Source organism: Hypanus sabinus, chromosome 17 (assembly GCF_030144855.1).
Source record: "Hypanus sabinus isolate sHypSab1 chromosome 17, sHypSab1.hap1, whole genome shotgun sequence".
Taxonomy (NCBI): Eukaryota; Metazoa; Chordata; class Chondrichthyes; order Myliobatiformes; family Dasyatidae; genus Hypanus; species Hypanus sabinus.
This window is the reverse complement of record NC_082722.1, coordinates 28,557,033-28,628,753: the sequence shown is the minus strand read 5'-3', so window position 1 is coordinate 28,628,753 and position 71,721 is coordinate 28,557,033. Positions and strand designations below refer to the sequence as shown.

Sequence of the window (71,721 nt, the reverse complement as noted above, 5' to 3'; positions counted from 1 at the left end):
TAAGTACAAACTTTGAAGCTCTCAAGCTTTTTCAACATACCTCACGCTGCAGTGGGCAGCAGTAACAACCCAGTTTTCGTTAATCAGGGAACCACCACAGAAATGGAAGCCATTTGTTTGCTAATGTAGAAAATGAAACAGTTATTAAATCCAGAACGCACAACATTATTGTTGAAATGGAAAATGATAACAGCAATATAAGGCAGGTCGGGAAGCATTGGTGGAAAAATAGAAAGAGAAAGAGGAACTCCCTCCTCGGATGGGTGAGAGAGAAAGCACATTGTTGGAGAGAGGTGGGATGGATAGGGCAAAGGGAATATCTCTGATGGGCTGAGGCTGAAGTTGCCAGGAGGATATGTTTTAAGCAAGATCATCCCAATAATGGTTGCTGGAAACTGTTAGACGTAGGTATCCTGATCAATTTAAAAGCTTTGAAATGGTGGCGGTCAGAGAGGGAGAGAGCCAGCAACAGAAAGGAGATGCTGTGAAAAGCGGAGCAGGGCGGCCTGTGCTAACGGAGAGGGAGGAACTGAGCCAGCGTTGCAAACAGACGGTTTAGACAGAAGAAATGACCTGTTCTGATAACGACGGAGAAAGTGAGATAAGTTATAGTAATGAGAATGATTTTGGAAGGCTGCAACGCTGCCAGGTGGAAGGTGAGGTGCTGTTTCCTCATTCGAGCAGTGTCTGATCTGCATTTCCACCATCTGCATATTTCTGATTTTCATTATTAAGGTTATATTGCATGAGAGTAGTTACATCAAATACCCAGCTTTGCTACGGAGGGGGAGGGGGCAGGATTATGAAGAAGCAGCAAGTTTTATGGCAATATAGGACATAGGAACAGCTGAATGCCCTTTGAATCCATTCTGTGTTATTTATATCCCCAAAATTTTCTTAGACTTATGAAATATGATTTTGTGTGATGCTATGTCTAACTTTCCAGGTATCCTGTCATGATGTCTTTGATAATGAACTTCAAGATTTTTCTGACGGGCTCTTTGTTTTTGCAATGCTTTTTCTGTTGAATCGTGATGTTACCTTTGTCCCAATGGACATGGGTGCGTTTAACTCTTCGTTTGGAGGTGTGACTTTTCAGCAAATACCTACTTTGATAAGATCACACTTAATTCTAAGTGTCTAGATTAGGTCACATTATGGGTTTTCCATCCTTGAAACAAAATTTCTCTGTTTCAGGATCATGATCTATCTTTAGCATTGTTGAATTATCAAATGCAAAATAATTTACTTCACCTCTATGTACTCTTCAGCCCTCAGCTACACTAAGTTTACCAAAATTAGCCCGATACCTTCAGTGAAAATTGACCGAGAACGTTGGATCTTTGTGGGAACGACCATCTCTATGAACAGACACGATATGTAAGTAATGCTAGGAATTACCAAGACTTGGAGCCTTTTCTTCGACCTACCTGCATGGAGACCTGCCAAGGCCATGATCCAGGAACTGCATTTTCACCATTCACAATTCGTGCATAGCCTGAGATTACAGGACTGATGGCCGGGACACCACAACCTAGAATGAAAGACAACAGATTTAGTCTCACATAATTAAAATATTCAAAGCTTAAAATACTTGGTGCTTACTATAATTTACACTGACCATAGGTTGTGCCAATGAAGGCAAGGCAAGCGAGAATCCAAAGGAAAGCCATGACTTTGCAGGTGTCTGGGTGTTACACTGGACCCTTTATATAGTCCAGCTTGGCTCTAGATATCTCGTAGGTCAAAGTCTGAAACTTTCAACCAATCTGCAATTTGCTAGATTACCACCAAAATAAGTTGATTAATTACACTGTGCTTAAACTGATCAGTGTACATATCTTTAAATAAAGCATCTGTGGGAAATGTCATGCTGTTTCAGGCATGGAATATAGATTATTGGATATATATCAAAGGTTTCTGTAAACGATTTGACATTCGGATAGGAATGTCATAACCCTTTGGTCTTGAAACGTTTCCATGTTGTTGGCTAAAAAATCAATTCAGCTGAAGAACCTGTTTATTTCCAATGAGCATTTTGAATGTAAATTGAGAAGCATGTTTTTAATATCTTGAGTTGAAATATTTTAAATAGTAAAGAAATAGCAAAGTTTTTTTTAGCCTTTGTGTAGTGGAGAAATAAGCAAAAGGAAACATGCAAAGATCTTTATTTTAAGAAAACTTGAAAAAGAAATGTGAGACATATTGTTGATAGGCTAGACCTTACCTTTATAAGACGTCTTTCATTTCTTCAGTGCTTTCAAGTACTATAGGTAATAAAAAAGGGTAAAATCATAAGAAAAATAAGGTGCCATGTTGCTGATTGATTCTGCTCCACCATTTAATAAGATCACAGTTTATTTTAAGGAAAATAAGCAAAATAAATTTCAAACAACAAGAACACATCAATAGTAGTGAGTTAAGTCACGAGATCAGCTCCATTTTTATTGTGGTTAAAGGGTTAAATCCTCAACTCCCACAAATAATTCCATAACTTAATTTACCTCCATTCTGAACAGATTTTCCAGTCATGGTCAAGCGCCCAAAATTGCACTGAAGTGTGCTGAGTCATTAACTCCCAACCTCTGGATTGAAGGATGACTGCCACACTGAAGGAAATTGCTGCTAAGAAACCAGGGCTTCCCAACGTAGGGTCCACAGAACCCTTGGTTAATGGTAGGGCTCCTTAGCATAAATAAGGCCGGAGGAATGGTTTGATGGCTGTCATTTGTTTGGTGTGTCTAAGTAATTTACATTTTAGGAGGCCCAAGTGTGTCTTCTGAGTATTATCACTGTCCTGCTAGAAATCCTCTTGCTGTAATAGAGTTCTGAGCAAAATGTTTGTTCAATCACTCCTTCATTCAGAGGGCCAACGCCCACACTGGAGTCAATGGTTGAAATGATCATCAGTGATTGTCTTTGTCATCAAGATATGGGAAGTAATCCGCACCATGAACAGAGAGTGACGTTCTGCATTGGGAACAGGTTGCTGAAGGACTTTTGCCTACCCTAATTCACTTCCTGTAATGCACCACATTAAAGAAAATACCAAAATAAAATGAACGTAGCCTCAGAAGAAAGTGTTAGAAGACCTGACCTCAAAGCTCAGCAATGAGCTGGTGACCACACAGCAGTAATTCGATTGTACTGTATCCTGAGGAGACATGAAACACCACATCAAGTAGCTGAAGGCAATTCCAAGAGGAGAATAATTTGAAGAACCTTATTATAGAGGGAGAGTAGCATGAATCTAAACTGTATTGCATTATGATATATGGTCTGTCTACAATGCATAACAAGCCAATATTCTGTACAATTGTCTTGTTGTGCCTCTCTGTACTTATTTTACAACTAACTACCAATATAATTTTAATATACAATAGATCTCATATAATGATATTCCCAGTACAGTTCCGAAGTTTAGTAATGCCCATTGTGTCCTATAATCTAATGCTCAGCAACAGTGCCTTTAGTTTGATCCACCCTGGTGCCCTTTGTGTAGTCTATGTATCTGGGATTTGATCTTCACTTTGGATTAGGTTGTTTGGAAGCTGAATTGTTGACACACTATCACTTTGGTCCAAATGCTTCTCAATAATTGTCTATAGTTGTGTCTCTGCTAGTTCAAAGGATAGAATTATGTATTGAGGCTTGGTGTTCCATGGATATATAAATACAAACTCTGACAGTTCAGTCATCCTGGTTATTAAAATTTAGACTTAGATTCAACAGATGGCCAATTCTTGAAATCCAACATTATTTTCTCCGATATCTGCTTGTGGTTATCTCTGGACTAATTTCTAATTAATTAATTTTTTTAATTTAACTTATGTTTTTTAATTGGCTTATATTATAGCAAGTCTCATCTTCCCTTATCCATGATTTGTACGTATAATATATTCAAATCATCAGCTTCTGTAGCATGATGGTTGTATTTTGTGACTTGTTCAACCAAACGGTATTGGAGAGCCAGAATATTTCTGGTTGCTTGTTTTCAATGCTAGTTATAACAGTAAAACAGTCCTTTCCTATGACACCAATCACCATTTCTCATATGAAGAGAAATAAGGCCCGATAGTGTAAAACTATTTGTTCCAAGTCTACTCTATTAAAAGTTACATTTCACCTTTTGAAAGAAAGTTCCGCTCAAATTCCTTCTTTATGTACATGCAATCAGTCTAGAGTAAGTATTAAGCTACTCTTTTCAACATATGGCCATACTTAACAGTTACTGGACGTTGGGTGTTTTAGGATTGCTAATTGAATCATGACCTAACTGTATTTCAAAGTGTATAATGAGAACTAAACTAACAATTCTTTGTTAATGAGTGTGCTTGAAAGCCTTTTAATTCTGGTATTATGGAACAGCAGGTTATATAGATTGATAGATAAGAAACAAACCAAATTACTCTGAAGTCCAATGTACCAGTATTATTTCGGCTGTCAATTTTCACATACTGATTAGTAAAACTCATGAGTGACATATGGAGGTTGAAGGAAAACTCCCAAAGGAATTTTGGATCAGATATTGCATCTGGATGACAAAAGTTTATTGTTGACTTTCACCTCTTTGGGGGGAAGATTTGACAACATTTAGGTGATATTGTCTAGGGCAACATGAGTGAATCTGCAGATGCTGGAAATAAATAAAAACACAAAATGCTGGCAGAACTCAGCAGGCCAGACAGCATCTAAGAGAGGAGGTAGTGACGACGTTTCGGGCCGAAACCCTTCATCAGGAGAACTGAAACGTCATCACTACCTCCTCCCATAGATGCTGTCTGGCCCGCTGAGTTCTGCCAGCATTTTGTGTTTTTATTGGTGATATTGTCTACTTGAGTTCAAGCAAAGATTGTGAATTCCTTGTTTAGAATACTTCGAAGAGTATTACAGGGAAACATTAGAAGCTCATCACAATTCTCCATCTTTGTGCCAGACTTTCCTGATCTGGGCACTTATTCCACCTTTGTTCTTTCCCTGTTTAACAATTGCTATCCATGCATGGCAACGTTCTGCCCACGTTAGTTCTGAGCTCTCCAATAATATCTATATCCAGAGGTTGTTATCAGCAAGAATTCAAGGAATGTATTGCCATTTGTGTGAAAAGGTGCAACTTCCTGAATGGCTGGGTTGTCATCTAAAATCATGGTCCTGAAATAGTATACAATCAGTGGCCACATTATTGCACATCTGCAAATATCTAATCAGCCAATCATGTGGCAGCAACCCACTGCATAAGAGCACGCAGACATGGTCAAGAGGTTCAGTTGATGTTCAGACCAAACAAGGTACCCAATAAAGCGGCCACTCGCTGAGCATGTGTGAAAGGAGTATGTGGTACAGTGTTGTCCCACCAGCTGCAGTTAATTGATTGCCGCCATTGAAGGACGATATTTTACTCCCACCACCCTGTTACTCACCTTAGTGAAAACCAGCACAAGCAAGCTTATGGACAGACAAGTATGGGACTTTCATTCTTGAGAAGTTATTGTTATCAAGTTTGAAGGTACAGAGAATCAGGTCCTTCAAGGAGAGCAGTAGTGATGGCAGGCAGTAGATGTGGTGGGGATTTCCATGAACATAAGTGTTACAGGAACTCTCAGCCATTTGTACTTTGTTCCTGAGAGTGAATAATATCAATATGGAGCCAGGAGTCGGTGCAGAATGGCGAAAAGCATTCCCATGCGAGGGAAAGGAGGTGACATTGCTGCTAGCAGTGGCACGGGAGAAGAGTGCAATGTAGGTGAGATTATTAGGCCCACAAAGAATGGAATAAGTTTTTTAATGAGGCTATTTTAACCAAGGACGGAGTGAATTTGAAGACTGGCTCATGCAGTCGGGGAATGGAAGCTGATTGGTGAAAACATGACAGGCAGGGGGTGCAACTCCCCATACAACTTTATGTGCAGAATTGTCTGGTGTGTGGGACAGTTGATGGCAGAAAAAGAAGAAGAATAGCCCTTAACTCGGCAGTGGAATTATCGGGGCACTGTCGTGATGGTGTTTCCGTAGCAAGCTATTCTTGTTTTTACGAGGCTGAGTTGCTAGCTTGACGCTCAACCCAACCTGGATTTGAACTCGAGAACCTTCGCTCCGGAGTCCGGTGCTGATATTATTGCACCACCAAGTGGGGCAGTTGATGAGAGAATTCAGGGGGAACTGCTTGGCACAAAGGGCTGTGGAAGAGAGCTGGGTTTGAATAGGCTGCAGGCCATGAGTTGGAGATGAGTGGCAAGTGGTTCCTGTTAGCTAGATGGAGATTGGGAGGCAGCTGACAGGAGCACCCCACTCCTACAGCCAGCACCCAACTACCCGTGGGGATCCGGATGGGTCTGCTGGAACACTTTGATGAGCGTGAGATCCAAAATGAAACTAGATGGTGTCCAAGACCTCTCCTCCGGCCATACCCTTCCCAGTTGACCAGGTACGGCACATCCGGTTCACAGTGACATGACTGGGCTCAGGTGGTTGAAAGGTCCATGGACAACAGGCTTGATGCTGGGCACATGGAAGGTAGGTGTGATCCTGAGGGACAGCGGCAGCTGGAGGTGGTAAGTGACTGAATTGATGCGATGGGTAATCTGGAAGGGACTGATGAGCTCGCAGAATCAGTGTGCAGGGACAGATCTCGGCCTCCAGACGGGAATACTCTGGCTGGGGACCACCGGCAGTCAGCTGGCAGCAGTAAGCATGGTTGGCAACTAGTACGCCCCCGTGCCTTCTTCTGGCAGCGATAGTTTAGGGTCCTGGTGGACGGGACCTCCACTGTCGGCTCTTCTGTGGGGAACGCCTGGAACTGGTAGCCATGAAGCACTTCAAAGGTTTACAAACCTGTGGCAGAGGAGGTGTGTAAATTGTGGGACAGCTTGGCCCGGAGCAGATCTTCTATGAGGAAGGTTTAGAGGTGGTGAAGCATCTCAGAAACTTCTCCACTTACCAGTGGGCTCTTCCTGACTGCCCGGTGGTCTGTTGATGATAGCCAGAGGGCAACTCACTTCAGTATGGAGGAGGGAACAGAAGGCTCGTCAGAAGTGAGGGGTGTATTGTGGGCCCCATATGACACAATGTCCTGAGGGAAACCATGGAGGCGAACTACACGCTGGAGAATCAGCAAAATTTTAGGGAGGGCAGTGAATGGGGCCACCACAGTTGTGATCTCATTGGCCTCATCTGAAGGGGGCATGGCGGTATGAGACCACGGGGGTTGAGGGACCAGTAGGGGCTGCAGGAGCCCAGAGGGCCGCTGATTGGAGGAGTTGGATTGGGCGCATTGAGGGCAGGCAGCGATGAACTGACCTACACAGCAGAAAGTCCAGCGTCCAATGTGCTGGCCGGACAGGGCCCACCAGAGTGCATGGCCACTGGCACATACATATGGTTGTCAGGGGTGCCGGCCAGAGCAGGCTTGTGCTGTAGGGTCTGGTGGATCTGGTCATGAAGGATTGGGACAAGGATTTGGGAGGATGGAATGATGGGCTGAGGTCGATCTGTGTTTCAGCTGAGTTGAACTGTCGTGACAGGGCGTCCATTTTACTGTTCTTGAAGCCGTGCCAGTAGGAGATGGTGAAGTTTGATTGCTTGAAGAAGGAGGGCTCAGCGAACCTCACATGGGTTGAGTTGTTGTATGGATAGAGGTTCTGGTGCTCAGTCCAGGTCAGTGTTTCCCATCAGCCAATGTCTCTGTTCCTTTAAGGCCCATTTACTGGCGAATAGCTCCCTGCCTGTTACTCTGTAACAGTGCTGTGTAGAGTTGAACTTGTGGGAGAAGAAGGAACAAGGTTGTGTCTTCACGTCCATTCCTCGCTGGGAGAGAATGGCCCCTGCAACCAAGTCAGATGTCTCTACCCCTACCACAAAAGGTGGAGAAAGGGAGTGGTGGTGACATGTCTCTGAGCTCCTTCAAAGTGTGGTCTGTAGCAGCAGACCAGGTTATCCGTCAGGTAGGTGGCTTGGTGAGGGGGGTGAGAGGAGCAGTGATTTGGCTGGAGTTTCTGACGAACCAACGGTTGAAGAAGGAGCAGCCCAAGAAGCTCTGTGAAGAACAGAGAACACATTTATTTAATCTTCAAAATCTTGGAAGCATTTTGATGGATTTGCTGGGCCCCATCAAATCCTTCCACAGGTGAGATGCTCAAAACCTGTTTTGAATAACTTCTGTGTACATGAACTTGAAATCTGTTAGTTTGGCAATTTTTTTCCAAACAAAAAAGTTCAAATGAGAAAGCAAAGCAGTGGCAATAAAGCCCACAACTTTCTTCAAGAATGTTGTTCAGGAGTGAGAGCAATATGCTGAGGTTAAGGAAGGTGTTTACAAGTCATGAAATAAAGGCAGAAAAATGTACACTGCGAGCCAGCCGGTAGGATTGGTGCTCAGTGTTTCCAGCAGTTTTCTATTTTATTTTAGATTTTCAGCAGCTGCAGTCTTTCTGGATTTTCATTCATTGTGTTTGAGTTGTATTTAGTGTTGGGATTTACAATAAACAATAAACTATAAACAAAAAATCTGCACAGGCTGGAAATCCAGAGCAACACACACAAAATGCTGGAGGATGCTTTGGGCCGAGACCCTTCATCAGGACCGGTAAAGAGTCTATTGAAGGGTCTCAGCCCAAAACATCAACTGTTTATTCATCTCCATCAATGCTGCCTGACCTGCTGAGTTCCTCCATGTGTTGCTAAGGAATACACTAACTGCTTTTCTTCATTCTGTACATATTCTGCTTCGAGTACATTTATGTTCTTGAAATGAATGACAAACCATTTTGGTGTTCCTCTGACTCCAGTTATTCAAACTGTTTAACTTGAGTTCATTCAAAACTCTGCTCTCCTCATCCTCCTAACTCAAAACTCCTCTTGTTCACCCGACACACTTTGGCTCTATCACTTGTTTTGGCTCCTGCTACAGCTGTGCCTCAAGATTAAGTTTCCCAGCCCTAATTCGAGTCAGGTTGTGGCCACAGCATTCCCTTTCATTGTGAATTCCTCAAGCTCTACAGCAGAGATGCCTGCATCCTCCATTTCTGGCTTCTTGCTTCACTGTTCCTTTCCTTGTTTTGTGGCTATCTGGAGAGGACACATTTCAGAGTTGTACTTGAGTACGACCTTTGAACCTTTCATTAGCAGGTGTAAATTTTGCTGCCCGTGTACAAGAGGTGGAATTCCCTCTCAGTTTAATTCACCACTTTAACCTACAATACAGGAGCAGGAGTAGGCCGTCTGGCCCATTGAGCCTGCTCCACCATACAGTGAGATCATGGCTGATCAGGCTGTGGACTCATCTCTGCCTACTTGTCATTCCCCAGCGATGCAAAAATCTATCTGTGTCTTAAGTGTATGTAATGAGGTAGTCCCTACTGCTTCCCTGCATAGAGAATTCCACAGATTCACTGCTCTCTGAGAAGTGCTTTTTCATAAATCAGACAAAGTTGCTTTGCAGGTGCAACAAGTTATCAAGAAGGCAATTGTAAGGTTGTCCATCATTGCTGGAGCGATTAAGTTTAAGAGCAGGAAAGTTATGTTGCAACTTTTCATTTCAATCTTTCTTTTCATTTTGTGCCCCAGTAAATCCTGCCTCTCTTCTCAAGCATTTGGTTGCCGCATTATGTCTTGTTATGTGACTTATCGTCAGTACTTTCTCCCCAAAAAGCTCTTGGGACATACAAAAGTGCTCTGAGGGTCACAGTACAATGTCCTGAAGCAGCCAGATAAGACCATATGACATAGGAACAGAATTAGGCCCTCTGGCCCATCGAGTCTGCTCCGCCATTGGCTGATCCTTCTTTCTATCTCCTCCTCAACCCATTACGTCCATGTACTGCATTTACACGAAGGTCTTTACCGCATACATGGACACAGAAGGCCCACCTTTGATGTGAAGATATCAGTGAAGTTAATGGCATTGAAGCAAATATCGAGATGTATGAGAACGAGGCTGAAACAAACATCTGGACAGAAGGTCACCTGACACTTTGTTAAGTGTAATATTAACCAATTTATCTATAATGAGGGGAAAAGGCATTGAAACTGTGATTTATTAAATTATTAATGTGTGAAAGGAAATCATGTTTCTCAGGGATTCTTTCTTTCCTTTACTGCACAAGTTTTCTTATAACTCCAGCTTCAATATTACCTCTAACAATCTAACTGCCCTAGGCTACCAAGCGCTGATCACTGTGTATCCGATATTGCTACTCCCAGAAAATAAATACAAACAAATCAAATGTTTATAAGATTATCAAGATCGTTTTAGCCAAATTATTTTTCTGATTTCGATCTGAAGATGTTCGAAGTCCAAGCAACACACACAGATTGCTGGAGGAGCTCAGCAGGCCAAGAAGCATCTATGTTCTGTTTTGTTGGGTCCCCCTCGGTTCATCTCATGCTCCCACCCAGGGGAGATGTTTCTCCTTACACCAGGACTGAATTCAAACTGAGGTCACAGAGAAAGTAAGAAGTTACGTTGTTAGTGCACTTTTCCAGGCCTTTGGGCATCTTACAGCACATGGATATGTCCGCTGTGGTACTTAATGCAGGCGGCCTGAGAAGTGCACTGCGGAATAAATGGTCTTTCAAGTTGTTTATGTGGTTGAGTGTTGGATATTTCTCGACTGCAGGGGGAGATGGTAAAACCATTCCTCAGTCACTTTTTTTTAACATTTAAAGATAAACTTTATTCTGGTGAAGATGGCTTGACTGAACGTGCGTGACAGTTTCCTGGTAGTCAAAAAGCTAAGGAATTTGACTACAAACATCACTAAAAATACCTTTTCTGATGAAAGTTGTGTTACATTGTCTCTACAAATAGTGAAGGGGCGACTGATGACGAGGCAAGTTTGGGGGATGAATGAAGTAGACGGAGTTCTGATGACCGCACAGCTATCCGGGGAGCGAACTTGGATCGCTTGGGGCGCCGAGCTCATTTGAAGAGCATGAGAGAGGCTTCGGGCTGGGCAATGAAATCTGGGCCCGGATCGAGTCCACGGGCAGCGTGGTCTAGGCCCGGGGCCTTCCGCAGCAGTTTGACTGGGTCCTAACGCCAGGTGTGGTGTGCTTTTAGACAATTTAAACGCCGGCCCAGATCAGAGGCGAGGGCTGATTTCACTCACTCTCTGAGATGTTTACTCCTCTGTCCAAGGCGCCAGTGCCTGTTGCTGTTCTGTTGTTGGGTCAATTTAAATGCTGGCCCAGATAGACTGAAAAGACAAGGTGTTGGTCGGGACGAGGGCTGATTTCGCTCGTTCTCTGCTATGGTCATCTCCATGGCACTGAGGCAATGGAGACTGCCCCGGTTGCTGTGCTCCATGCTCACTAATAAGGCGGGCATTGGGCCTCGGAACTGAGGCCCAGCTTTGGTTGGAATGCTGTTGTTAACTTCAATTCTTTGCACGACTTGTATTCTTTATCTTCTTTCTCTTGTTGGTCTTTTATTTTTATTTCTTCAATTGGATTCTTCGGGGTTTCTTGCTTTGTGGCTGCCTGTGAGCAAGCAAGTCTCAAGGTTGTATAGTTTATAAATTCTTTGATAATCAACGTACCTGAATCTTGAGTGTTGAATATTTCTCGTCAGATTGGTGCTGAGAAATGGTAGCAATGGTAAAACAACTGCTCAGTTGCTTTTTTAAGATTTGAAGATTAACTTTATTTGTCATGTACATATGCATCAAATTTTCAGGCTGAAACCTTTCAACTGGACTCTTTTCCATAGATGCTGCCCGGCCTGCTGAGTTTCTCCAGCTTTTTGTGTGTGTTGCTCGGACTTCCAGCATCTGCAGGCTTTCTCTTGTTAGTGAAATGCATCGTTTGCCTGGCAGCCCTCAGATGCCGGCACAGTTCTGGCGCCAACACAGCAGGCCCACAACTTAGGAACCCCACCCTAGCGTGTGTCGTTGTAATGTGGGAAGAAACTGAAGCAGCCAGATGAACCCCATGTGGTCACAGGGAGAATGTACAAATTTCCTTACGGGCAGTGGCGGGAATTGAACCCCAAACTTACAGGCTGGCGCCATGAAATAATTTTGCTAACAGCTACACTATTGGGCCGCCTCACTTGTACTGCAGGGCACTACCACAGTGTCTGTGTGCGCACTATATTTCTGAATGAGGAGACACTTTAGAGAAGCAAAGTGAAAAACAGCCTTCTGCAATATTGAGCTCAGTAAAGCAGATAAGAAACTTACAAGATTATTAAGGGGTTGGACACGCTGGAGGCAGGAAGCATATTCCCGCTGATGGGTGAGTCCAGCACTAGAGGCCACAGTTTAAGAATAAGGGGTAGGCCATTTAGAACAGAGATGTGGAAAAACTTTCTCACCCAGAGAGTGGTGGATACGTGGAATGCTCTGCCCCAGAAGGCAGTGGGGGCCAAGTCTCTGGATGCATTCAAGAGAGAGTTAGATAGAGCTCTTATAGATAGCGGGGTCAAGGGATATGGGGAGAGCGCAGGAATTGTGGATGATCAGCCATGATCACAGTGAATGGTGGTGCTGGCTAGAAGGGCTGAATGGCCTACTCCTGCACCTACTGTCTATTGTCTAAAGTGGCAGCTTCTAGAGGCAAATTCTCAGCTTACGTCTTGGGGTCCATTTTATTCACCATTATACCCATCGCTTCTGAAAAATATTTCCTTCAGCAATTAAGCACCTATTCAGTACAACAGTGGGCTGAGATTCTTGAGAGAGACTACATGGTGAAATCTTCACCATGGACCCAAGGTTGATGGATGTGAAAGGCCTCGGTGCTTACCCACTGTTCCAGCTCCTTCCCTCCTGTCATAATAAATGCTCTGAAGATTAATCATGACATAGACGTCATACTTGAATGAATTATTTTGAAATGGAAGTGACTATATCGTATGCTGGAATTTCCATTGCTCCCAGTAATGCTTTTTCACCCTCTCCATGCCTCCTCCTGCTTTGCTGAGCAGAGATCTCTGTATTGCCCTCATATCATCCCGTGCTCTCATTCCCAACCCCAGCCTTTCCATTCTGCTGATCTGTCCAAAATATCATGCTGATTCAGCCTCTTGCTATTTTTAACAGAGCATCCTCTCAATAGAGCATGCACCTCAAACCCCTTTATTTCTACCCTCAGTGGCCACTTTATTAGGTACACCTGTAAACCTGCTAGTTAATGCAAATATCTAATCAGCCAATCGTGTGCAGCAATTCAGTGCATAAAAGCTTGCAGACATGGTCAAGAGATTCAGTTGTATTTTCAAAGCAACCATCAGAATGGATATGAAATGTGATCTAAATGACTTTGCCTGTGGAAATATTGTTGGTGCCAGACGGGGTGGTCTGAGTATCTCAGAAACTGATCTCCTGGAATTCTTACACAGAACGGCCGTTAGGGTTTACAGAAAATGATGTGAGAAACAAAAAGCACCTAGTTCTGTGGATGAAAATTCCTTATTAATGAAAGAAGTCAGAAAGAATGGCTTGACTGGTTCAAGCTGACAGGAGGGAGACAGTAAGTCAAATGACCACATGTTACAACAGTGGTGTGCAGAAGAGCAGTTCTGAATGCACAACACGTCAAACCCTGAAGTGGATGGGCTCCAGCAACAGACTGGGTTCTTCTGCTCTGGCCACTTTATTAACCACACTGTTGTACCTAATAATGTGTCCACTGAGTGTACTTATGCTACTAATTCACCTATTCTGCTACAAATTCTTCGTGCATTCAGATAGAGGCTTTCATTCTGGTTTATTACTATTTTTGACTTTGTCTCGTTTGCTGCTGCACAATTGTCCTACGTCCTTTCCTGTCCCGTTCACGTAGCCATACTTTGCCTAATGCTAAATACAGGGAATTCTGCAAATGCTGGAAATCCAGAGTAACGCACACAAAACACTGCAGTAACTCACCAGTTCAGGCAGCATCTATGGAGAGGAGTAAATAGCTGATGTTTCGGACAGAGACCTTTCATCAGGACTCTTTCTCCTTATTTCTAAGTTGCTTTTCATTTGGACCCTCCCACCCCCATCAGCCTCAAAGCTGCGATCACCACCACCCAGAACAGGAGTGTGGTGATGCCAGGCCCTACAGAAACTCCTCCCGAGCACACACTGGGCTGACTTGGAAATATGTCGTGTGCACTTCCTCGTTGGGCTAGAATTCAGGAAGACTCTGTAAAGCCTTCATGAGAGAGAGGTCAGCAGATTAAGAGAGTATCTTACCACTGGCTTCTCAAGAGCTCACTTCTGATAAAGGCTTCCAGGCTTGAAGCAAGTAATGTTGAACTTTTTTTTAGCATTTTCTTTTATTAAAAAATACTCCTTTTGGAATTTTTAATGTATGATCCAAAGTCAGCCATGATTGAATGGCAGAGCAGACTGGATGGGCTGAATGGCCTAATTCTGCTCTGATTTCCTTTGGTCTTATGGCCTGATGAACTATTTAATCCATTCACTGTGCTCACATGTTTCCGTTCTGCAAACTATGTTTGTGGATCTTGGTTGCACAGGGTGCATGGAAGAGAACTTCTCTTCAGTTCATTTGAGGATGAGTTGTCTTGTGTCTTCATTATATTCTTCAACACTTGGAGCCCTCCAACATCTACTTGAGGATTTTAGCTCTGCCTTCAACACTATTGATCTGGAGTTGCTCCATTGCGAGCTGTACTCTATGGGGACTGTGGATTACAGTCTTTCTGACAGGAAGGAGGCTGAGCTTCACCTTGTCCGATCCAATGTCCGTGAGCACAGGCTGGCCCCAGGCCTGTGTTCTCTCACTTGATAAATCACTTATATCATTTAAATCCTGTGGAGGGTTTGTACCTCCACAGACAAAATCCACTAAAACATCTAAAGTTCGCAGATGACATGACCGTTGTTGGTCTCACCTCTAATAGTGACGTGACCTGCTATCAAAGAGAGGTAGACCACTTTGCAGCATGGTGTGCTTGTAACAACTCAGAGCTTAATGCTATCAAGACAGAGGAAATGAAGACGGACTCCGCCGACTACACCCTACCTGCCCCTTTTGGAAATGAATGGTCACGTTGTCTCTGTGCTTGAGTCATTCAGATTCCTGGGACTACCATTGCCAATACATTGAAGTGGGACAAGCACGTTCCACTCATCGCTAGGAAAGCCCAGCAGACGTTGCCATTCCTACGCCAGCTTAGGACGCATAACATCTCAGGGCGTATCCTGTTGGATTTTTACTCAGCCGTCATTGACAGTGTCGTGACCACCTCTATCATGGTTTGGTTTCCGGCTATGTCCTCCCTCTCCCTCTCCAAGTCCAGGTTGCAGCAAGCGGTTCACTCAGCGGAGAAGATCATTGGCTGTCAGCTACCAATCATAGAAGACCTGTTCATTGCCAGAGTGAAGAGAAGATCTAAAAAATTACTGCTAACTCCACCCATCCTAGAAGTCACCTATTCACCAAATTGCCATCAGTAAGATGCTACAAGTCCACCACCACCAGTACTACACGTCATCTCTGAGGTTTCTGTCTTGTAGCTGTCCAGCTTTTCACCAAATCTCATTCAGGTGGAATACTCTAACTGCCCCTGCACCACATCTGTTAAATGGTCTTTTCTGCTTTCCTTGTTCTGTTGATAATTATTTAATCTATGCAGATGCTCACATTTATTTAAGTTTAATTGTTGACGTTTGTGCATGTGACCTTTCTGCTAATTGTCGGTCGCTCATGGCTGTTCACTCTGTTGTCTTGGAAATTGTTGGTTGTTAATCTGTTGTCTGTTATGGCATTGTCCTGTGCTTTACGCTTGGCACTGAACCACAGTCAGTTCTGGTCGGTCTCACATACTGGTAATAAAGTGATTCCGATTCACTGTATCACAAAGAATATACAAGCAACAACACACACAAAATGCTGGTGGAACACAGCAGGCCAGGCAGCATCTATAGGGAGAAGCGCTGTCGACGTTTTGGGCCGAGACCCTTCGTCAGGACTAACCGAAAGGAAAGATAGTAAGAGATTTGAAAGTAGTGGGGGGGAGGGGGAAATGAGAGATGATAGGAGAAGACCGGAGGGGGTGGGATGAAACTAAGAGCTGGAAAGGTGATTGGCGAAAGTGATACAGAGCTGGAGAAGGGAAAGGATCATGGGATGGGAGTCCTCAGGAGAAAGAAAGGGTGGGGGGGGGAGAGCACCAGAGGGAGATGGAGAACAGGAAAACAAATAAATATGTCAGGGATGGGGTAAGAAGGGGAGGAGGGGCATTAACGGAAGTTAGAGAAGTCAATGTTCATGTCATCAGGTTAGAGGCTACCCAGCCAGTATATAAGGTGTTGTTCCTCCAACCTGAGTTTGGATTCATTTTGACAATAGAGGAGACCATGGATAGACATATCAGAATGGGAATGGGACGTGGAATTAAAATGTGTGGCCACTGGGAGATCCTGCTTTTTCTGGCGGACCGAGCGTGGGTGTTTAGTGAAACGGTCTCCCAATCTGCGTCGGGTCTCGTCAATATATAAAAGGCCACACCGGGAGCACTGGACACAGTATACCACACCAGCCGACTCACAGGTGAAGTGTCGCCTCACCTGGAAGGACTGTCTGGGGCCCTGAATGGTGGTGAGGGAGAAAGTGTAAGGGCAGGTGTCGCACTTGTTCCGTTTACAAGGATAAGTGCCAGGAGGGAGATCGGTGGGAAGGGATGGAGGGGGACGAGTGGACAAGGGAGGGATCCCTGCGAAAAGCAGAAGGGGGGGAGGGAAAGCACAAGCACATTTTTCCCTCCCCCCCTTTCTTCTTTTTTTCCCCTCCTGGCACTTATCCTTGTAAATGGAACAAGTGCTACACCTGCCCTTACACTTCCTCCCTCACCACCATTCAGGGCCCCAGACAGTCCTTCCAGGTGAGGTGACACTTCACCTGTGAGTCGGCTGGTGTGGTATACTGCATTCGGTTCTCCCGGTGTGGCCTTTTATATATTGGTGAGACCCGACGCTGACTGGGAGACCGTTTCGCTGAACACCTACACTCGGTCCGCCAGAGAAAGCAGGATCTCCCAGAGGCCACACATTTTAATTCCACGTCCCATTCCCATTCTGATATGTCTATCCATGACCTCCTCTACTGTCAAGATGAAGCCACACTCAGGTTGGAGGAACAACATCTTATATACGGGCTGGGTAGCCTCCAACCTGATGGCATGAACATTGACTTCTCCAACTTCCATTAATGCCTCTCCTCCCCTCCTTACTCCATCCCTTATTTATGTATTTATTTATTCATTTATTTATTCATTCATTCATTCCCCTCCTCCTTTTTTTCTCTCTCTGCCCCTCTCACAATCACTCCTTGCCTGTTCTCCATCTCCCTCTGGTGCTCCCCTCCCCCTTTGTTTCTCACTAGGCCTCCCATCCCATGACCCTTTCCCTTCTCCAGCTCTGTATCACTTTTGCCAATCACCTTTCCAGCTCTTAACTTACTGTCTTCTCCTATCATTTTGGATTTCCCCCTACCCCCACTACTTTCAAATCTCTTACTATCTTTCCTTTCGGTTAGTCCTGACAAAGGGTCTTGGCCCGAAACATCGACAGCGCTTCTCCCTATAGATGTTGCCTAGCCTGCTGTGCTCCATCAGCATTTTGTGTGTGTTGTTGTTTGAATTTCCTTCACCTGCAGATTTTCTCGAATATACAAGCAGTCAGCTTACCTTGTGTTTCCCGATAACTTCCCTCCAACATTGGAGACACCTAATGCAGGTGGCATGACTGCTTTGCCGAACACCAGCGTTCAGTCCACAGGATGACCCTGGGCCTCTCGGTGCTTTCCGCTTTAATTCCCCATCCCATTCCCAAGCTGATCTATCAGTCCTGCTACATGAGACCCAACAGAGCCATGATGGAAATTACCTCATCCTCTGTTGATGATGTGACAGCCTCAGTGTTCACTTCTACAGCTTCAGGAAACTAGATTTTTTCAGTCAGTATCAATCATGCACCAGTGAATTTGGCTTAGTTTATTTGTTAATTTCTTCCGTTTTTCCTTTTTTCCCTTCTGGAAGTCAGCCCAGCCTGACTTGCCAAGCATGTCTCCCTGTTCTGCATCGCACAACTCCTAGATTCTTTTGTGTGTATTCTCGCTCTCGAACTGTTTCCATTTACATATTGACCAGATATCTGGCATGCACTAGCTTTTCCCAGCAATCAAGTGCTCTTCTCTTCCTACCAGAGTGTACTTATCTCCCATGGCACGTCGTGGGGAAGGGGATGGGTACACATTCAACTGCTGTCCAGTGAAAGCAAAAGTCAAGTTTGCTAATTGTACTTAACAGTACACGATAGGGAATTTGTTTCTGGCTAGGCGTTGCATTAAATTAGAAATTGCAGGAGAAAACTAATCAGCCATGATCGAATGGCAGAGTAGATTCAATGGACCAAATTGCCTAATTCTGCTCCCATGTCTTTTAAAATTCTTTTTCTTGAGGTACTGTGTGGAATAAGCCCTTCCGGCCCACGAGCCTCTGATTTAACCCCAGTGTAATCACAGGACAATTTACAATGACTAATTAAACTAACAACTTTGTACTGTGGAAGGAAACCCACACAGTCACGAGGAGAATGTACAAACTCCCTACAGTCCAGGGCAGAAATATTGTCTTTTGGTTTTATAACTTTGTTTACTGTTTATCCCAGTTTTACCCCAACTGAAGCGTAGGCCCCACCCCAGTCTCCCCACATCTTGACAAACTGCTTCTCTCTCCGTCCCAGTTGTGACAAGCGATCTTTGGCCTGAAACATTAACTGCATTCCTCTTCCCACAGATGCAGCTAGGATATACTTAGTAGTTCCAGCATGTTTTGATTTTATGTTCCACTTTCCAAATCATCCATTTCCCATTATTCTTTGCTTTAGATGACAGGAGTAATTTTAAATTGAATTCCCCTCGCCCTGTAGAGGTTGATTTTTCTAATATTCCAGCCAGAGCCTGGAAGTTTGGTCAGGCTTTAGTTCTCTTCCAGGCCACTTGGCCTCTTGACTTGAAAGCACCGCAGTCACCCTTCACCTTTGCTGGCTCAGATATTGTAGTCACATCACCATTAAATAACCTGCAATACACCAGCTGTGGTACGTCAAGTCACCTGAGGTTTACCCTACCAGAGGCAAACGTCCTATCCCACTCTAGTAGAGCCATTGCCTCACAGTGTCAGAAACCAGGTTTAATCGAGACCTCGTGTAGTTTGCATGTTGTCCCTTTAACGGCGTGTGTTTCCTCCGGGTTCTCACATTTCGAAAATAAGTGGGTTAGGACTTCCCCTAGTGTTTTAGAGCTCTAAAGTAGTCCAGTTTTGACCCAAGTTGTCCATGCTAGACAAGAAATTCATCTACACTTTGGCCCTCATCCTTCTATTCCTTTCCTACACATCAACCTGCCCAAATGCTTCAAGAATGCTGGGATTGAACCACCTCTACCTTCTTCTGCCCGCATATCCACCACCCTGTGGGAAAAACATTCTCCTCCGATCTTCTTTAGACCTTTCCTTCCTCACTTCAATCCATGCCCCACCTCTGGAAAAATGCTGTGACTATGTACCCAACCTCTTCCCCCTCATTCTTTTATAAAGCCTTCAGATTCCTGCACTCCTGTGAGAACAACCCCAGCCTATCCAACCTTTCCTTATAACTGAAGACCTCCATTCCAGGGAAGATCGTGATGAGCATCTCCTTCCTTCTGTCTGGAGCTGTTGCAATATCTGATAATAATGAAGAGTCTATTGTTGATGAGGTTGGGGGGCATTCACATTCTTGTGTTCATATAGCAAATGATATCAGTGTTAGTGCTCCTGTAGTTGATACTTCAGTTAACAAAGGTTTAGTTAATAACAGTTTTAGAATCAGAATCAGGTTTATATTCACCGGCACGTGTCCTGAAATTTGTTAACTTTGCAGTGGTAGTTCAATGTGATATATAATATAGAAGAGAGTAAATCAATCAATCAATTACGATATATATTGAATAGATTAAAAGTAATGCAAAAACAGAAATAATATATATTAAGAAAGTGAGGTAGTGTTCATGGGTTCAATGTCCTTTTAGGAATTGGATGGCAGAGGGGAAGATGCTGTTCCTGAATTACTGAGTGTGTACCTTCAGGCTTCTGTATCTCCTACCTGATGGTAACAGTGAGAAAAGGGCATGTCCTGGGTGCTGGAGGTCCTTAATAATGGACGCAGCCTTTCTGAGACGCCGCTCCCTAAAGATGACCCGGGTTCTTTGAAGGCTAGTGTCCAAGATGAAGCCAACTAAATCTACACCCCTCTGCAGCTTCTTTCAATCCTGTGCAGTAGCCCTGCCATACCAGATAGTGGTACAGCTTGTCAGAATGCTCTCCATGGTACATTTGTAGAGGTTTTTGAGTGCTTTTTCTTGACATACCAAATGTCATCAAAATCCTAATGAAGTATAGTCGCTGTCTTGCCTTCTTTATAGCTGCATTGATATGTTAAGACCAGGTTAGGTCCTGAGAGATCTTGACACCCAGGAACTTGAAAATGCTCACTCTCTCCACGTCTGATCCCTCTATGAGAATTGGTATGTGTTCCTTCATCTTACCCTTCCTGAAGTCCACAATCAGCTCTTTCCGCTTACTGACATTGAGTGCCAGGTTGTTGCTGCAATACCACTCCACTAGTTGGTATATCTCACTCCTGTACGCCCTCTCGTCACCATCTGAGATTCTACCAACAATACTTGTATCATCAGCAAATTTATAGATGGTATTTGAACTATGCCTAGCCACACAGTCATGTGTGTATAGAGAGTAGAACAATGGGCTAAGCACACACCCCTGAGGTGCACCAGTGGGGATAGAAGATCTATCTCCCAGCTTTTATAGGAGATAGATGTTCCATTTTGCTGGGATTGATATTGAAGAAATGACAGGGATATATCGATAATTACATTGACTCCATGCCACTAGGTATTTAGATGATGCTATCAGGGATAATGAAGATAAGATTCAAACACTGGGGTCCAATAGTGCAGTGATCAGAACTGCACTCAATGTTCAAGTGTAGTCTACATCTAGTATTTTCGGGTCTTGGCCCAAAATGTTGACTGCTCATTTCCGTGGATGCTGCCCTACCTGCTGAGTTCCTCCAGCTTGTTTGTACGTGTTGATCTTGTAAATTTGCGTGTCCTCATCTAGGTGTAGGTGGAAATCTGGACAAAATGGGTGATGGTAGGATTCGTGTGGTTAGGTGGTGGAGACGTGATACAGGGTGATCAGCCAGGCCTGATGGGTTGAAGAGCCTGTAGCTGTATGGGCAACAAGGAGTAGAAGCAAGATGTTGGACTTATCGATGGCAGCATGTTCTGAAAACCAGCACCTTTTTCTTAAAGATCTATAACTGACTGTAGATTACACAGTCATAGTGGACTACAGCACAGAGACAGGGTCCTTGGCTCAACTAGACCTAGGCCCATTGACCTGAATCATAGCCATTCATATCTCCACTATTTATGTACATCCAAATTTCTCTTGAATGCTGTTTGTTCCACACTCAGTCCCCTCTCTGAATGAAGAAATTCCCCCTCATTTCCCCACCACTTCCATTGGCAGCTCATTATGCATTCTCACCACTCTGTGTGAAAAAGTGCTCCCTTAAATATTTCACCTTTCACCCTTAACCTGTGATCTCTAGTTCTAGTCTCACTCAACCTGAGGGAGAAAAGCCTGCTTGCATTTACCCTATCTGTACCTTTCATAATTTTGTACACCCCTAGCAAATACCCCCTCTTTCTCCTATTCTGCTGACTAATTCACTCTTTCCCTAAAACTCATATATTACTTAGATTTATTAATAACTTATATTTCCAGACAGGCCTTAAAGAACAACACAGGTTTGAAAGGCATGTTGAAGGAGTCCATTTATTTTCATTTGTATTTCACATTTTGTTTGCATTTAGTTGGCAGCGATGGTGCTATCGATCCAGTCCCTGAGCTCCGTCACGCGGGCGTAGACTCCAGGAGTTCTGGTGGAGCAACGGCTACTGCCCCAGGAAACGATGCCAACCAAGTTCCAGACGTTGTTCCTCTGACAGACAAGCGGGCCGCCGGAGTCACCCTGTAAACAAGTCACAGCCCCAGGCTTGGTTACATTGCCTTTTTGCAACTTAAAAGAGGTTCACGTGCTTTGAAAAGGTTTCATACCATGCAGGAAGAAGCACCAGCAGCACCAGCGCAGATCATGATGTCAGAGATATTGCTACCCCAGTACTCCCTGCAGTTTGCGTTGGAGATGAGGGGAAGAGCAGCTTGCTGCAGTTTGTTAGGCCGCTCAGCAGCTGTGGAAACATTAGACGATACTTCAATCAGTTTTCCTTTTTTTTAAAGGGTCACATTCCAAAGAAAGGAAAAGGGTATATTTTCAGCCATTAGAAACCTTTTATAAACCTACTGATTCCCATGGTTGCCTTGACTATACCTCTTTCCAGCCTGTCTCCCTTTTCTCAATTCTTGTGCTTGCACTGTATCTATTCCCAGGATAAGGCTTTTCTTTCCAGGACAGGGAGGAGGTGAACAGACAGGTGTAGCATTTGTGTTGCATGCAGGGATACGTGAGCGAGACTAGTGGGGAGGGCCGAACGGACAAAGGAATCATGGAGGGAGCAATCCCTACGAAACGCGGATAGTGGGGGAGGGGGGAGGTAGCGATGGTAGGAACCCGCTGAAGATGCGGAGAGTGGAGGGAAGGTAGAAACATTTTGGCGGTAGGATCCCTTTGCAGACGGTGAAAGTTGCGGAGAATGATGCGTTGGGTGCGGTGGCTCATGAGGTGATAGGTAAGGACAAGAGGAATTCTATCCCTGTTCAGGTGGCAGGAAGATGGGGTGGACGTGGATGTCCGGGAAATGGACGAAATGCAGATGAGGAAGAGAAGCCCCGTTCTTTGTCCTTATCCCTGGGACAGATGCGGCAGAGGTCAAGGAACTAAGCAAAAGGAATGGCGTTTTTACAGGAGATAGGATGGAAATAGGTATCGTCAAGATGGCCGTGGGAATATAACTGAACTCATGTTCACCTATCTCAACTCTTTTATATCCCCCTTGGTTCAGTCCCTTCCCAGATCAACACAGGTTTATAAAAGATGTCAGTAGATAGTTTGTCTCTAGAGATGGAGACAGAGAGATTGAGAAAGGGGAGGGAGGTGTCAGAAATAGACCAAGTGGATTTAAGGGTAGGGTGGAAGTTGAAGGCAAAGTTTATTGAAATTGATGTGCTCAGCACGAATGTGTGAAGCAGCATCTGTGCGGTTGTCGATGTAGTGCAGAAAGAGTTGGGGAGATTTATCAGGGAATGTTTGGAACATGGACTGTTCTACATAGCCAATGAAAAGGTAGGCATAGCTGGGGCCCATACAGGTGCCCATGGATACCCCTAGAGTTTGGAAAAAGTGGGAGGGACCAAAGGAGACATTGTTGAGGGTGAAAACCAGTTCTGCCAGATAGAGGAGGCTACTGGCGGAGGGGAACTGGTTGGGTCTTTTGGACGAAAAAAAATACAGGGAACTTTAAGGTCTTCTTGATGGGGGATAGAAATGTACAGGGACTGGACATCCATGGTGAAAATGAGGCGGTCAGGGCAGGGAACTGAACATTGTTGAGGAGATCGAGAGCTTGAGAAGTGTTGCTGTGTTGATCTGGGAAGGGACTGAACCAAGGGGGATATAAAAGAGTTGAGATAGGTGAACATGAGTTCAGTGGGGCAGGAGCTGGCAGAGGCAATGGTCTTACCCAGACGGTCATGTTTGTGGATCTTGGGTAGAAGGTAGAAACAAGCAGTGCGGGATAAGGGATCTATGAGTCTGGTGGCAGTGAATGGGAGTTCACAAAGTTGATGAGATCAGTGATGGCAACACTGAGGGTCCAGAATATGGTCCTTTTCAAGGAGTTGTCTGAGAGTTGCCGACTGGCATCAGCAAGGTAGAGGTCAGTCTGCCACACTACGATAGCACCTGCTTTGTCTTTGGGTTTGCTGGTAAGGTTGTGAATGGTGTGGAGAGAGTGGAGGAAAGTGCATACAGAGGGGGTAAGGCTGGCGGAGGAGAGAGGAGTGCTGAAATTGAGGGGGTTGATGTTTCATTGGGAATTAAAGGTGAAAAGATCTGGAGCTGGCAGAGAACCAGAGTGGGATGTCCAGGAGGTGTAGGATTGGATATGGGAGAAGGGGTCATTGGTGCAGGGTGGGGGAATCTTGCCAAAGAAGTGGGCTTGGAGACAGGGGCAACAAAACAGGAGCTCAGCATCCTGCCGGTTGCAGAACTCACTCAGATGCAGGTGAAGGAGGACAGGCGTAAGACCTTTGCTGGGGACAGAACGTTCCATCTCGGAGAGGGGAAGGTCGGAGGGAATGGGGAAGACGTGGCAAGGACTCGAGCTGGGATTGGAAGGGGGAGGAGAGTGGGCATCCAAACAGGGTGGAGGGTTAGGGTGTTCCGGGAAGGTAGGGTGGGAGGAAGATGGTGGCTCTGAAGATCCAAAAAATAACAGGGGGTCCTGAGAGACCTGGGGTTGGAGCAAACTTCCTCCTTATCCCTGTTCTAAACGAGCATTCGTGTACTGTGAGCCTGTGCCCTCTGCTGTTAGGCTCCCCCACTGTAGGAAACATCCTGCCCATGGCACTCTATCTAGGCCTCTAGGATTTGCTCATCTCCTCCATATAACTGATTCAGTCTGGTTAAAAGTGAAGTCAAAGTGTCAGTAAATTTATCATGAAAGTGCATATGTATATGTCATCATGTGCTAAATTGAGGTTCATTTTTCTTGCAGGCATTTACAAGTACAATAGAACTTCTGAAAAAGCTACATTAACAAATACAGACAGCCACTGTGCAAAGGAAAACAAACTGTGCAAAAATAAATAAACAAATAAATAAATACAGAGTATATGACTCAAGAGTCCATGAAAGTGAACGTGTAGGTTGTGCTATCAGTTCAGAGTTGAGGTGAGTGAAGTTACCCTATGATGCAATAAGGTCACATTAAGACAAGTAAAGCAAAAAGCTAACTCAGGAATTCTTCCCACAAACTGTCGAAAGCTGTATTTCCCAATGTCAGCACAAATTGATTCGTGACCACATTATCTCCAAGTTGCTTTTCGTTTGAGAATTTGCCTTTGCTGATGTTCGAGTACCTGACAACTGACTCTGGAATGAACAAAGTACATCAGGTGAAGGATCATCCAGTGAGGCTTTGTCGCTGGAGCTGAGATATAAAAAGAGGATGGTCTTATTGTTGGGATTGCACTATAGGTCTCCAAATAGTGAACGGGAAGTAGACGATTAGAACTTTCCTAAAATACTGAGGAACATACATACTGTCAAGGGCTTAAAGTGATTTCAAGGAAGTTTCCTTGGGCAGTATACCACGGGCCTTACAATGGAGAGGGCAAAGCTCGACCTGCACTTGGGAAGGTGACAGTGGGGGAGCACTTAGGGACCAGTGACTATAGTTCTATTAGTTTTTAAAGGGTTAATGGAAAGGGACAGAATTGTTCCACAGGTTCAGTTTCTAAGCTGGGCAAGGATAGATAATTTTAACAGTATGAGACAGGAGATTGCAACGATTGTTCGGAGTAGGTAGTTTGTTGGCAAAGAGACCGCAGCTAAGTGGGCGGCTTTTAAATGTGATCTAGTGAGAGCTCAAAGTCTGCATGTTCCTGTTAGAGTGAAGGGCAAGGCAGGCAAGAGTAGGGAAGCTTGGATAATGAGGAGGCGTGGATTAGGTACAAGCAGCTGGGATCAAGCAAATCTCTGGAGGGATATAGGGCAAAAGGAGGGCTTGAGGGAACTTTGACAGAGTATACTAGCAAAATTCTACAGGGATTGTATAAATATATTAAGGTAGAAACAGGATAAGGCCCCTCAAAGATCACAGGAACATATCTTTGTGTGGAGCCACAGGAGATAGGCAAAGTCCTTAATGAATATCTCTCTTGTTTTTTTTACCATAGAGAGATTCATGAAAACTTAACAACCAGGAAATTTAAATGGAGATGTCTTGGTGATAGTCTGCATTACAGTAGACAGGGGGCTGAATGTCTTAAAAGCTAGGAAGGTAGACATATCACCAGGTTTGACCAAGTTTATCTAAGAATACTCTGGGAAACTAGAGAAGAAATTGTGGGAGCCTTGTCTGAGATATTTGCATCATCATTAGCCACAAATGAGGAGACAGGAGAGTAGCGAATGTTGTGCCTTTATTTAAGAAGGGAGCAAAGAAAAACATGGGAACTACTTGAAAGGATTCTGAGAGGCAAGATGTACGTAGATCTGGAAAGTCAGGGATTGATTAGATCAGTATGGTTTTGTGCATGGGAGATCATGTCTTACGAACTTGACTGGGTGTGTGTCATAGAAAGTCTATGACGGGAGGTGGTAGATCTATTTTATATAGACTTCAGTAAGGCCTTTGATGAGGTTCCATATGGTAGGCTGCTCTGGAAGGTGAGATTGCATTGAATGCAGAGAGAACTGGCTAGTTGGATACATGATTGTCGGTGTAGAAAGCAAAGGATGATGGTAGAAGGTTGCTTATTGGACTGGAAACACGTGACTCGTGTGTCTCAGGGGCTCTGCTTGAGCCCATTGCTTATCAGCTTTATCAATGATTTGGATGATAATCTACAAGGCAATGTTAATAAGTCTGCATTCGACATTACAGCGGACAATGGAAAAAAGGTTATCAAAAATTACAGGCAGATCTTGATCAACTGAGTAAATGAGGCAAAAAGTGGAAAAATGAGTTAAATTCAGATCAATATGAAGTGCTTATTTTGGAAAGTCAAATCTAGATAGGATTTTCACAGTGAATGGCAAGGCGCTGGGGAGTGCTGTGGAACAGAATGCAAGTCACAGGTAGATGAGGAGGTGAAGAATGTTTTTGGCACACTGGCCATCTCTCAGGCAATGAGTATAAAAGCTGAGAAGCCACGTTGTGGTTGTATTGGACACTGGTAAGACTGCTCTTGGAATATTGTATTCATTTTTGATCACTGTGCTGTAGTGAAGGTGTTGTTAGACTGGAAGAGGTATGAAAAAGATTTATAAGGATGCTGCCAGGATTTGAATAACTGAATTATAGGGCGAGTTTGAAGAAGCTAGAACTTTATTCCTTGGAGCATAGAGGACTGAAGATGATCTTATAGAGAGGTATAAAATCATGATTGGCAAAGATGGGGTGAATGCATTCCGTCTTTTTCCCCAGAGTTGGGACATCAAGAGCAAGAGGGCATAGGTTTAAGGTGAGAGAGGAAAGATTTCAGGGGAACTTGAAGGGCAACCTTTTTTTTTCCACTAAGGGTGGTACCTATGCAGAACCAGCTACCAGAGGAAGTGGTGAGGCAGATACAATAACAACTTTTAGAAGACAGTTGGACAGGTACATGGATTGGAAAGGATTAGAAGGTTATGGTACATGGATTAGAGAGGGTTAGAAGGTTATAGGACTATGCACTGGAAAGGTTTAGAAGGTTATGGGACTATGGATTAGAACGATTTGGAAGGTTATGGGTCTGTGGATTGGAAGGGTTTGGAAGGTTATGGGTCTGTGGATTGGAAAGGCTTAGAAGGTTATGGGTCCATGGATTGGAAAGGTTAAGTTATGTGTCTATGGATTGGAAAGGTTTAGATTATGTGTCTATAGTTTTGAAACATTTAGAAGGTTATGGGTCTGTGGATTGGAAAGTTTAGATAGTTATGGGTCTATGGATTGGAAAGGTTTAGAAAGTTATGGGCCAAACATTGGCAAATGGCACTAGATTGGATGTGGTACCTGAGTCTGCTTGGACCAATTGGGCAGAAGGACCAATTTCCAATCTATAAGACACTGTGAACACCCCAACACTGGATGAGTTGTCAAAGCCCACAATTTCCCTCTGATGAATAGAATCATCCAATTCCTTGATCAGAGAAACTTGTTGCAGCCATGAAGTATTATTCACAGCATAACCTTTCAGATTGTCAATTATCTTGGGAATCTATCCACTGCTCCCCGTCAGGGTAAGGGTACAAAGACACGGAGCTCAGAACTAAAAAATGCAGTAATTTGTAAAGTTTTGAACTGACGTACGGTAAGCACGAGTCCTTCCCCATCCCGTAGTGACACACATCATGCCATCTGGGTAGTTATCAGCTACAGCAGCGAGACAGACTGGTGACACTTGACTGTTGAATTGAACGGGTGTTGCAAGTTTCACCACAGAAACATCATAATTAATGGTGTAGCTGTTCCATTTGGGGTGTGTAATGACCTGTAACAGAAAGAACATGGATGATGGCTGTGCCTAGTACTCATCTTTTAAAGTTGGCACTCGCTTGAGGCAGATAACTTCAGACTTTCCTAGGTTTCATATCAATGCAGCTGCACTCTTGTTAAAAATAGAATTCAAAAGCCCTTTATTAGAAAACAAAGTCAGCAATTTAAAGAAAAATAGATAGACTTACAAGCTGGAAGGGGAAATAAATGGCTGCATTCTGTGGTTTACCATTACACTGGTGCTGTCGTCTTGTATAAAACATCTTCAGTTTTTTCTTTCTGAATTTGATTAACTTTTTTGAGATAATTTATTTAGTTGCTTGGACACTTCGATCAAGACAGCAGTGCATGCGCTCATTCCTAAACTCTATATGAACAAAACAGCAGTCACCTCAGCACAATAGACAACCATTTCTCATTGCATGTACATCTGTCTCAATTGCTAATGAATTTCTTGCAAAACACTAGACACCAGGACACAACAGTTTTCGGAAGACAAAAGAAGATGCAAAAATCATTCGGCAGTGTCAGCAATCAATCCCAAATCATTGACTCAAAGTGGCTCTGTTTTGTAACAAATTAAGCGATTGTTGGTAATCTGTTGATACGCCAACCTTATCTAATACAGGGACGAATCAGGTAGAGCAAAGGGTGCCGGTCCAGCAACCAGGCCAGAGAGGTTCAAACGTTACCATGTGTGCGGCCATATCAGACACTGGCATTCTGGCATACATCCCAAAGACTGGACCTTATACCAACCCACACATTATCACATTCCTCGAGGGGCTTTACAGGCAACCCTTAGTGAACCGGTTGCCAGGTTCAATAGCCCATACTATGTCATCACGTCAGCCAATATATCTTTCCACCACTCATCTGCAGTGACTGGTTTCATAGAAACATAGAAAATAGGTGCAAGAGTAGGCCATTCGGCCCTTTGAGCCCGCACCACAGTTCAGTATGATCATGGCTGATCATCCAATTCAGAACCCTATACCTGCTTTCTCTCCACACCTTCTGATCCCTTTATCCACAAGGGCCATATCTAACTTCCTCTTAAATATAGCCAATGAACCGGCCTCAACTGTTTCCTGTGGCAGAGAATTCCACAGATTCACCACTCTCTGTGTGAAGAAGTTTTTCCTCATCTCGGTCCTAAAAGGCTTCCCCTTTATTCTTAAACTGTGACCCCTCGTTCTGGACTTCCCCAACATCAGGAACAATCTTCCTGCATCTAGCCTGTCCAATCCTTTTAGAATTTTATACGTTTCAATCTTCTAAATTCCAGGCTTATCCACCCCGTCCGTGAAACTCTTTCCACCACACTCCCCATTCCTCAACTCTATTGGGTTTCGTCATGACGACCACATGCCACTGATGGACCCTATGACTGAGGATCACCATGCAGACGTCCAGGGCCAGATTTGCCATTCCAGGAGGTGCATTGCTTTGTGATTGTGATGAAAACGTGAGGCCCAACCAGGGACAAAATAGATCAGAGGTGACCATTATTGTACTGCATTTCTGTTATCAGAGATGAATGATTTTTTCTCCTAAAGGTGTGGGCAATTTTGTCTTTGACTTTCATGTAACGACAGTTGAGATTTCAGACTGTGTTTAGGTTTGCATTCTTGCCTCTCATCCTGCTGACCCTTCGAAGTTCTTACTCAAGACTGGAGTTGTCATCATTGTATTTACAATAATAGACAAAGTGTCCTGATCTCTGGCGTGATACATAGCATGCAACAAGCGTCACACTGTACGACTGATCATGTGACTCTTTGAGAAGGATGGCCACTGTTTTGGCAGTGATTAACCAGTGATTGCTAATATGTGTCAGTGAGGTAATGCTGTGTGCTACTGTTTTAATTGAATTATTCACTTTTGCTGCAAATATTTATTATTTTGATCTGCTGAGTACAGCTTGCAGTGAGAATGAGGAGTTTAGCACAATGGGTTAGTCTTTTGCAGCCTGTGTCGACTGTTTAGAGAATGTGCCTACGTTTTGACCTGTGTGGTTAAGCACCTGAAAAACTGTAATAGGGCTAATATTATATTCTCTTTTAATTTTGATCTAAAATGGCTGTGATACCAAGCATTAATGACTTAAGTTAGTTCTCACTTTATATAAATGAGATAGGAATAAAACGTTAGTTTATTTTGTTGGTTCCAAGCTATAAGCATTCAATGGTCTTGAGAGTGGCCTCATTTTGTTCTGGCTGTGAGCCTAATGTCAGCATTGACATTTCCAGAGAATTCATGCATTCCAATGTGAAATGTTTGCTTCATGTTTCTGCTTATGACTGAGTTTGTCTTTTCATTTGCTACACTGCAAGTAACATTTATTGCAGGAAGGCCATGTGTCAGGATATTGGGGCTAGTGCAGAGGGAAATTAATCTGAATTGGATTAAAGCTGGGGCCCCAACACCTGAGGGATGTGACGTGTTATAATCTTTTATTATCTCCGTCAGCACCTGAAATAATTCTTGCTTTTGCTTGTTATCGATATCTAGTGATTGTGTTATTGGTGCTATGAAGTTTATCATGGTGAGGTGTATTGGAGACTGAAACCACTTTCAATGTTGGACACCCCTTACTAAGATCCTGTGTTCTGTCTGTATGGTATCCATCGCTGCACATCATTTTGGACCCTAACGGAACTGTAGCCCAAGTTTGACCTGAGTTTAAACAAATTCCTAGTTTTACAGGGGGATACGTACCTTAGCAATGGACATGGACTTCTGGCTGGCTTCAGTTTTTAAACTTTTGTCATGGGCACCAACAATAACGAAGTCGTTCATACTGTACGTGGCAAAAGATAAACAAAAGCAGTGACAGTGAGTTTGCTTGTTGCAAGACACCAGCAACTCCGAGCTTTATCCGTGATGGGGTGGGGGGGAGTGTGGAGGGAAAATTGTACTTCCCCGTCAACGATATCCTAAACTATTCATGTGAGGATCTTTCCTCCTTAGGTCAATGTTCTTCCTCACAAGAGCAATTTTCCTTTGCCTCATTTATCACTTTGAACAAAAATATCAATTAAAGCTGCATCATCCCTCAGGAATTGGTCAATGATTCACTCTTTCTCTCTTGGTAGGTGCTGTGACTTACCTCACGCCGCAATGCGCAGCGGTGACAACCCAGTTTTCATTGATCAAGGAACCGCCACAGAAATGCCAACCAGAGTCACTCTGTTACACAAGGAAAAAGGATGCTCATAGAAACATCTTAAGTTTTTCTCTAACATACAGAAGTAGTTTTTTGAAAATTGACAGTGACTCCATATTGCAAATTGGGTAAAAGGAAACAAGACTCATAATATAACAAGGAAGTTAACAAACGTCATTGGATCATGAATTCAAAGAAATTCGTTGAAGAACAAAGTTCTAAAGATGCAATAAATAACTACTGTAAAACTAAACTTTTATGTTAAATGAAACATATGATTAAAAACAGGGCTAATATTGTAATACCAAGAACAATTAAGCGGGATTTAGAAAATGATGTGGAAATCTGAAAAGCTGGATAAGAATTGCTTAAAGGGAGTTTGAAAAATGAATAAAAGATAATGTAAGGAAGTTTATGGGGATATAAAATATTTTCCTGAAGAATATTTAAAGTAAAGAGAGCCTGGGAGCAATCCGAGACAAGAGATGGAGATGAATTGTGCAAGATGAAATGGCAGCAAGATGTTATATTATGCAAGTACTAATGGGAATGAATATACGGATGCTACGTAGAGGGAAATGTAACTGCAGGAAGGGAGAAGTTCTAAAAAGAAGGAAACAAGAAGCTCCATGCAGTCAAAATAATTTGTAAAAGAGGATAATGTAGTTTTCTTTATCTTAGTGTTCAAATTGCGACTTAGCACTGTAGAATTATTGATCAAAAGATAGGGAAAGATAGGCCAAGTAATCGTAAACCAACTGGTATGAAGTCATTTATGGATCAACTCTGAGAATCTATAATTTCCCACAATTAGTAAGAATTCAGACACGTTAATTAAGAATAACCAGCTTGGATTTGTTAAAGATAAATAGTGCTTTCGCAAAGGATTGTTGAAAGACTGTTACATCAAGGTTTTAAGAAAGTAATTCATGTGAAGCTTGTTAAATAAAAACAGACAAACATATATTAGGACAGATAAAAAGTTGATTGACAGAAACAAGAGAGACAGAGAGAGAGGGTGAGAAAGAGAGAGAGAGAGTGAGAGAGGGTGAGAAAGAGATAGAGAGAGGGTGAGAAAAGAGAGAGAGAAAGAGGGTGAGAAAGAGAGAGAGAGGGTGAGAAAAGAGAGATAGAGAAAGAGAGAGGGTAAGAAAGAGAAAGGGTGTGTATGAGAGAGAGAGCAAATAGGTAAGTAGGTAGGTGGGTAGGTAGACTGGGACAGAGTGGGAAACTGCATCCCAAACAATGGTGCTGAGTTCACTTCCTGACAAATTAATGACATTTCAAGTTAAAGCCTCTGTAATATTAAAAAATAGGTAAATGGATAATTTTTTTGAGAGTCGTGGTCACTAAAAGCAAAACAGGATTACTTAAAGAAGTGCCACTGAAATGCAAACATATTTACTTTTTAATCTGTCAAACAGGTATGAGCAGAGACAGATTTTCACATAACTTCATCTTTTGAGCAAAGAGCTGCAAATATTGCCCATTACTGTGTCTATTAACCAAACAGGTTGCAATATAAATACAGACGTAGCTGGCCTTTTGTAGCAATTTCAACAGTTCTAAGTTAATTTGTATTTTGTATGTGAAGTTGGTTAGGCCACAGTAGTGTGGCGGTTAGCAGATGCTATTACCACTGGGGGTGTCAATCCTGGTGTCCTCTGTAAGGAGTTTGTACGTCCTCCCTATGGAATGCATGTTTTCTCCTGGTGCTCCGGTTTCCTAGCACGGTCCAAATGACCTACCAGCTGATGGGTTATTTGGTCATTGTAAATAGTCTAGTGATTAGGTTAGGATTAAATCGGGGCTCACTGGGCAACGTGGCTCGAAGGGCTGGAAGGGCCTAGTCCACGTTGGCTCTCTAAATAAACAATAAATAACAAAATCAAATAACTAGCTGGATAACACTAGCTGACCTGCAGGGAGATCTGCCAGGGCCAGGATCCTGGAATGGCCTCTTCACCATTGACGATGCGAGAGTAGCCCGACACAACCGGGGCAATGGCTGGAGATCCACAGCCTGCACCTGTGTGGAGAGAAGCAGTTGCTTAATGTAAACGTTGCCAACCGCATTCAACGCAACACCCTCCCTTCCAATGGTTAGAAGCAGAATTCTAATTTCCAGTGATATTACCATAGGTGACTCCAATGAAAGCGAAGCAGGAGAGAAGCCAGACGAACGCCATGGTGAGCTTACAACATTCTTTTAGAGACTGATGACTGGTTTTATAGGCTCTAGTTGCCATGAACTTCACACTTCTAAGTCATAAATTTTAAAAAAATGCTCTGTGTTTAAAAGTTAATGACAGCATATGTTACTTATTCCTTTTCAAAGTAAACAAATATTATACAAGGTTGTGAAAAATCTGGAAAAAAGGCAAATATCTTAGACAAATGCAAATAACGCACATCTGGTCTTTGGTACATAACTTCTCAGCCCTCAGTATGGTCGCAATGAGTTGCTGATAAACACCTGCACAGGTCAATGCAGTTCCTGATAAGCACCTGCACAGGTCAATGCAGTTCCTGAGCATCAGCGTCTTCACACGAAGTTGCTCCGATTCACCCCCATTTGTTGGTCCAGTAAGAAAAATGCGAAGTTTGTTCTGGAAGACCACATCAGCTGGCCTCAGCCCTGGCAAGTGTGAAACCCACGGGAGACCTACAGTATATAGTTACCTAGTAACACACACAAAATGCTGGAGCAGCTCACCAGGTCAGGCAGCATCTATGGAGAGGAATAACGAGTCGCACTTTCAGACTGACACCCTTCATCAGGATTGAAAAGGAAGGGGGAAGGTGGGGTGGGGGAGGGGAAGGAGTACAAGCTAAAAGGCGATAGGCAAAGCCAGGGTGAGGGGGAGGTGGGTGGTGGAGGGGGGGGAATGAAGCGAGAAGTTGGGAGGCGATAGGTAGATAAGGTAAAGGGCTGTAGGAGAAGGTATCTGATTGAAGAGGAGAGTGGACATGGGAGAATGCAAAGGAGGAGGTGACAGGCAGATTAAGAGAAGAGGGGACTCAGAATGGGGAATGGGAAAAAGGGAGAAAGGGGAGGGGGAGAAATTGCTGGTACTGACTGAGCGCAATCCTAATGAAGTCCAGGTGTCTTTGAGAATCAGAACTAAACATACTGTTGCCATACAGGCCTAGAATGATCAGCATCAGCAGTCTCACTGAAGTCTCATATTAACTCATTGGTGATAATTTCTTTAAAGCACCTTCAACATTTTTTCCCAAACTTTTAATGTACCTCACTCGTGGCCCTCTACCTTTCTCCCAGTCAGAGAACTAAGCTGGGAACTCGCTCTACTCTCACACACAGTGTGAAGCAGGAGAGATCCGGGTGACTGCCTTAGATTAAATTACATGTTTTGGAGATTGTTAATGGGTGCTGTCTGTTTCTGATGATGTGAACCTCTGGGTTCCTCACAGTGGGAGTGTCATAGATAACAAAGAGTGATATTTATAAGGAACACTAGTTTTCTGGCATGAAGTTCATGCCTAATATTTATCATACCCTGTAAGTATGAGAAAAGGTCCTCACAGTTCTGATTTTCGTTTAACTTCCATTTTTAATAGGTGTTTAGATTCACCTAATTTAGTATCAAAAATACTTACATGTAAACAAATCAGGAGCGCTAGTAGGCCACTTGGCCCTTTGAGACTGGTCTATTGTTCCATATGATTATGGCTAAGCTGAGTGACCCTTAGCTCCCCTTTCCTTCCTACCTGTAGTAACCTCTTAGCCTCTGGCTTACCAACAATCTATCTAACACTGCCTTAAAAATATTGCAAAACTCTGTTTCCTATGCTGTTTTAGGAAGGAAGTCCTGGAAACTCATGACCTCCTGAAAGAGAAAAAATCTCCCCTCATCTCTTTCTCAACTGAGCAAAGAGTGTTCTTAAACAGTGATCTCTAGTTATAGATTCTCCTACGAGGAAACATCCTCTTCACATTCACCTTATCAAGTCCCCTCAGAGTCAAATGTGTTTTGAACATGTCAAAGCCCCACTATATTGGTGAGACCTGGTGGAGACTGAGGTTTGCTTTGTCGAGCACTACAACAGACAGGATTTCCCAGTGGTCACCCATTTTAATACCAATCCCCAATCCCATTCCAACATTTCAGTCCATGGCCTCCTCTCTTACCCTTCTCTTCTCCTCACCTGCCCATCACCTCTCTCTCTGGTGCCTCTCCTCCTGCTCTCTCTCCCATTGTCTACTGTCCTCTCCTATTAGATTCCTTCTTCTTCAACTATTTACATCATCCACCTATCTTCTCTCTGCTTCTCACTTCATTCCCTCTCCCTCACTCCCTCACATGTTTCACCTATCATTTTCCAGCTTGGACTCCTTCTCTTCACCCCACCTTCTTATTCTGGCTTCTTCCAATTTCCTTTCCAGTTCTGATGAAAGGTCTTATCATGAAACGTCAACTGTATTCCTCTCCATAGATGCTGCCTGACATGCCAAGTTCCTCCAGTATTTCTGCAGAATCTGTTGTGTTTGAAATTCCATTCTTTCATTCTTCAATAGTCCAGTGAATAAAAGACTAATCTGTTCAACCTTTCTGGTCATTCCAGGTATCAGTCTAATGACACTTCTGAACTGTTTTCAGTGTAATTAACTTCTTCTTTAAGTTATTGTGCACAGTGCTCCTGACATTGTCTCACAGATGACCCACATCACTGAGACATGTTTGAATCTTAGTGTGGTGAACTACATATACCTGTCTGGACACGCCCCCTGCTGACTGCTCCTGTGGCTCCTCCCACAGACCCCTGTATAAAGGCGATCGAGGCCTGAGCCCGGCCTCTCTGTCTCCAGGATGTAGTATGGTGGTCAACCACTGCTTGTTCTTTCTTCCAGTCAATAAAAGCCGATATCTCGCCTCACGTCTCAGAGAGAGTTATTGATGGTGCATCACTTAGCTTACTCAGGTAAAAGTCAATAAAAGAGGAAACTTGGGGGAGGTGTTCGATAGGATGGTTGATCCAGGAAGGCCCTAATTATACACAGTCTATTTATAAATGGGTGCAGGGAACACCCTGCCAGTTCTGGTGGTAGAGGCAGATACATTAGGGGCTTTTAAGAGATTCTTAGATAGGAAGATGAATGAAAGAATCATGAAGGGATATGTTGAAGTGAAGGATTAGATTGATCTTCGAGTAGGTTAGAAGGTTGACACAACTTTGCGGGCTGAAGGGCCTGTACTGTGCTGTAATGTTCTAGGTTGTGTTCTTGCCTACACTCCTACCATTTTCTCTCTGTGGAAACTCTTAACTTGTTCAATATTTCCCTTCTTTTACAACTGTAAATTGTTTAGAGAAAATCTTTGAACTACCCAGTATATTTTGCTTTTACTGTCCCATTCTTTTCAACCTTAATATTGTCCCCCTTTTTAATCAAGAATGAAAATGTTTTTCTGATTGCTACTTGTAGAATCAATCACATTTGTTATTTTGGAGAGAACGGGGTTTTCACCCTGCCAAGAATAGTCCTTTGGGAACTGGAATGGCTCTTTAAACTGAGAAGGGTCTCAGCCTGAAATGTTGACTATCTATTCATCTCCATAGATGCTGTCTGACCTGCTGAGTTTTGTATGTGTGTGTGTTGGTTTGCATCTTCAGCATCTGCAGAATTTCTCCTGTTTTGACTGATTATGATAAGGTGTTACAAAAGAGGCTTGTTTATAAAACAGAAATGCACAGTACACAAGGGAGCAAGAAGGATGGGGAAAGCATTGGTTAAAGGGCAGAAAACAGTCCCCTTTGCCCTCTCTTTCTCTGGCCTTTATGCCTGCAGGCATTCTATCAAAAAGCATTAGACAGAAACTGTACTTCCTTTCTTTTTATCCAAACAATTAACCAGAGTGCCAAGTGAGATTCAGAAACTCAAGGAAACGTATTTATTTTCACAAGTTTTGTTGTGGACCAGAAATTCTATAGAACTTTCTCAGGAGGGTGATCATAAGCTCATAAGACATAGGAGCAGAATTAGGATAATTCAGCCCATCTGGTCAACTCCACCATTCCATCACGGCTGATTTAATATCCCTCCCAACCCAGGAATTCTGCCAGCTTTCCACAGCGGACCTAAGGAAAACTCACATATGAACTGCATCACCATGGAAGTGCAAGAATAAATGTCTCATTATTTGTCTTTAAATAATCAAAATATATAAGAAAAGAAGCAGATTAGCAACTTTCTGTTTGGAAAGGAACGGCACTCCTTTAACAGCACAACAGCACAAGAGCACAAGAGCACAAGAGATTCAGTATTGTAGGTTATCAAATAGCTGAGAAAGCTTTCGACAGGTAAATGGATACACGTGACCTTGTCTTATGTAAATAACCAGTTTCTTGCACAATATTTTAGAGAAGTGGAAGATAGGAAACTATTCTATTTGCTTCAGGAGAGCCCAGCTCAGGTTTTCCTCTAATTATTAGAAATTTTAAACAGCAACTTCCCTTCAACCATTCAGTTCTGGAACCAACCCATACAACCCTAATCACTGCCACAGTAGAGTAATGCTAGCTGTGACCACCTTGACCTGCAATGACATTTCTGTTGTAGTTGTGATCTTTCCTATATCATTTACGAGGGGCGATTGATAAGTTCGTGGCCTACAGTAGAAGATTTTAGAAAACCTAGCATACTTATTTTTCAACATAGTCCCCTCCTACACTTACACATTTGATCCGGCGGTCGTGGAGCATACGGATCCTGGACCTCCAGGAAGTGTCCATGGCAGGAGTGATTGATAAGTTTGTGGCCTAAGGTAGAAGGAGATGAGTAATTAACTTCAAACTTTCTGCATGATCACTCAAAGAGTTGACCTGAATGTGCATGTAACGAGAACTGTATAACTCAACTCCACGACCGTTAAACAATGTTTTATTGAGAGCAGTTATGGGCCACTTATCTAAGTAAGTACGTGCTTGAAGAGGAGCCAGTGGAGGTACACAGGAACTTTGCAGGGTTAATCTATTTGGTACCTGGCTTTTACTTGCTGGAGTTTAGAAGAATGGGGCGGGGGATCTCACTGAAACCCATCGAATATTGAAGGGCCTAATTAGAGTGGATGTGGAGAGGATGTTCCAATACTGGGAGAGTCCAGCACCCAAGGGCACAGCCTCTGATTATAAGGACATCCTTTGGAAAATAAATGAAGAGGAATTTCTTTCACCAGAGGGCAGTGAATCGGTGGAATTCATTGCCACGATGCTTGTGGATATACTTAAAGCAAAACTTGATAGGTTCTTGATTAGCAAGGACGTCAAAGGTTACAGGGAGAAGGCAGAAGAATGGGGTTGAGAGAGATAATAAATCAGTTAAGGTGGAATGGCGGATCAGACTCGATGTACTGGATGGCCTAATTCTGTTTTTATGTCTTATGGCCTATCTCAGTATCAGACACCTTGCTAATTTTGCTGTCATATGCAAACTTCACAGTGGCCCCTGCATTTACATTCAAATCATTTCCAGGCAGAACCCTTCTTTTACCTTTCCTATAGCTGTGCTGTGTCTAACATATGTTCTTCCACTGCCATTTCGTTCACTAGCCCAGTTTCAGAGATCAGCAGAGATGTGCTGATTAACAATGTTCCCCTGAATGCACTTCAAGAGTCTAACTTCCTCTATCTCCAGTTGATGATATTTTCCATTTCTCAGAAATTTGCCAAAGTACTTCCTCTGCCCTTAGTCTAAACAACATTGCAGCCATTGTGTTCCCTTTCTCTTGTTTCTCATATGATCTCATTTGCTAGTTTTCCTGTTGAATGGCCTACTCCTGCCCCCACTTCTCACAGTTTCAGTCAGGCCATGTCCACCTCTGCCCTTAATTGTCTTTATTCCCTAGACCAGGGGTCGGCAACCCGCGGCTCCGGAGCCGCATGCGAATTTTTCAACTCTGTGCTGTGGCTCCCTGTGGCTTTGGAAAATAGATGATGAGTATTTAATTAAAATGTATTTTATGTTAGTTTGTTAGTTTTTGAAATGTAATTCTAAATTTGAAGATTATGGTGATCTTGTACAATCTAAATAAAATGTTGTGGCGACCCATTTCCTGGCACATCCGAACTGGCTCACAATTTGCCAGTGTTCCGGCTAAGGGTGATAGCCTACGGGGGTTTGTGAGTAAGTGTCCTTTGGAGCATCTGCGCCCACGGGGGGGGGGGGCAGGTTGAGAGAGGCTTAAAAGCAAGGCTGTGTAGTTCAAATAAAGTTATCTTTGACTGCAGTTTACCCACTCCGTGTCGTTATTTTAGCGCTGCGTGTAGCACACCGCTACAATGTGTTTTTATCGCTATTTATATATGTCACCACTGCCAATGCCTGACACCCGCCAGTGCGCGATTTCTTTTAATTTTTCGATCCAAGGTAGGCTAACGATGTAGTAACCTTCAACCCAACGTCTTTTTTTCGGAATTCAAAATGTTTTTGTTGCATGCAGAAATGTAATTTCGTTTGCTCTGCAGGAGTTCATCGATTTCATAAATGCAACACATTATAGTTTGTTTATACATAGCTTAAAGGCAAAAAAAAATGTTGTATGCAGTGTTATTTCATTTTAAATGTCAAACGGGTTTTGTGGCTCCCAGTGTTTTCTTTTCTGTGGGAAGCGGGTCCATATGGCTCTTTCAGTGGTAAAGGTTGCCGACCTCTGCCCTAGACTTTTAACCCTGTCAGAAAATTTCTCTTCTTTTCCCAGTGTTTGTTTCCTCTGCCATTCAGTTCTTGCCCCTTTCCTCCCAGGCTTCTATGTATTGGCGAGGACTGGATAAAAAGTATTGGTGTCTCCGAAAGTTGTTAAAGACATTGAAGCAAATAAATGGTGGTGGAGCAGGAGTGATAAACGTGGGTCAAGTTACCTCAGAAATGCCTCGATGATCCACCTACTGGAAACTTTAATTAACTACCACAGCCTGGAAATTCTGCTGCAAAGTACAACAGTTAACTTTCACCAAAACAAGCTGCATATTTGTTCTTGGTTTTCAGTGTATTTGACAGAGAAACACACAGTGGCTTGCACACACAGATGCAATGATGACGTAAATTACACATTTTTTTTTAAATTCGCGATCGGGACTGGTTGTTAAGCCTCAGAGTCGGGTTTAAGGCTGATTTTGGCCTTTGTTAATGAGAGCTGAGCAGTCGAGAGTCAGACAGGACCGTTGTGTCAAACACGAAATGCTGGATGTACTCAGCAGGTCGGGCAGCTTTCACATTCACTTCAATGAATGCTGCTGAGTTTCCACTGAGTTCCTTCAGCATTTTGTGTGTGACTTCCAGCATCTACAGCACTGAATTTCGTGAAGTTACCACTCTGTTCCTTCATTGGCGCTCGCTCCCTCTCTCCACATGCTCCCTCTGATACGAGAACACTAGAATACTACAGCACAGTACAGACCCTTCGGCCCTCAATGTTGTGCCGACCCACATATTCCTTTAAAAAAGTACTAAACCCACACTACCCCGTAACCCTCTATTTTTCTTTCATCCATGTGCCTGTCCAAGAGGCTCTTAAATACCCCTAATGTTTTAGCCTCCACCATCCCTGGCAAGTAATTCCAGGCAACCACAACCCTCTGTGTAAAAAACTTACCCCTGATATCTCCCCAAAACTTCCCTCCCTTAATTTTGTATATATGCCCTCTGGTGTTTGCTATTGGTGCCCTGGGAAACAGGTACTGACTATCCACCCTATCTATGCCTCTCATAATCTTGTAGACCTCTGTCGTCCCCTCTCATTCTTATAACCATATAACAATTACAGCACGGAAGCAGACCATCTTGCCTTTCTACTCCATGCTGAACGCTTACTCTCACCTAGTCCCACCAACCTGCACTCAGCCCATAACCCTCCATTCCTTTCCAGTCCATATACCTATCCAATTTTACTTTAAATGACAATACCGAACCTGCCTCTACCACTTCTACTGGAAGCTCGTTCCACACAGCTACCACTCTCTGAGTAAAGAAATTCCCCCTCGTGTTACCCCTAAACTTTTGCCCCCTAACTCTAAACTCATGTCCTCTTGTTTGAATCTTCTCTACTCTCAATGGAAAAAGCCTATCCACGTCAACTCTATCTATCCCCCTCATAATTTTAAATACCTCTATCAAGTCCCCCCTCAACCTTCTATGCTCCAAAGAATAAAGACCTAACTTGTTCAACCTTAGGTGCTGAAACCCAGGTAACATTCTGCTAAATCTTCTCTGTACTCTCTATTTTGTTAACATCTTTACTATCATTCAGTGACCAGAACTGTACACAATACTCCAAATTTGGCCTCACCAATGCCTTGTACAATTTTAACATTAATCCTAACTCCTATACTCAATGCTCTGATTTATAAAGGCCAGCAACCAAAAGCTTTCTTCACCACCCTATCCACATGAGATTCCACCTTCAGGGAACTATGCACCATTATTCCTAGATCACTCTGTTCTACTGCATTCTTCAATGCTCTACTATTTACCATGAATGTCCTATTTTGATTAGTCCTACCAAAATGTAGTACCTCACACTTATCAGCATTAAACTCCATCTGCCATCTTTCAGCCCACTCTTCTAACTGGCCTAAATCTCTCTGCAAGCTTTGAAAACCTATTTCATTATCCACAACGCCACCTATCTTCGTATCATCTGCATACTTACTAATCCAATTTACCACCCCATTATCCAGATCATTAATGTATATGACAAACAATAGTGGACCCAGTCCAGATCCCTGAGGCACACCACCAGTCATCAGCCTCCAACCTGTCAAACAGTTATCCATCACTACTCTCTGGCATCTCCCATCCAGCCACTGTTGAATCCATTTTACTACTTCAATATTAATACCTAACGATCCTTCTACGCTCCAAAGAGAAAAGTCCCAGCTCTGCTAACCTTGCCTCATAAGACTTGTTTTCCAATCCAGGCAACATCCTGGTAAATCTCCTCTGAACCCTCTCCATAGCTTCCACATCCTTCCTATAATGCGGTGACCAGAACTAAATCGTGGGCAGAAATGCATTCACACCGCTGCAAAAGGTACAATGCGATGTTAAAAATCAGCGTAATCCCGAGACAGCAATTTTGTGTTTATATCTCGGAGCTTTAGGGTCTGCTGGGACTTCTGATCTCCCTAAAACTTTTATTTTCGTTGGTGTACATTCTCTGGAGCTGTTACATTTTATTCTGCCTTCTGTTATTATTGTTTCACCTCACTGATTTGATCGGTATGAACAGAGGGCAAGGCAGACTTTTCACTGTTCCTCGGTACAAAAGACGATATTAAACTAATTCCAATTCCATTTTATTTGGAGTGAAATTTTTAGTCACACTGACATCTGTACAAAAGAAACAGGATACACCTGAACCCGAGGGGGACCAATATCTTTACTGGAAGCCTTGGGAAGGGCTTAAACCCTTTGGGTAGGGGGATGGGGCCGTTGCTATACAAGCGGAGACAGCGTGTGGTGAAGGCCAGGCGGATGAGTAGCAGTGTAACTGCGGACAAGTGCAGGGCATCGGAGCATTGGGCTCTAAGGTTTTTAAGAGCACCTGAACTGGTTAATTGTTGCTTATCAACAATTATTAATGGCTTAAGAGTTTCTTGTGTTTTTCTCGAGCGATTCTCTCTTTGGAATGCGGTTTCCTAGTGCTTTCTGTTTAAGTTTATTTTGATAGGCTGAGATTCTGTGTTAGTTTTATTCTTGAAGCAGATGCCCAATTAGCTCCAATCGGAGTGTCCTCATTTTGAGAATGATTCGTCTCGCTTGGTCGAGCTACCTCTGATAAGCTCTTGTCCTGTCTCTGCCTGGAAGTATTTGGCCCCAATATTGGCAGGTCACACCGTGGCACTTATCTACTAGCGTCGCTGAAGGACATCTTGGACAAGTCCCCTCATTCGGGATTTCCACGGACACAGATCTGCTGCGCCACAACCACGGATTCGGCAGCGCAGCAGATACGGCAATTGGGCTCGTGAATATGCGCGTCTCAGCTAATTATTATTTCACTGTAATAGTATTTAACACCATTCATTCTGTCATAATATTTGTCGTGACTTGGACACAACAGCACTTCATTGCTTACATTCCGCCTTGCCTGAGAAATTGGACTCTTGAGTCTACTGACTCCGAAGACTAGCGCTGCTGTATTCGTTTAATGCTTAGTTGTTCTTTTTCCGTTGCAGTGTAGGCTTTGTTTTCCATCTGAGAGTTTTAGTTAATGGCCTTGTTTGGCCTAGCGTTTATTGTTTTCTTTTCCCTTTACCACTTGTTCGTATTAAAGTCTGTGAACTATCGACCTGCTTCAGTGCGTCTCACTCCGCACTTGCGGCATATCCGAACTCGGTGGCGACAAGACTGAAAAGGGTGACGAACACAGGACTGAAGGTGTTGTATGCTGAATAAGGTAGATGATGGTGTAGCACGGTTAGAGATTGGTGCCCATGACGTCACCGAGTTGTGTCTGGAAGATTAACATCCAAGGATACACGTTGCTTCAAAAGGACAGACAGGTGCCCCCCACCCCGTTTTATAAAAAAAATATCAAATCCTTAGAGGTGACGTGGGATTGGAAGGTGTGCAATCGTTGTGGGTAGAATTAAGGAACTGCAAGGGCAAAAAGTCCCATATCGCAGTTATATCCAGGCCTTCAAGCAGTAGCCCAGATGTGGGCTTAAAATAACAATGGGAAATAGAAAATGCATGCTGATGGTAATGTTATTATAGTCATGGAGGATTTCAATATGCAAGTAGATTGGGAAAATCAAGTTGGTGCTGAATTTGGATCTCAAGAGAGATGGGTTTTCAGAGCAGCTTGTGTTTGAACCCACTGGGGGATAGTTTATTCTGCATTCCATGTTGTGTAATGAACAGGATTAAATTAAGAAGCTTAAAGTAAAGGAACCATTCGGAGACAGTGACCAGAATATGATAGAATTCACCCCGGAATTTGAGAGGGAGATGCTAAAGTCAGGTGTTTCCATATTGCGGTGGAGTAAAGGGAATTACTGAAGCTTGAATTGGCCAGGATAGGTCCTGGCTAAGGTGATGCTTCAGGGACTCATCAGCAACATCACCGAGTCAATGCTGCCGGAATCGCAGTGTGCATTTAGGAAGAACAGGAGCACGATCGACAAGATCTTCACAGCCCTGCAGCTTGAGGAAAAGAGCCGGGAGCAACATCGAGACCTGCTCATGGCCTTTGTCGACCTCTCCAAAGCATTCGGCACTGTGCAAAGAGAGCTCGTATGGGATGTCCTCCTCAGGTTTGGCTGTCCCAATAAATTTGTTAACATCCTCCGCCAGTTCCATGTTGGGATGACTGCTCGGGTGACCGTGGGAGGACAAGAGTCTGAGGCCTTCCTTGTACACACAGGGGTGAGTGCTAGCACCAGTGCTCTTTAACATCTTCCTCTTGTGTTACCAAGCTTCTCCACAATGAGACTGAGGACAGCAGCGGTGTGGCAGTGGACGTCAGATTAGATGGCAACCTCTTTAACATCAAGAGGCTCCACACAACCACCAACTCCATAGAGAACGGGTCCTGGAGCTGACATTAATAAATGGGTGATTAATCCTTAATTAATGTTTCAGAGATCTAAAATCCTTTTCAATAGATACGGGTCAAATTTCACCCAGAACATCCTCAATGTACAAAAATTTGTAGCAGCTGTACAAAAGTATAAAATTTTTAAATACTTTCATTCTTTGTGCCTTTTGGGTCACTTCAGGAAAAATCATCAAATCTCAGCCAAAAAATGGCATTTAGGGTGTTATTACTGCTGTCAAATGTCAAAATGGGTGAAATTTGACCTTAAGGGTTAATCAGACTGCCTCAGATCTGTATTTCTGGCTGCCGTTTTGATAGCGTGCCCCATTGGAAATCTGAGGGGAATTACGTCATGAAGTCGGTTCCGACGCTGTGTCGACCTGACCCCAACAAGACAATTACTGCTGTCCCGTCGGACACGTGTCAGAGAGCCTGGTTGGAGCACCCGCCACGATAATGAAAGGAATTACCTGCAGGTTCCTTGCTTTCCTGGTGCCTTTTGCTCGACAGTTCACAGAGCCCTCAGCGTTGTCAAGGACACCTCCCACCCATCCCACAGTCTCCTTGACCTCCGACCATCACGCAGAAGGTGCCGCAGAATAAAAACAAGGAATGTTTTGCTGGGAAACAGCTTCTTCCACCAGGCTGTGAGACTTCTGAACACCCTGTTACCCAGGACACATGATGTACGACAGTGCCAGTAGCATTGTACTGTTGTATATTTAACCATATTTGTATATGTTGCCTGTTAATATTTGTGATGTAGGTGATATATGTACTGTTTTTGGCATCTTGGGTCTAGAAGGACATTGTTTCACTTAGCTCTATACACTTGACAATAAACTTGATATTGAACTTGAACTTGCAACTGTTTAGTGCTTTGAATGAAACAGCCTGTAGAGAAAGCCGTGCAAGCTCTGAGGGGTTTTCAATGCGAGTCGCTTGTAGACCTGGTGGGGGGAGACATTGAACATTGAGGAGGGGTGAGCGTGGGACAGGCTGCCTGAAGAATAAGGAAAAGCTGGGGCACTCCGCAGAAAGGTAGAGCATTTGGTGAGTGCTTAAGGCTGATTTATACTTGTGCATCGCATCTACGCCGTAGGTAACGCGTACCCTGCACCGTAGGGTGACGTGCACCTCTCCAGAAAAGTTACTCACACGTCACGGCGACGCAGACCACAACAGCTGTGATTGGCCTGCTTGGTAGCATCGCATTTCTGGTTGCTTCTTCTCCGCCATGTTTGTAGGCTGCGCGTACACCGATACAAAATAGATGAACCAAATCGTCAAATCTACCTGCCGACATGCGAAAATGTTTGAAATGCAGTTCCTCGTCCATGTCTCTCACGAAGAAACTCAACGCAGTGGCGTGGAAACTCCACCGCCAACTAGCGTTTTGGCGCACACCAACGCATACTCGCTACGGCGTAGAGCAATGCAGAAGTGAAAATCAAGGTTACAGTGTAGACTGTGGGATAGCCCATATGCACAAGTATAAATCAGCCTTTGCTCTACCGCAACTTGGTAAAGAACTGCAAGATACGCAGAGTTCCGTGAAGATGAGGAAAAATGCCCTGTGGTAAACCATGTATATCTGTCTGGACATGCCCCTCTGCTGACTGCTCCTGTGGCTCCTCCCACAGACCCCTGGATAAAGGTGATTGTGTCTCTGCTCCTCCCACACGTCCTCCCAGCATGGACGGGCTCCATTTTACTGCTAATAAAAACCTTTCAGTATTTACTCTACTTTCCAGTCTTTTGGAGTTATTGATAGTGCATCAATTTTATTAGCAGTAATTTTAAAGCACAGAAAGCGTTTTGAGAACCAACAAATTGGACGTCGACCAACAATCACCTAAGGCCAGCAACGCTTTCGAACTCTGGCTAGCCTGCTTCGAATCATACCTGGAGGAGATTGAAGTGAACGAGATCACTGTGAAGCGCACAGTTCTCTTCTCCAGGGTCAGTCCACGGGTCTACTCGATGATTAGAGACCAGCCGAGTTACAACGGTGCGATGAGTGCCCTGAGAAGGCAATACCTGAGGCTGGTAAATACCGTCTATGCAAGACATCGCTTAGCCACACGACGGCAGCGGCCTGGAGAGTCGAGCGTTGAGTTTGTCCACTCGTGCGGGCCTGCGATTGCCGGGGGCTCATGGCTGAACAGCATGCGGAGCTCCTAGTGGGAGACGCCTTCATCAAAGGGATCAGGTCAGTGTACGTGTGCCAGCGGCTGCTGGAACACGCCGATCTTACCTTACATTTGGCGATTGAGCTGGCCGACACGCTGGAGGCCGCTCTGCACAATGCTGATGCTCTCCAGGCACGCGATCTCCTGACGGCCTCGTGGACGCCACAGACCCCACAATCTGCCGGCGATTTGACCACGGCTGCTGCCAGTCACGAGTCCACAAAGTGTTACACCCCCAAAAACGCTGCCCAGCCCGAGAAGCTACCTGCTCCAGCTGTGGAAAGAAGGGCCACTTCGCCAAGGCCTGTAAGTCCAAACTGTGAGCGGGATCAAGCAGCGTGCGTGCGAGGCATTAGGGTTGCCATCTTGGCCATCACCATCTTGCCTGCCCGCTGCTGCGTGCAAGGCATGGGGGCAGCCATCTTGGCGCCTCCTCGCACTGCCTACGACCCACGGGTGCTTACTGGGCACCCCAACGTGCCGGACCAAGACAGCGATTCAACTCTGGCCTCCGTGACCCTCGACCAGCTTGCAAGGTCAATGATGGACATCCTGGTGGAGGGGCACAGGACTAGATGCCTGTTTGACACGGGCAGCACTGAGAGTTTTATTCACCCAGACACGGTGCAATGCTGTGGACTCGTGACACAGCTGGTAAGCCGGGGGTCACCATGGCTTCTGGATCGTATTCCACAGACATCTGGGGGGTTGTGTAGCAACATTGGTGGTGCAGGGCACAGAATATTGGAACTTTGCGTTACTGGTCTTGCCTCAACTGTGTGCCCCTGTGCTATTGGGGCTCGACTTCCAGAACCACCTGAAAAATGTGACAATGGAGTATGACGGGCCCCTCCCACCAATCACTGTCAGAAATCTTCAGTTTTGTGGGACTTCGTCGCATACCCCGCTACTGACCACACACACACACCGACCCACACATCCAACCCTGCATCATGCCAACGGCCGTGCTACTGACACCACTTGCAGTCTCTCCACCCTCAAGATCCCTCCCCCACCGCTGTTCGCCAACCTGACCCCCGACTGTAAACCTGTGGCAACTAAAAGCAAGGAGGTACAGCGTGGGGGACAGAGCTTTCATTAAGTCGGAGGTGCAGTGACTGCTCAGGGAGGGGATCATTGAGCCAAGCACAAGTCCTTGGAGGGCCCAGGTGGTTGTTGTTCGGACCGGGCAGAAAAATAGGATGGTCGTGGACTATAGCCAGACCATCAATAGGTTCACGCAGCTTGACGCGTACCCCCTACCCCGCATCGCGGATATGGTCAATCAGATAGCTCAGTACAAGGTGTACTCGACCATAGACCTAAAATCCGCTTACCATCAGCTCCCCATCCGCCCGGAGGACCGCCCCTACACCGCCTTCGAGGCGGGCGGCAAGCTTCCTGCGCGTCCCCTTCGGTGTCACGAATGGTGTCTCTGTCTTCCAGAGGGAAATGGACCAGATGGTGGACCAGTGCCAACTGAAGGCCACGTTCCCATATCTAGATAACATCACCATCTGCGGTCACAACAACAACCTCCAAAAATTTTTCCAAGTGGTCAAAGCTTTTAATCTTACCTATAACAGGGACAAGTGTGTGTTCGGAACCACCCGACTCGCTATCCTTGGGTATGTCATGGAGAACGGAGTCATTGGCCCAGACCCCGACCGTACGTGCCCCTTGTTGGAACTCCCTCTTCCCAACACCCTCAGAGCCCTCAAACGGTGCCTGGGCTTCTTTTCCTATTATGCCCAATAGGTCCCTCACTACACAGACAAGGCCTGCCCCCTGGTCAAGTCTACCACATTTCCCCTCTCAGCCGAGGCCCGCGTGGTCTTCAGCCGCATTAAAGGGGACATTGCCAAAGCAGCAATGCATGCGGTGGACGAGACCATTCCCTTCCAAGTAGAGAGTGACGCCTCCGACTTCGCGCTGGCTGCTACCCTCAATCAGGCAGGAAGGCTGTAACGTTCTTCTCTTGTACCCATCAAGGCCCTGAAAATTGGTACTCCGCGGCAGAGAAAGAAGCCCAGGCCATAGTGGAAGCTATTAGACACTGGAGGCACAATCTCGCCGGCAAAAGGCTCACCTTGCTGACCGACCAGCGCTCGGTTGTGTTCATGTTCAGCAACCAACAGTGGGGCAAAATCAAAAATGATAAAATTTTGAGGTGGAGAATCGAACTCTCCATCTACAACTATGACATCAAGTACAGGCCTGGAAAGCTCAATGAGCCCTCCGATGCCCTATCACGGGGAACGTGTGCCAGCGTGCAGATCGACCGGCTATATGCCCTCCATGCAGATCTTTGCCACCCGGGGGTCACCCAGCTTTTCCACTTTGTGAAAGCCCAGAGCCTGCCTTACTCCCTTGAGATCTGGGCAATGACCAGGGACTGCCAAGTCTGTGCAGAGTGCAAACCGCACTTCTACCCTCCTGAAAAGGCGCAACTTATCAAGGCCACCCTCCCCTTTGAGTGACTGAGTGTTGACTTTAAGGGCCCCCTTCCCTCCACCGACCGCAATGTCTATTTTCTTAACGTAATCGATGAGTACTTGCGGTTCCCCTTTGCCATCCCTTGCCCTGATACCACTGCCATGTCCGTCATAAAAGCCCTGCGCCAGCTCTTCACTCGGTTCAGATACCCCTGCTATATCCACAGTGATAGAGGGTCCTCGTTTATGAGTGACGAGCTGCGCCAGTACCTGCTGGCTAGGGCTATTGCTACTAGTAGGACCACGAGCTATAATCCCCGGGGGAATGGACAAGTGGAGAGGGAGAATGCCACTGTGTGGAAGGCCACACTCTTAGTCCTTAGGTCAAAGGGATTGTCGGTCTCTCGCTGGCAGGAGGTCCTCCCCGAGGCGCTCCACTCCATCCGCTCCTTGTTATGCACGTCCACCAATGTCACCCCTCATGAGCGACTCTTTTCTTCTCCCAGGAAGTCTGCCACTGGGACCACCCTACCGGCTTGGCTGATGTCCCCAGGGCCAGTGCTGCTCTGGAAACATGCGAGGAGCAATAAATACTCCCTGATGGTCGAGAGGGTTCACCTACTTCATGTGAACCCCCAGTATACCTATGTGGTCTTACCTGATGGGCGGGAGGACATGGTCTCCGTCTGCAACCTGGCACCCGCAGGAGTACCAGACCCCTACCCCGAACACTCCACGGTGACTATGAACCCCGTACCCACCGATGTATATACCCACGAGACACCGTGCACTCCAAGCCCTACACAGACACCTCACGACACTCCCGTACCGGGCACGACGCACACGCATGAGGGATTACTGACGCCTAATGGGCTGTCACCTCAAGTCAGGCCGGAGTCAGCACAACCACCGTCACTGGTGCAATCACCACCGGTGCTACGTAGATCGCAGCGACGGACTCGATCACCTGATAGACTTGACCTGTAAATATTGTCAGTTACTTCACCCCACGGGACTCTCTTTTTAAAAAGGAGGGGTGAATGTGGTAAACCATGTATACCTGTCTGAACATGCCCCTCTGTTGACTGCTCCTGTGGCTCTTCACACAGACCCCTGCATAAAGGCGATGGTGTCTCTGCTCCTCCCACAGTCATCCAGCATGAACGAGCTCTGTTTTACTGCTAATAAAAGCCTTTCAGTATTTACTCTACTTCCAGTCTTTTGGAGTTATTGATAGTGCATCCTGCCCTTTGTAGGAGAATGAACTGGTTACAGGGAGATAAATGGGGGAAAGTCAGGAGAGCTGCTAAAGACTGGATAAGCCAAATGACCTCCTTCAATAGTGTAAAGTGAGATGCAAATAAAGTTTTAAGCTTCTGATGACTTATGAAGCTTTGAAAATTAAATGACTAATGCCACCACTTTCCCACGACACAAATATAACTTCAGAAATCGTGGAGGGGTTACATTGAACAAAAAGGGAAAAAAGGCCAAACCCATGAGATAATCAATCTCTGGTCTTAAATTTGTACCAGACTGAGATTCAACAAGCAGCCTCCGCAAACAGGAGTATATATTTCAGCAACATGAGTGCACTCTAGGTCATTGCTATCAACTACGGATGAACAATATTTAAACGTTTAATTGGTAAGATATTGCAGAATTGAAATTACATTTCTTTCTTTTGTTTATTTAAATAGATATGGTTAAAGTTTCTGCTCAAAGTGCAAAGAAAGACACTTTTGTGTAATACATTTGTATTATACAAAATGTAACAATGCCCCCCCCCCCCCAAATAACTGGTAGCAAATTTAAGGAATTTTGTAATTGCCCTTTAACTGTACGGTAAAAATTGAGCTTTAAACTGGCCAAATAAATGACCAAATTCTCTCTGACTTTAGAAACTTCGGGGCATTCTGTGACAAATTACTGGTAGATCCATTATTTCCTATCATAACAGGAGTTTAAGAAAAATTTGGAGAGGTATGTGAATGAGAGGGCTATAGAGGGCATTGTTTAGGGACTGGGCAAAAGACCAGTTTGGCATGGACTTGATGGGCCAAAGTGCCTATTTCTGGGCTGTAGTGCTCCATGACTCTCTGACACTAAATTAAGAGCTGGGCTGCATTCCACTCATCTAAGTAAAACATTTATTTCAATTGCAAACTTACAAGTTGCACATGGAAAGCAACATAACATAATATAAATCTGTTGACATCTAAAGCAGAGGAGTTGCCAACTAGCGGGATAAGTGCAAAGCTAGTTCTTGCCCTGGTCGCAGTCACTACCGATCTTCCTGCAGTAACAAATAGCATTAAAGAATCTGCAGTAACAAATGGCACACGGATCACAGCAAGGCAGGGCATGGCCGAAGCAGGACTCTAGGTGTCGGACGCATCTCCTGGGCGAACGCTCTGATCTATCCATCTTGACTGCATCGAACATCAGCTGCAAGAGAAAATGATAAAGTTTACAGAATATGAAATGTCACGTACCATTTTTAACTTTTCCAATTTTGCAGTGAGAATAACTAGTCACATTTAACGTTTAAGCATGGATTACAGAGTATATACCCTATGGGCCAAATGGTCTCCTCATTCTTTAAGGAGATAGAATGAGGTAAACCCGGTACTATGTAAACCAGCATTGCCTCTTCCATAAACTAGTGAGGGAGTGGTTAAACCAGCCTGAGCTAGCCTAGGAAAGGAGGCATTTGGCGGAGCAAAGCCTGTCAATAGGCAAATGCCTCCAGGTTACTCTGCTTTAAGAAACACAAGGCAACGGAACTGACCTCATACCAGATGAGTTGAGGCTGAAAAATGCAGGTCTTGTTGGTGCTGGAGAGGACAGAACATGACTGTAGAAACATCTGAGGTACTCCAGTATCAGAGTGATGTTGGGATTAAAGATTGTGTGAGGATATTTCCTCATTCATAATTTTCTTTTATTTTAACTAAGAAACAAATTTATATTAAATAAATACAATTCATATTAAAGAATCCTAAATATTAAATAGCAGATGTTGGGCCAGAACAGTGAATAACAGAATTTAATTGTACTGCTGATGCTTCAGCTTTAAATCGTATTATATTTTACGGTATTTGTTATGAAAAGTCAAATTTTATATGTAATTAAAACTTAATCAGTTTACTGAATATCAGTCACTCTGCCTTTGGAACAATAATATATAATACTGGATTTACCTCAGGATTGAGCATCATCTTTTCTGACACTTGATGTTCTTTTTCCAACGTGGGTTTAGTCAGTGGACCTGAATTCACAACATTAACAGAATTCGTCAAATGTCTATCCTGTTGTTCAGGCAAACATTAAATTTCAGAGCATGAAATGGTGACTTGGTAGATTGCAATAATATTGACCTAAAATAAAAGCTGCCTCACAAACCATTCTCCACCTTTCCACCTGTTCCATCTGGAAATAATGAGAACCACTCAAAGGATTTGTGTTCTATAACGTTAACGTTCCTCAGCAGTTTGGAGAAGGACCAAAAGAATTAAGCGAGTAGTAACAAACAAAACTGACAGAGTGAACTGTAAGAACAAAGAATAAGAGACAATGGAAAGGCACTCAATCTCCAACAGACTCTCAGCCGTACGGGAGACTGACTCAATGGTAAAGTCAGGTCTAAGAGTAACTTATTTCTAAAGGTAACAGAGCACAACAGATGCATGTTCTGGGTGTAATGTCAGGGATATCCAAAATGAATTATACATTGCTAATTAGAGACTGCTCTAACAAACTGCCTATGTACATTGAATGAGAGTATTGGCTTCACTGTAAACACACAGCTACTCATTCGTTTTTCTTCCAATGAAATATATTTTGTAGGTTTCTTATGTGGAACCTGTACCATGCTCTCCCACGGGAGTCATAAATCCATTCAATATTCTTGGATAAAATGCAACAGTCAACTGCGACTGAAGCTGTAGATAATTCCCCACGCAGGATTAATGCAGGGAGTGCAGAGTTAAATGGAGATGGTTAATACACACCTGCAGCAGAAAATAGGGTCTTGCCCCTGCTCAGGGATGTAAAGTCGGTGTTTGTGGTCGCATCTCTAACGGCGTTGGAATCCAGTTCAGCTCTGATGGCACCGAAGCAGAGAATGACCTGTAGAGCACAGCAGCAGAGCAGCACGGCATTAACCATGATACCTGCAGGATAATGGCACAACATTCAGCAGGGGAGCAACAACCCATCACGAGAAAAATCATCTGCTTCTATTAATGCACTGAGCAATAACCCTACTTTCTCCATCATCAGCGTATAACACATCTGCTGAAGTTGGATCTCAGAAATCACTTTGATTTAATAATCTCCGTTTACCTATAAGGAACAGCTCATGAAGTGAAAGCGAACTTTTTCTTTCCCCAGTCGGTGGTTGCTGAGAGCTGCTGTCTGTCTTTGAGCTCCTGTGTTCTCAGTTCCTGGTTTATATCGACTGGGTTTATTAACTTCAACGTCACACTGACGCCATCACTGAAATGGGATTTGGATCCACCTTTAGCAATGTTTCTTTAAAGTCACCTAATTTCATTTCATGTTAGCTCGACTGAATGAATAGCATTCTCGGTCAGAAAGCTGTACACTTGAGTCCTGCTCCAGAGATCTGCACACAAAATCCAGCATGCCACTTTAGTACAATGCTGAAGAGCACTGAACTATTAGAAGTGTTCTTTTTTCCATAAAGCATTAATTAAAATTCCATTTCAGGTCACAGGGCATTACCTGATGAGCTCTTCCCAGGCTCCACTCAATTATTTATCCCTCAGCCATCAGTGCTGAAACAAATCAGATTGAAATTTGTCCTCAGTTGATTGTGATTACAGCATCTGAATTGCTGAAATAGTGTTGCAGACTGAGGGCAAAGCTCAGAACCAATATTAACTGGTTAATGACTTTAATTAAGTTTCCATATAGATTAATCTCATTTGGCACGGCCTATTTTTGACCAAAAATTCAGCAATTTGCCTCCTTTTTCACTATCGTGTTCTGGGGTAGCAGTTTTTCTGTGCCATGTGTACTGGAAATGACATTAAACAATCTTGAATCTCAAATAAGGCTGAACACTAACATGCCTTATCAACTTCACCCTCTGGTGAAATTCAAGGACCACCCTCTTATTAAGTGCATATAATAAACCAGCCTCATTCTGTTTAACAATAGCTTGGGTTTTGTCTAATTCTTGATGTAAGTTATTTGATGGTTAATTTATGATTTAGGAACCATCAGGTGATCTCATACCTTCCTGTTGGCTGGACAGGTAAAGCTTCTTAGCCATTTTAGAAACTTGTCATCCAGGAGAAGATGGTCCCCTTATCGGCAGCCATTAAATCAAATTGAGCATGTGTGCTCTGACCAGCACCTAGCGCTGGCTGAAGTTTGTGCCGTCCACTGTGGTGTACTTGACAGCTCCTTACAAAACTGTGGTTTCCACCAACTACGATGATAAGGGCTTGGGACCACCCCACTTCCACGGCACAGTCTATTTTCACCAGGACGGGCTGATACATGGGGGTAATTCTGCAGAACAGAGTGCTCTAAGAGAGCGAGAGCATGGGTCTCAGGCAGACAAAGCTGTGAAGACAGCTTTTTGCATGCTGGTCTTCATCATTCAGGGCACTGAGTGAAGAATTTGGGATGTTAGGTTGCATTTGTTCAAGATGTTTGTGATACCACTTTTGAAAATTCGTGGTCATTTGTTTTGTTGTTCTTCTATGGGAAAGATGCTGTTAAGTTAGAAGGAGTACAGGAAAGATTTACACGGATGTTGCCGGGACCCGAAGGACTGAGTTATGGAGAGAGGTTGAGAAGGTTGGGACTTCATTCACTGAAGCATAGAAGAATGCGGGTTGATTTTATAGAGGTGTATAACATCAGGAGGGGCATAGACAAGGTCAATGAACAGTCCCCCCCCCCACCCAAGGCTGGAGAATCAAGAACTAAAGACAGTTTTAGAATGAGAGGAGAGAACATTAATAGGTAAATGAAACGTGAGGGGTAACTTCTTCACCCCGGTGGAAGTCAGCACCTGGAGTGAGCTGCTGAGGCAGGTACATTACCAACACTTGGGCAGAGAGGTGGATAGGAATCATTCAGAGCGATGGGTGCCAAGGGTAGGTAAATGGGACTGGCTTTGCCACGGTGTGCTCTCGGAGGAATGGCGGGCTCCCCAGGAAGAGACGGATCAAAAGATTAGACATCAGGATACTGACAGAGCCTCAGAGAGCGGCACTACAAGACACTTCATTCCCTCTGACACAATGACCCCCACCCTCCCACAAGGTACTGAGAGTCCTCTTTAAATAAGCATAGAAAGAGGGAAACATGTGCCAGCTGCAATGAACTGGACAAGATTAAACCAAAATCAGAAGGGCTTAACAACTCTCGTTAAGATATTGATTAGTAAATGTGGGTGCTCAACGTTCTGCGGCAAGCCGCAGGGCTCATGACTAGCTTAGGTGTGAGACTTGCTCAGCCAAAGGATGTGTACCCTTGTTCTATCATTCTAGATTGAAGATCAGCTTTATTTGTCACAAGTACATCAAAAACATCAAAACGTAGAGTGAAATGAATCATTGGCGCCAACGACCATTGCAGTCTGAGGATGTGCTGGGGGTAGTCCGCAAATGTCGCCCTGCTCCCGGCACCAACGTAGCAAGCCCACAAGTTATTGACCCTAACCTACGTGTCATTGGAATGTGGGAGGAAACCGGAGCACGTAGAGGAAACCCACACAGTCACGGAGAGAAGGCACAAATGCCTTGCAGACAGCGACAGGAACTGAACCACGATGACTGACCACTGGCCCTGCAAAGCATTGCAGCAACTACTACACCAGCATGCTGCCCGAGGGCTCTATTGTAACCAATTATCAAAAGGAGTTAATAGGCCAGGACAGATTTATTGCTCACGCTCAGCTGCGTGGTCACACAGAGGTGACGGGGAGTGGAGTATCGCGTTCTGTGCGGTGAATGTAATCGTAACATTATTGGAGAAGATAGTGTAGGACTGGCAATCCAGAATGCCTAGATGACCTGGGGAGGAATCCACGTCCCACCCCCGAGCTAGAGACTTAAATTCAGTTAAATAAGCAAAAATGCAACAAGGAAGTCCCAATTATACCGGAAATGCTGGTGATCAGGGAACTGGTGGATGATCATTAGGGCTCATCTTGGTCACGAGTGTGCTTTAGACAGGCAAATCTGCCAGATTTAAACAAAAAGCCACAAATTCTCCGGAGTTGAGGACCTGAGTTATAGGGAAAGGTTAGGATTTTATTTCCTAGAGGTAGGATAATGAGGGGAGGTTTGATAGTGGCAAACAAAGTTAAGAGGGGTATAAATAGGGTAAATGAAACCAGGCTTTTTCCACTGAGGTTTTGTGAGACCAGAACTAGAGGTCATAGGTTAAGGGTGAAAGGTGAAATACCAAAGGGGAACATAAGGCGGCACTCTTTCACAGAGAGGACGGTGAGAGTATGGAACGAGCTGCCAATGGGACTGGTGGATGTGGGTTTGATTTCAACACTTGAGAGAAATTTAGGTAAGTACAGTGCATGGATGGGGCTATGACCCAGGTGCACGTCGATTGGCCTAGGGAGAATTATAGTTCAGTATGGCCTAGATCATCAGCAAGGGCTGTTTCTGTGCTCTAGTGCTCTATAACTGCCTTTTTTAATCACTGGCGAGATCGCTCCACTATGGAGAGGGAGACTGTTGCCAGGTTTTCTGCATTTGGATGTGGAGTTGGACTGTGGACTTCTTTTTCAGGCGTATGTTTTTTTTGTATTCTGTATTCTGTATTTTTCACCCGATTTCTCTTCTTTTTTTGTGTGTGTGGGGGAGGGGGATTTGGGAGTTGACGCTCGTGCTGCTGTTCTCTTCTTTCTTGGTTTTGTGGCTATCAGGAGAAGAGGGATTTCAGAGTTGTGTACTTAGATAATAAATGAATCTTTGACTCTACGACTCTAACAAGGAAGATAATCCAGGCAACTTTATAGGCTATAGGAGTTTGGGGGCCTGTAAGGTCTTTCAAGGTAAAGGTGCTAAAACAGCATTCTTGGAACAAAACCTGGTAATGTCTGAGCTCAGTACGGAAAGGGAAAGTGGATAGCATCACGTTTATTCATGCTATGCTGCAGGAGTTTAGAAGCTGTAATCCGTAGCCCAGACAGCATGGATGTGGTGTTCTTGGATTTTTGGATAAAGTCATGCTTCAGGGCATCCTGACGTCCTGACGGGGGGCGTGACAGTGCAGCAGAGGGAGCTGCCTTATACCTCCAGCCACCTGGGTTCAATCCTGAGCTTGGGTGTTGTTTATGTGAAAGCTGTACATCCTCCATGTGACGGATGGGCTTAGAATCTAGGACTGTACCGCACAGGGAAAGGCCCTGTGTCGGTACCAACCATGATGACAGTCCAACTCGTCCTATCTGTCTGTACATGGTCTGTATCCCTCCTTTCCTTGCCTGCTCTGGTGACTGTCTAAATACCTCTTAAACATTTCGGCTTCTGCCACCTGCCCCAGCAGTGTGCTCCAGGCTCCGACAACTCTGTGCAAAACACTTGCCTTGTACATCTTTCAGACTTTTCCTCTCTCAGCTTACTCTCTGTGTGTGGAACTTCCACGCGTTCATCTCATATCCCAAGGATATATCGGCTGGTATATTCTGTCTTCTGTAAATTACCTCTTGCGTAGGGAGGGAAGGAGTGGTGATGAAGGGTGAATGAAAGAGAATAGGTTACAATGGGAAATTATTTTGAGGGCTGGCATATACACAATGGCTGAATGACCTTCTCATTATATCTTGTGAAGAAATATGGAACGATGAGGAAGTGTGAACAATAAAGCATGTGGCATTAGAAACCAGAGAAAAAGAAAAACTGTCAGGCAATAACTGGGGAAGTATTTCGGGGATCAGTCCTTGGGCCCCAGCTATTCACAATACACATCAATGATTTGCAGTGCTGATGAAGTCTTAGCCTGAAGCACTGACTGTTTATTTCCTCTCCATAGACGCTGCCTGACCTGCTGAGTTCCTCCAGCATTTTGTCTGTGTTGCTCTGGATTTCCAGCATCTGCAGAATTTCTTGGGTTAATGGCTTGGATGAGGGAAGTAGAATTTGCAGGTGACAAAGTACTGGTTGGGATTATTGATTGTGATAAGGGTGCAAGATGATCTGGATGTGCAGAGTGAGAATATAATTACACGGCAGGTCTGGAGAAGTTCAAGTTCAAATTCAGTTTATTGTCATTCAACCATAGATATACATATTGTCAAACAAAGCAATGTTCCTCAGGACCAAGGTGCACAACAGTAATATTAAAAGTAATATGACCACAAAAGTAATATTACCACAAATAAATTAACAAATAATAGAACATAGAACACAACACAGTACGGCACAGGAACAGGCCATTCAGCCCACAATATCATGCCAAACCAGCTAAACAGCAAATCAAAAACACCGGAACACCAATCCTACCTACACCATGTCCATATCCCTCCATCTTCCTTACATCCATGAGGCCGTAATGTATTTGCTTCTACCACCATACCCGGCAGCACATTCTAGGTATCTATGGCTCTCTGAGTGAAAAAACTTACCCCTCACATCCCTCTTAAACCTACCCCCTCTGCCCTTCAATTCATGCCCTCTGATATTAGACGTTTCAACCCTGGGAAACAGATCTATCTATGCCTCTCATAATTTGATAAACCTCTGTCAGATCTCCCCTCAGCCTCTGGCTCTCCAGAGACGGCAGTCCAAGTTTATCCAGCCTCTTGTGATAGCCCATGCCCTCTAAACCAAACAGCATCCTGGTAAACCTCTTCTGCACCCTCTCCAAAACCTCAACATCCTTCCTACAGCGGGGTGACCAGAACTGTGTGCAATACTCCAGATGTGGCCAAACCAGAGTTTTATAAAATTGCACATCTCTTGACTTTCGAACTCAATACCTCAACTAATGAAACCAAGCATTCCATAAGCCTACTTAACCACTTAATTGACGTATGTGGCCATTTTCAAGGAGCTGTGAACTTGGATCCCAAGATCTCTCTGCTCAGAAAAACTATTAAGATCTTGCCCTTGACAGTGTACTCTCCTTGCATTTGTCCTACCAATGTGCAACACCTCACATTTATTTGGGTTAAGTTCCATCTGCCATTTCTCAGCCCATATCTGCAACTGATCAATATCATACTGTATTCTTTGCCAGTCTTCTACACTATCCACACTTCCACTAATCTTGATGTCATCCACAAATTTACTAACCTACCCATCTACATTTTTATCTAGGTCATCTATATACATCACGAACAGCCGAGGTCCCAGCACAGATCCTTGTGAAGCTCCACTAATTACAGACCTCCAGCTCGAAAAAGTCCCTTCAGCCTCTACCCTCTGTCTTCTATATGCAAGCCAATTGTGAATCCAAACAGCTGATTCACCATGGACCCCATGCACCTTAATCTTCTGGATTAGCCTCCCATGAGGGAGTTTGTCAAACACTTTATGAAAATCCATGTAGACAATGTCCACTACCCTGCCCTCATCAATCTGTCTCGTCACCTTGTCAAAAAACTCAATCAAGCTGGTCAGATTCAACCTGCCACTCAAAAAGCCATTCTGGCTCTCCCTAATTGGGCCAGGGGTTTCCAAATGCTCATATCCCTAAAAATTTTCTATAGCAATTTCCCTGCAACTGATGTGAGATTCATCGGTCTGTAGATCCCAGGATATTCCCTGGTTCCCTTGTAAAATAGAGGTACTGTAGCGGTGTGCTACACGCAGCGCTAAAATTACGACACGGAGTCGGTAACTGCAGTTGAAGGAAAAACTTTATTCGAAATCCTCAGCCTCACTTTTAAGCCTCCCTCAACCTGCCCCCCGTGGTGCAGAGGCTCCAAAGCTCTGTGCTCGCAAACCCCCATAGGCTATCTAATTGTGAGCGGGTTCGGATGTGCCAGGAAATGGGTCGCCACAGTACGACATTAGCCATCACCCAGTCCTCCAGGACCTTGGCTGTGGCTAGAGAGGACACAAAAATACTAGTCAAGGGCCCAACAAATTTCATCTCTTGCCTCCTTCAATAGCCTGAGGTAAATCCCTTCAGGCCCTGGGGACATATCCACCTTTATACTCATGAGGAGACCCAACACTTTCTCCTCTTTGACCTTTAAGCACCCTAATGTATTTATAGACTCAGCATTGATCTCCTGGTCCTCTACGTCCTTTTCCTTGGTAAATACAGAAGCAAAGTACTTATTAAGTCTCTCACTTATATTCTCTGCATCCAAGCAAATGTTGTCTCCTTCATCCCTGAGTCAGTCCCACCCTCTTGCTCTTGAGGTATGTATAGAATGCCTTGGGATTCAACTTAATCCTACTTGCCGATGACTTTTCATGCCACTTCTGGCTTTCCTAATTCCCTTCTTTAGTTATTTTCTGGCTTCATTATAATCCTCATGTGCTTAATTTGATCCTAACTTCCAAAGCTTTACATACTTAGCATTTTCCTTCTTGACTAAATTCATCACCTCGCTGGACATCCAAGGTTCTCTTTTCCTTTCATCCCTGTCCTTCCTTCTAACAGGAACATTCCTTTCCTGTACTCTGTGCAACTGACCTTTAAACACCCTCCATATGACTGATGTGTACTTGCTAAGAAAAAAAAAGTTTTCCCAATTAACCCTTCCTAGTTCCTGCCTAATGCCCTGCTCCAATTTAATGCCCTTCTCCCACAAGGACCATGCCTATCCTTAACTATGGCTATCCTGAAAGTTAAGGAGTTGTGGTCACTCTTCCCTAACAGTTCACTCACTGAAACGTCAGTTGTTGGGCAGTTTACATTTTGATTTAAGAAACCTTCCTAGATACATATAACAAATTCTGCCCCATCTAAAATCCTTTGCACTAAGAAGGTCCCAGTTTATATTAGGGAAGTTGAAATCCCCCACGACAACAACTCTATTATTTTTCCACATTTCTTTAATTAAATTAAATTAAAGAATGACCAGATTCGAACCAGGGATCACTTGCCTCAACATCCAGCACAGATGCCACTATATCTCTGGCTAGCCAGCATTAAAATATAAACCCAACTTATCTGTTCTTTCAATTTTGCCTTTCAATATTTTCTCTTCTGGTTTGATCCTTCCCTTACTGACCCAGAGATCCAGTTCCTAGCCCCTTGCAAAACTAATTTAAACTCTCCCGAGTAGCAGCAGTAACCTTCCCGGCCAGGATAGTGGTTCCCCTCCGATTCAGGTGCAATCCGTTCCTCTAGTACTGGTCTCCCAGAAAAGGTTCCAATGATCCAAGAACTTGAAACCCTGCTTCCTGCACATCTCCTCAGCCACTCATCCATCCATGCCATCACCCCATTCCTCGCTGTACTAGCCTGTGGCACTGGGAGTAACCTGTAGTGTACAACCTTGGAGGTCCCTCTCTTCTTTCCTAACTCTAGATACTCACTGCATAGGACCTCTTCTGCTTTTCTGCCTATGTCATTATTGCTAATATGCATCATGACCTCCGGCAGTTTCTCCTCTCCCTTGAGAATGTCCTGCAGTCGCTCTGATGCATCGATCTCCTTGATGATTCTGAGTCCGTCAGGTATCCTGAATTCCCACATCTGACAGGAGGGGTATTCCATCCTGACTACTCTATACTAAAGAAGAAAAAGGTTTACCTCTTCTGAACCATGCCCTCGCCTGTTCATGCCTAAGCCTGTTAAGCCAAAGCCTTCACACTCTATCCCTGGCGCACTCCAACAATGGCCGCTCCACTTGAGCCTCTCCTCCTTTTGTTTGCAGCTGAGTTTAAGTCTATGACGCCATCACATTCCGTCCCTAAGCATCCCAAAAAGACCAGCCTTGGCCAAATCTGCTTACTTTATCCTCCCTCTCCCATCTTCTGTAGGGCCCTGACTCCAACAGTCACACTCCTCCCATCTGAGCCGCTGAGAAAAGGCGCATTCATGACACGTTAGAAAATAAACAGTTTCATGCTACTGACACTTGATACGTGATGAGACCTGGGTGGTGATAGGAAGTTCAGTAGTCTTATGGCATGTGGGAAGAAGGTGTTTCCCATCTGAACAGTTCTTGTCTCCAATAACCTCGGACACCTCCAAAGTGCTGATGCGTAACCTCCAACTCTGACTCCAGCCCTGACCTCCAGGCCAGATCTTCATGCATTGCTGCTGGAACCCCCGTCTTCCCTTCCCCCACCACCACTCTGCAATCCCATCTCTCTCAGGTCCCACCGGCCAGCTCTTGGACCCTCAGAGACTCCACTTTCCTCTCACCCTACTATCCCTGAACACCCCAACCTCCCTCAGACACTACCTCCTCCGATCCAGCTCTTATTCATGTCAGGTCTTCAGCAACCCCTCCAGCCTTCCCCTCTCTGGGGCAGAACGTTCTGTCCTCAGTAAGACCATAAGACATCAGAAATAGGAGCAGAAGTAGGCCATTCAGTCCATTGAGTATGCTCTGCCATAAAATCATGGGCTAATCCAATTCTTCCAGTCATCCCCACTCCCCTGCCCTCTTCCCATACCTTTTGATGTCCTGGCTAATCAAGAACCTATCTATCTCTTCTTTGAATTGACCCAATGACTTGGCCTCCACAGCTGCTCGTGGCAACCAATTCCACAGATTTATCACCCTCTGACTAAAGTGATTTCTCTGCATCTCAGTTCTAAAAGGACGTCCTTCAATCCTGAAGCCATGCCCTCCTGTCCTAGACTCCTGTACCATGGGAAATAACTTTGCCATATCTAATCTGTCCAAGCCTTTTAACGTTTGGAATGTTTCTATGAGATCCTCCCTCATTCTCCTGAAATCCAGGGAATACAGCCCAAGAGCTGCCAGACATTCCTCATACGGTGACCCTCTCATTCCTGGAAACATTCTTGTGAATCTTCTCTGAACCCTCTCCAACGTCAGTATATCCTTTATAAAATAAGGAACCCAAAACCCAAAAATAAGGAACCCAAAACACAAAAATAAGGAACCCAATAAAACCCAATACTCCGAATGTGGTCTTACAGTGCCTTACAGAGCCTCAACATCACATCCCCTGATCTCATATTCCATACCTCTAGTAATGAAAGCCAACATTGCATTTGTCTTCTTCACAACTGACACAAACTGGAGGTTAACCTTTAGGGTATCTTGCACAAGGACTCCCAAGTCCCTTTGCATCCCTGCATTTTGAATTCTCTCCCCATCTAAATAATAGCCTATCTGTTTATTTCTTCCACCAAAGTGCACGACCATACACTTTCCAACATTGTATTTCATTTGCCACTTCTTTGCCCATTCCCCTAAGCTATCTAAGTCTCTCTGCAGGCTCTCTGTTTCCTCAACACTACCCCCTCCTCCACCTATCTTTGTATCATCGGCAAATTTAGCCACAAATCCATTAATCCAAATGTCCAAATCATTGATATTCATCTTAAAAAACAGTTGTCCCAACACCAACCCCTGTGGAACTGCACTGGTAACCAGCAGCCAGACGGAATAGGATCCCTTTATTCCCACTTTCTGTTTTCTGCCAATCAGCCAATGCTCCACTCATGCTAGTAACTTCTCTGTAATTCCATGGGCTCTTATCTTGCTAAGCAGCCTCAAGTTCGGCACCTTGTCATCTTTGTCCCCCTGCGCCTATACCTCAGTGAGTTCATCATTGGCCACAATGCTAAGGTCTTCTTCCACTGCCTCCGTCTCTGGGCCTACTTCTTTGGCAAGGACTCTCCACCCCACACCGCTGACCAATTCTCTTGTTTTCAACCTTCTACTCTTCCTGGACACCCCACCATTGCCTTCTGCCTTCTCTGGACCTTTTCATTGCCAACTGCTGATGGGTTATTAACCAGCCTAGACTTCAACACTCCTCTTTCCTATTATAACCTCACTCCTTCCGAATGCTCTGCTCTCCACTCCCTCCGCACCAATCCTAACCTCACCATCAAACCCACAGATAAAGGGGGTGTTGTAGTAGTCTGGCAGACTGATCTCTACCTTGCTGAGGCCCAGCGGCAACTCCCAGACACCTCCTCCTACTTACCCCTCGAACATGACCCCACTAAGGAACACCAGGCCATCATCTTCCACACCATCACTGACCTTATTAGCTCTGGGGATCTCCCATCTACTGCCACCATTCTCATAGTTCCCACACCCCACACCTCCCGTTTCTACCTCCTACCCAGAATCCACAAACCTGCTTGTCCAGGTAGAGCCATTGTTTCAGCTTGTTCCTGCCTCATTGAACTCATATCTGCATACCTCGACTCTGTTTTATCCCCCCGGTTCAGTCCCTTCCTACCTACATCCAAGACACCTCACATGCTCTTGACATTTTCAATGATTTCAAATTCCCTGGCCCCCATCATCTTATATATGGACGTCCAGTCCCTATACACCTCCAACCCCCCACCAGGAAGGTCTCAAAGCTCTCCGTTTTTTCTGGGCACCAGACCAAACCAGTTCCCCTCCACCTAGCAGAACTTGTCCTCACTCTCAATACTTTCTCCTTTGGCTCCTCTCATTCCCTTCAAACAAAAGGTGTAGCCATGGGCACTCGCATGGGTCCCAGCTATGCCTGTCTGTTTGTCGGCTATGTGGAACAGTCTATGTTCCAAGCCTACACTGGTGACCGTCCCACATTCTTCTTACACTGCATTGGTGCTGCTTCCTGCACCCAGGTGGAACTTATCGACTTCGTCCACTTGCTTCCAACCCACCCTGCCCTATTGGGGTCATATATTAGTCCATTTGTCTGTTCTTTTGACTCCTGACTCCCTTGTGCATTCGTCCCTCCTCACTGATCACCCTCCTGACGCTTACCCTTGCAAGTGGAACAAGTGCTACACCTGCCTCTACAATATGGTCCTTCCAGGTGAGGCAACACTTCACCTGTGAGTCTGTTGGTATCATATACTGTGTTCGGTACTCCCAGTGTGGCCTCCCGTATATCAGTGAGACCTGACGAAGATTCACTGAGCACCAGAACAAGCGGGATCCCCCAGTGGCCACCCATTTTAATTCCACTTCCCATTCCCGTTCCAATATGTCCATCCACGGCCTCCACAACTTTTGTGATGAGGCCACACTTAGCTTGGAGGAACAAACCTTATATTCCATTTGGGTAGCCTCCAACCTGATGCCATGAACATTGATTTATCAAACTATCAGTAATGACCCCCCCCCCCACCCCACTACCTCCACCATTCCCCATCCCCTTTTCCCTCTCTCACCTCATCACCTTTCCTGCCCCTCGCCTCCCTCTGGTGCTCCTCCCCCTTCTCTTTCTTCCATGGCCTTCTGTCCTCTCCTATCAGACTCCCCCCTTCTCCAGCCCTGTGTCTCTTTCACCAATCAGCTTCACCTCACCCCTCCCCCTCCTGGTTTCACCTCTCACCTTACGTTTCTCCCTCCCCTCCCCCCACCTTCTAACTCTACTCCTCATCTTTTTTTCTCCAGTCCTGCTGAGGGGTCTCAGCCCAAAACGTCGACTGTACTCTTTTCCATAGATGCCGCCTGGCCTGCTGAGTTCCTCCGGCATTTTGTGTGAGCTCTTGTCTCAATGCTGTGGTACCTCCCGTCTGATGGTAGATGAATAAGTATGAAGTTATCCACTTCAGCAGGAGAAACAGAAAAAGTATTTTTAAGTAAAGATATATTGGAAGATACTGATACAGTATACAAATGGATCTGGGCGCCTTTTACACTGGGCATTGACAGTAAACAAGAAGGTGTGGCAAGAAATTAAGAAAGCAAAGCAAGTGGGGTGTAGGCAAGTATAGCAATGAACTTTGAGTACTGGACAGAGTGTATCAGTCTTACTGCAATGACGCAGAGGCTGATTGAGACTGCAGTTGGAGCATTGCATACAGCTTTGGCCTTGTGTGAGAGAAGGTACGCTTGCCATTGTTGAGATGCGGACACTGCAGGGGCGTGCTCACTCGATCCATTCTGCAGCAATACTGGTGATGAGCAGGCTCTGTGGATCAGCACTGCAGCACAATCTAAAGGTCGGCCCACTCACTCAGAGAGAAACGGGCTTGGTGTCAGGCAATAAGTACAGCAGATTCTCTGCCCTCCACTTTATTTGTGGAGAGGAATTACCAGCTTAAATTGCCAGTGTTGTGTCTCCAATAGAACAGCTTGTAGCTGAATCTGGAGTGTGGATCTTTGGCTAGTACGTTTTCAGAACCTGGAGATTTCGTGTATTGGGTGCACTTTCGTACTTCTTGATGTCACGCAGAGTGAATCAAATTGGCTGAAGGTTAATCTCGCTGCTGCTGGAGACCTTCGGGGCAGCAAAGCAGGATCTTCGCTCAGCTCTGCTGGCTGAGGATGAGTGAGAATGCTTCACTATTGACCTTTTCATTCCGTAGGTGGGTTCCACTATCACTGGGACGAGACTTCTGCTTCTTGTGAATAGTTCTGCTTTAACAAGCACAACACCTGCTTATTCTCAAATATATTTTATTTATTTGCCTAGATAACAACATATCAATAGAGAAATTATGTTCCAACATTCAAAAGTTTAAGTCCAAACATCCAACTTCATGCTTAGGGGTTTACATATCTGCACAACACAGGTTAGGAAGGTGCTCTTAAAGAAAGTGCCACAGTTTGCTGTCCTGTATTTTGTAGATTGTACGCAACAAAGCCAATATGGAGTTTACTGAAAGAATACTTCATGTTATTCTAGTCAGTGTGGTCATACACTAGCTGAGTGTGTGTTCGTGGTCTTCTGCTGCTGTAGTCATCCATTTTAAGGTTCGATGTGTGATGCACCATCAATAACTCTCGGAGACGTGAGGCGAGATATAGGCTTTAATTGGCTGGAAGAAAGAACAAGCAGCAATTGACCACCACACTACATCCTGGAGACTGAGCCGGGCCCAGGCTCCAATCGCCTTTATACTGGGGTCCGTGGGAGGAGCCACGGTCCGTGGGAGGAGCCACAGGAGCAGGCAGAAGGTATATGTCCAGACAGGTATATGTAGTTCACCACAATGTGTGCATTCAGAGATGATCTTCTGCCCACTACTGTTGTAACACATGTTTATTTGAGTTACTGTTGCCTTCCTGTCAGCTTGAACCAGTCTGACCATCCTCCTTTGACTTCTCTCATTCAGAAGATGGTTTCACTGCAGCTCACTGGATGTTTTCTTGTTTCTCGCACCATTCCCTGTAACCTCTAGAGACTGTTGTGTGTGAAAATCCCTGGAGATCAGCAGTTTCTGAGATACTCAAATCAAAGTCACTTAGATCACATTTCTTTCCCATTCTGATGTTCGGTTTGAACAATAACTGAACCTCTTGACCATGTTTGCATGCTTTCATCCATTGAATTGCTGCCACACAATAGGCTGATTAAATATTTGCATTAATGAGCAGGTGTACAGGTGTACATAATAAAATGGGCACTAAGTGACATTTCATTCACCACGGCCACATAATTTTCAGTATAAAGAGTCATCACTTTTGGAGATGAATACACTTTGAGTGGGCTAAAGTGCACTTTATAAATTGAAGGGAAGTATATCTCTAAAAAAATTAACTGAATGGAAGAAGTAAGAACTTTTTGAACAGTTCAACAAGACCAAATTGAAATGATCGGAAATCCATTTGAAATTAAAAAAGGAGTTTGTTTTCTTTGGCATGTGACTGAGGTAATTATTTTTCCTTGCAAGATATGGATTTGTGAGTGAGTGTTTAATGATAGAAAATGTTAAAAGTACTTATAGCTCCCATACCAGCTAATTCAAAATCCATTAATGGAAATGCTGTATGTCTGATTCATCTTTTCAAATATTATATCTTGTACATAGGAAGTGGCCACCACTAGCAAAGACAAGATTTATTGCTTATTCCTAACTGTTTCTGAGAAAGTAGCAGTGAGCTGTTTTTTTCTAACTGGTATTCTGTATGGAAAAGATGCATTCACACTATTACCTGGTGGAGAGTTCCAGGATTCTGGGAAATTGCCATTAAAGGAAAAGCAATATATTTCCAAGCCTGTATGGAGTGACGGGGTGAGAGGTCACAAATTTGGGGTTGGGGTGGGGAAGCTGCTGGGAGACATCCTGTACATATGATTGGGTTTTAAAAATGTGGACTGATGAAAATGAAGCAGGCTATTGTGATTGGCTTTGAGCTTCTTGAGTGCTTTTGGAGTAGTACTCACTCAGGCAAGTCCATACTCCTATTTGAAACTTGCCAGCAACAGAAAAGTTTGTCACAACAGGACACTCAGATTCAAATGTGTTCTGGTAGTCACCGTATTTATATAGTTGGTATTGTTAAGTATCTGATTAATGGTTTACACTGACATTGAAGATCAGTCAATAGATCGAAAAGTAGAGGAATTGAAGATGTTAATCCCATGTATCCTGCCAATACTCTGGACCCTCAACTCACATTCCAGATAAATGAGTAAGGCAGGTGCCTGACCATCTGACTTCCAAGTATCAGATGTAAGACGGTCAGAATTATATTGCATTTGCAAACACCACAGCCGTAATCTGAAGATCTTGCAGTGTAACACCAACCTCTCCTACCGACTCTAAAGCTTGCTGCAAAATCCGTCTCTGCTAAGAGGAGCACCAAACGCACAATTCTTCACTCCTGCTGCACACTAGGGAACCTTATATTTATCCTGCACAAACCATACCTCTTGGTCTACCACGAAGATCAAAAGGTTGATAGTAATAAAGATTGATCTGCTGAAAGAGGGTATTATGATGCCACAGCAGTTACTGGCGCCGTCTCACAGCTCCAGGGATGTGCCTTTGATCCAGACTTTGCACATCAGAATGTGCAGAGTTACATATCATCACTGTGATGACAAGGGTTTCTTCTGGTTGCTCAGGTCCTGTCCCATTTGCCAAAGAAGCAGTGGTAAGCTAATAGGCCACTGTAAATTGCCTCTCAATAGCAAACAAAAAAATCAAAGGGGGTTTGATGGGGATGTGTGCAAAGAACTCCTAGAATTCCCTGGTTGCTGGCATGGAGCTGATTTGCTGAATGGCTTCTTTCTGTTTCATTGAAGTGCAAGAAATTAAGAAAGTCACAGATCATTATTAATCCTTGTTTCCTGTGCAATGCCTGGTTCATATTTTTACTGTTATGCTGTATGCATTTCAGCTAGCAGTTCTGCAAGAGCAGTCTGTTCTGTTTTCAGCTTGTTTGGGTTATTGTTGAAGATAAGAGATGAGGAGGAATGTGTGCCATCTAATTAGGATGGCTGGATTAAGGGGACGTTTCTCTGTTGAAGGACACCATGACTGGGGTTGGGGCTTTTGTTCAAGGGGAGATGGAGAGGGAAGACACAAGAGAGCAGGGGTCGTAGGATTTGAATTGGTGTGCGACCATGATTTGACGAAGCCAGGGGCGAGATCGATTGAAGATCGGTGACTATGGAGAAACTTTGGGCTTCAACATGAGCACATTTGACTGTTTCATTAAAATGAGCCCTTTTCTTTTTTTTTTGGTTCTTTTCTTTACTAACCCCTTTGTTAAATTAAGATTCATAAATATAACCTTTTAAGCGAATGCAGTGTACTGTCTGTTATTTTGTGGCACCAATTTTTTTAACATGGTTGCAAATTACTCACACAAAGAGGGGTTTGGGGTGGGAGAGCGCCTCAGCCTCACGAGTTTGTCTTCCTTAGACTTATGTAGTCAAAGGCTTTCACCTGTTAATGAAGCAAATCTACTACCTACACAAAATGCTGGAGGAACTCAGCAGGGCAGGCCTCTATGGAAGGAAAAAAACAGTCAACATTTTGGATTGGAACACTTCATCAGGAACTAATTGCTGAGTTTTTCCTTTCTCAACATAGCTACTTGCAAGACCCAAACATGTGGCACTTCACTCAATATCTATTAAACATGAATCATGTTGACAGACTAACTACATTTAAACCACAGCAATGTTTTTTACTTAATTCATGTAGTTGATCTTATTGGTAACAGATCATGATGTTCCTTTTTGTGCATCTTTGCTTCACAGATTGCTGGTATTAACAATAATGTCATAGTTCCAGAACATTGCTAATCATTATGGCCAGTTGGCGTGTCAACACTAAATGAATATTTCATTTAACATTTGCTAACATTTTATGTAACAAAACTGCTAATGCACAGTGAACACCGAGTCCTTGGTGCAATTAATTATCTTGGACCTTTTACTATCTGGCTGTGGATGGAAGACCCTAATTTATAAATGTAACAGAAAAGAACTACAAATGATGAGTGTTTTCATGCTTTTATCTATTGCAAAATACTATATGTTGCTAAATTAGGGCTTTTTTTAGTTTTAAATTTACGCAGGAAATGTAACTAATCTACTTTCATTTGTGTGTTGACCTGGGATGTTAGCTGAGAATTGCACAATTAGCAGGATTCGGGGGTAATATGCACAATGGATGATCATAGGAGTCTAGCTTAGTCTTAAGTCCACAAACCATCTGCTGAAGTTACAGAACTGGTCAAGATAATCCCTTAAGAAACATCAGCCCTGCTTGATATAGTTGACCAGGAGAATGTTCGAAGATGCAGGTGACTAAATGTACTTGGATTATGGGAGGCAGCTATTGAAGAAATTGTGAGAGTAGACAACAGTGTAAGAGTATTTTTTGTCTAGTATGAAAAAGAATGAGTTATTTGAGGCGAGGTGGAACAGTAAGTTGTTACACCTGATGGAATATCAACAATTAAATTGTTTTACCAAACAGAGGCAAAGTACTGCATACCTTTGAAAGTGGAAACTTCAGAGTCTTTAAAAATAAAATAAAATAAAATAAATACTGTGGAATATTCAAGAACTCCTCCCCAGGAAGGAGCTTAAGGATGAAATTAGGAGAGCCAGAAGGGGCCATGAGAAGGCCTTGGTGGACAGGATTAAGGAAAACCCCAAGGCATGCTACAAGTATGTGAAGAGCAAGAGGGTAAGATGTGAGAGAATAGGACCAATCAAGTGTGACAGTGGGGAAGTGTGTATGGAACCGGAGAAGCTGGTAGAGGTACTTAATGCTTCAGTTTTCACTATGGAAAAGGATCTTGGCAT

At 44.2% G+C, this 71,721-nt stretch overlaps 3 protein-coding genes and 1 long non-coding RNA gene across 4 annotated transcripts in view; 1 reads left to right on the top strand and 3 right to left on the bottom strand.

Annotated features, from left to right (window-relative positions):
- Positions 1–7,183, bottom strand: part of LOC132406617 (chymotrypsinogen A-like) — an 11,316-nt gene extending 4,133 nt beyond the window's left edge. The window contains exons 1-3 of the mRNA XM_059992428.1: positions 6,996–7,183; positions 1,431–1,584; positions 41–120 (exon numbers count right to left, since the gene is read on the bottom strand). Coding sequence (XP_059848411.1) covers positions 41–120; positions 1,431–1,584; positions 6,996–7,183 — 422 coding nt within the window. The remainder of the gene's footprint in view (positions 1–40; positions 121–1,430; positions 1,585–6,995) is intronic.
- Positions 7,184–21,817: 14,634 nt separating this feature from the next.
- Positions 21,818–33,678, bottom strand: LOC132406772 (chymotrypsinogen A-like). The gene is made up of 7 exons (XM_059992734.1): positions 33,549–33,678; positions 33,331–33,440; positions 31,355–31,434; positions 30,964–31,045; positions 28,057–28,237; positions 22,139–22,272; positions 21,818–22,052 (listed from the first exon to the last, which is right to left on the bottom strand). Exons 1-7 carry the CDS (start codon positions 33,658–33,660, stop codon positions 21,891–21,893), a joined length of 861 nt encoding a protein of 286 aa, XP_059848717.1. The 5' UTR covers positions 33,661–33,678; the 3' UTR covers positions 21,818–21,890.
- Positions 22,213–32,947, top strand: LOC132406776 (uncharacterized). The gene is made up of 3 exons (XR_009516239.1): positions 22,213–22,347; positions 24,757–24,932; positions 31,341–32,947. It is a non-coding gene; the product is annotated as an uncharacterized LOC132406776 (long non-coding RNA).
- A 17,907-nt stretch (positions 33,679–51,585) lies between the features above and the next one.
- On the bottom strand, positions 51,586–54,008 carry LOC132406775 (agouti-related protein-like). The gene is made up of 4 exons (XM_059992735.1): positions 53,945–54,008; positions 53,611–53,772; positions 52,801–52,868; positions 51,586–52,045 (listed from the first exon to the last, which is right to left on the bottom strand). The coding sequence occupies exons 2-4, from the start codon at positions 53,765–53,767 to the stop codon at positions 51,857–51,859; spliced, it is 414 nt and encodes a 137-aa protein (XP_059848718.1). The 5' UTR covers positions 53,768–53,772; positions 53,945–54,008; the 3' UTR covers positions 51,586–51,856.
- Between the last annotated feature and the right edge of the window lie 17,713 nt (positions 54,009–71,721).

Excerpts from the sequence above, each read along its gene's own strand:
- LOC132406775 (XM_059992735.1), bottom strand. The coding sequence starts at position 53,767 with ATGGTTAATGCCGTGCTGCTCTGCTGCTGTGCTCTACAGGTCATTCTC. Across the intron at positions 52,869-53,610 it reads GACCCTATTTTCTGCTGCAG|GTCCACTGACTAAACCCACG; the intron begins GTGTGTATTAAC and ends TTGTGAATTCAG. Across the intron at positions 52,046-52,800 it reads AGATGATGCTCAATCCTGAG|CTGATGTTCGATGCAGTCAA; the intron begins GTAAATCCAGTA and ends TTTCTCTTGCAG.
- LOC132406772 (XM_059992734.1), bottom strand. The coding sequence starts at position 33,660 with ATGGCAACTAGAGCCTATAAAACCAGTCATCAGTCTCTAAAAGAATGT. Across the intron at positions 31,435-33,330 it reads CCTGGCAGATCTCCCTGCAG|AGTGACTCTGGTTGGCATTT; the intron begins GTCAGCTAGTGT and ends CTTGTGTAACAG. Across the intron at positions 22,053-22,138 it reads CTGGTGCTTCTTCCTGCATG|GGTGACTCCGGCGGCCCGCT; the intron begins GTATGAAACCTT and ends ACTTGTTTACAG.